This window comes from Lynx canadensis, chromosome B2 (genome assembly GCF_007474595.2).
Source record: "Lynx canadensis isolate LIC74 chromosome B2, mLynCan4.pri.v2, whole genome shotgun sequence".
Lineage (NCBI taxonomy): Eukaryota > Metazoa > Chordata > Mammalia > Carnivora > Felidae > Lynx > Lynx canadensis.
Window position 1 is genome coordinate 9,694,730 of NC_044307.1, and position 72,089 is coordinate 9,766,818.

Below are 72,089 nucleotides of genomic sequence, written 5' to 3' on the forward strand. Positions count from 1 at the left end.
TCTCTCTCTGCCCCTCTGTCTCTCAAAGATAAACACTTTTTTTTTTAAGTAGCTACATTGAAGTACCTAGCTGGCTCAGTTGGTAGGGCATGTGACTCTTTATCTTGGGGTCCTGAGTTTGAGCCCCACACCAGGGGTAGAATTTACTTAAAAAAAAAGTATCTACATTTTTTTAAGTGTCTGCACTTAAATATTTTTGGTATGGATTTAGGGACAGGTGGTCAAGAGGGTCAATCATACAATTTAACATTTCCAGGAAAAGTCAGATTGAAAAATACTATTTCTAAGCTCAAGATTCTATGAACTAATATGAAATAGTAATTCTTAGACTAGTTATTGGTATATGCTAAGAATTTGCCAAATATTGGATATTCTCGTTATCTCCTTTTTTAATGTTTATTTTTAAGAGCGAGAGAGAGAGAGAGAGAGACAGACAGAGACAGAGCATGAGTGGGGGAGGGGCAGAGAGAGAGGGAGCCACAGATCCAAAGCAGGTTCCAGAGTCTGAACTGTCAGCACAGAGCCTGATGCAGGGCTCAAAACTCATGAGTCATGAGATCATGACCTGAGCTGAAGTCGGATGCTTAACCGACTGAGCCACCCAGTGGCCCCTGTTATCTCTTTGATAAAGCAATTTCTTGTGTTCCAGGTAGTGGTCCAAATGAATTTGTTATATAATGCATAATGTTTGGTGATTGAGTTTGATCCTGTACAGTGTATTTGCCATTGCAAAAAGTTTCTACTTTTTTCATTTTTTGTACTTTCGTGAGTACAAGTAGAATGTCTTTGGAGCAATGCATAGCTTTGTAGCCCTGGTCAATAACTCTATTCCCTCCGGTATTTACTGGTAGTTCCTTCACAAATCCATACATTTTTAAAAGAACAGATATCCTTTTAAGCAATTCAGAAATGTTTTCTAGGTACTCGTTTATATTCAAAGTCTGTTATCTTGCATGAACATTCCCCAAAACATGCACGAAACATTTTTCTCATATTTTGGGTTGTCAATATGAAATGTACTTGAAATTTCCCACAGCATCAGTTTTCTTTGTAAGTTTTTCAACACATTTCATATGCTTTGATAACAGATAATGTCTTGTTCTGCAATTACTTTCAAGAAAATGACTTCTCTGGTTTAGTACCTTTAAGTCCTATTAAAAATATACTAATGAGCTTGTTGTCATAGGAAACTATCTGTGTCAGACTGACTATAGCCTTTGGAGAAACCATTTACGATGAGAGAGGTTCCATTCCTGAGCATGACTGATATTAAGTTGTTGAATTACCTGCCCAGATAGTATTCCTAGCCATTGTGGTCCTGCTTAAATGACCTGACTCTTGTGGAAGCTAAGCTATTTGGAGGTCAGCATTTCCTGCAAGATGTGAGAACGTTTTTGCCAAGTTCTTCAATAGTAAGAAAAACGTAAACAGGTAAACACGATACGTAACACAGAACAAATTACCTATCACGATAAATTTGCTGGTAAGCTCTTCCCTGAAAAGGCATTTTTATGTGTTATTTGCATTCTTTTCTGTATACCTAAAGACAATATTATGAAAGTAGTACATCCTCATACAAAATTTGGAAATTATAAGATAGAATTAAAAAAAAATCAACAACCCATTCATGGACAATCACTGTCAACATTTTTAGGTATGTCTTTTGATTTCCCGTGCATGTTAAAAGATCATTAGGATATGTACATATCATTTTGTGTCCTTTTAAGATACCTTTCATTATTGTGCGTTTCATCTGTTATTCAATTTTGTATGGTCATAACTAACTATAGCACCTGTGTGCAAATAGAGACTCCCGAATTTTAGACTTGCCAGCCAACAGGCTATACTCACGTTTAATTTTCTGATACCCATAGACATTTGGCCCATCAGACATTACAGATCCATGGATAGAAGATGTGTCTGCTTTGCTACATGTTTCAAACATTTATTTGCTCTTCCTTCACATTTTTTGTATATGTCTGTAACCTTTTGACCAAATTGCGGAGATCATTTTGTTTGCTATGATAAATATAAGTACCAGTGTCTTAATTCACTCCTGATCACTGTTTCAAAGAGGCCCACAGGCACAAAATTTAAAGCAGTTTTCCTAGGATTGGAGATCAGTTGGGACCAGTATCTTCACGACGTCTCTTTCAGAAGAACCCATTCAATGTATATTATATAGCCTCCTGCTATATCCAATATGATACACAAAGGATTGATTGCAGCCTGTATTTTTTTTTTTTTTCAGGAGGTAGGAGCAGCTTTATTGTGGTATAATTTATATACAATAAAATTCAACTTAAGTATGTTATGTAATGGCTTTTGACGAGCGTATACAGTCCTAGAACCACATGAGGATCATGATACGGAACATTTCTAGTACCCCTAAAAGTCTCCTTGTGCTTCTTTGTAGTCAGTCTCCTCTCTCCTGCTTCTCTGACCTCTGGCAATCCTGATCACTTTAGTCTGGCTTTTCTGGAATTTCATATTAATGGAATCACACAATCATTTGCGTCTGCTTCTCACACTTAACAGAAGCCTCTTGAGAGCACGTAAGGTGTTGATGTGTCCATGTGCCCTCCTGTTCGTTGCTGAAGAGCATTTCATTGTGTGACTACACCGCTATTCGTTTATCCCTTCTCCAGCTGATGAGTATTTGACTTCTTTCAAGTTTTTGGACAACTGTTAACATAAAGAAAGCAGCTTTGAACTTGAGTACACATCTCTGCGGGGACCCATGTTTCCATTTCTCTTGGATGAGCACTTAGAAGTAGACTTGCTGGGCCATATTGTATGTGTCTATTTAACGTGACAAAGGACCACCCATTTATTTTTCCCAAGTGCAATTCTATTTTGCATTCCCAGAAGCGATGAATAAAGGGTTAGTTGCTCCGCATTTTTGCCAACACTTGGCATCTTCCATTTTTATAATTTTTTTTTTTTTTAATTTTAGCCATCCTTGTGACATCTAGTGGTTCCATCGACCATTTTTTCTGGTGACTCACGATGTTGAAAATGTGTCATGCACTCATTTTGTCATCTGTATGTCTTCTTTAAAATCCTTTTCCTTTTTTTTTATTGGATTGTTTGCTTTTCTTCTGGACTTACAAGAATTTGTAACACGGTCTGCATATGAGTTCAGATATGTTTATATGTGTACCCGATATTAGTTTTGCATATCCTTTTTTTCCCAATCTGTAGCCTTTTCATTTTCTTAACAGTACCTTTTCAATAGTGAAGTTATAGTATTTAAAAAAATTTTTTTGTGAAGTCCATTCAATCATTTTTTTTCTTCTTGGATCCTAGTTAAAAAAATATTTGCCTATGGGCACCTGCGTGGCTCAGTCAGTTAAGCTACCGACTTCGGCTCAGGTCATGATCTCAAAGCTCATGAGTTTGAGCCCTGTGTCGGGCTCTGTGCTGACAGCTCAGAGCCTGGAGCCTGCTTTAGATTCTGTGTCTCCCTCTCTCTCTCTGCCCCTTCCCCACTTGTGCTCTCTCTCCCTCAAAAATAAATAAACATTGAAAATAATTTAAAAAATATTTGCCTAATCCAAAGGCACTAAGATTTTTCTTCCAGAAGGTGGATAATTTTAGGTTTTATATTTGAATTTATGATCCATTTTATTTTTTTTATTTAAAAAAAAATTTTTTTTTCAACGTTTATTTATTTTTGGGACAGAGAGAGACATAGCATGAACAGGGGAGGGGCAGAGAGAGAGGGAGACACAGAATCGGAAACAGGCTCCAGGCTCTGAGCCATCAGCCCAGAGCCTGACGCGGGGCTCGAACTCCTGGTCCGCGAGATCGTGACCTGGCTGAAGTCCGACGCTTAACTGACTGCGCCACCCAGGCGCCCCTTATGATCCATTTTAAAATTAATTTCTGGGGGCACCTGGTGGCTCATTTGGTAAAGCATGAGACTCTTGACCTTGGGATCATGAGATTGATCCCCCCCATTGGGTGTAGAGATTGCTTAAGAAAATAAAATCTTAAAAACAATTAATTTCTGGGTATGGTAATGAGTCAAGGTCAAGCTTTACTTTTTTGCAGTTTTTGTCTTGCACAGTTATTTAAAAACTTTTTATTTCCCCCACTGAATTGCCCTAGCGTATTTGTAAACAAACAAACAAACAAAAAATCCCCAAACCAATTAACCATATATATGTGGGCTATTTCTGGATTTTCTATTCCTTCCATTGAATTGAATTCCTATCCTGATACCATATATATATATATATATATATATATAGAGAGAGAGAGAGAGAGAGAGAGAGAGAGAGAGAAAGAAAGTCTTGAAATCAGGGCATGTTATTTCTCTGACTTTGTTGCTTTGCAAAGTTGTTTTGGCTATTCTAGGTTCTTGGTATTCCCACGTGAATTTTAGAATCAGGTTTTGAATGTCATCAACAAAAGACTTTTACTCAGCATGTGTGAGGACCTCTCAATATGTAGTATGTTTTTATAGGATGGGGTGGGGGTGGGATGGAGGTGACACATGTCTCTCTCACGCTTATCCTCTATTCCTTTAGCACTTCTCTCCAGTGTACGAATAAAGGTGCCCATTAGTTAGTGATGCTAGAATTTGCCAGATAGTTCTGAAACTATTTAGATAAATGACTACATGTTTGACGTGCAGTCCTAGCTCCTGAAAGCCATGGGGAAGTGTCAGGCCGTGAAGCAATCCCATGAAAAGTAGGCTGAACCTTTTTCAACAGAAGCAAGATCCAGATTCTGATAATCATTGCTACAACCAGAAGTCAAAGGATTCTTTCTTGCTCATGAGTAGAAAGCACCTCCGTTCTTGCGGTCACAGCTCCGACATTCTTACATGCTCGTTATCAGCCGTGAATATGTATGGCAGTGGTACAGTGTCCCGGCCTTTATGGCAGCAGCTGTGATCACTGTCTTCCTTAAACTGACCCCTTTGTTCCTCATTACAGTCATGTCGTGCCAGAACTTAGACCTATTTTGTTTTAGTCCGTCTTCCTCTGTGCTCTCTTGTTGGATTTTTTTCTCCGGCAGGTAGAAGCTATCAGTTTATTGAGATTTTATCCTGTGCGCTGTTTAGAATGCCTGTTTTCTAGCGTATGTCATACTTGTGGATCAGACATTGATATCTGAAAAAAGCACTTACGTTATTATATTCTGATTATCAAAATTCAAGCCCTTGAAGTAGGATAACTGAGCTAATGCGTTCCACATTCTGGCATCTCATTTGGTACCCATGTATTAATCAGAATCAGGGATGAGAGCGTGCTGTATCTAGCCTTGTCAAAATAAACATTAAAATACATTTGTTCTAAATAAAATCTTGTGTTGATTTGTCAATTTGTTTTATTAATAGAAAACTTTACACCTCCTGTCAAATCTTCTACTCAAAAAAATACCTGTTTCTGAGACAGACTGAAGTTCGATGATTAGTACAATCCCTCTGGGTGTTGGGGGGAGAAGATACCACCTTATCAGCATGCACCACTGGCCTGCCTTCACTTTCGGAAAAACAAAGGGGAAAGCAGCTATGGAAAGCAATTGATATTCCTGCACAGGTTGGGGTTGATATGCAAATGGATAAACACAATATTTCCATTCTGAGTAAGCTATATAGGATCACACCAGCAGGGGTTTGCTACTGTATTCCCTTCTGTTTTTAGCTCTGTTGTCCTTTCAGAAGCTGTGAAACTAAGAATTTCTAAGGGATGCATTAAGGGATTCAAAGCCCCAGCAGAGAACTATGTAACAATTAGCAATCACACAAAAAGTAAACAATACAGCCTGCAGCAATACAAGGAGGGCATTACGAAATGGGTTTTCAAATTTGGGGTGATACTGGCGTAGTATGACTTTTTACTCGCTATTATTCACATCGTGCGTATGGATCTTTTTTGATGGTGTATAAAATGAACTGGTCTAGAGCTAATTAAGTAATTGTTTTTGTTCTTTAATTAAACTCTGTCTGACTCAGTGTCTCCCCAGGGGTCTGATACACGTTGGAATCTACTTTTTGGTGGGGGGGGGTGGTGGTAAGGCTACTTCTAAGGTTCCCTCATCAAATTTAAATACAGAAAAATCCCTATTTTGTGTAGCTCTACATTTCGGTAAATCTCTGCGTTGGATCTTAGACTAGTTGAAAGACAATGAAGAAAGAGTAAACTGAGAGATCCAAGGTCTTCATTTTACCAAATAAAACAGGCCTATTGGGTCCTGCCTGCTTCCTGGTGAGAGGCCATCCTTTCCACACAGCCGTGCCACCTGTCCCCCAGGAGGAGGCACACAGCCCCTCTGCCTTTAAGACCAATCTCAGCTTTAGGAAGGCAGGGTTCCATTACTTTAGATTTAACAAACTCAAACGTCACACTTCCTGTTAGCATCACTCTGACTGGAACCCAGTTGTGGCAAGTATTTCTGGTTAGCTCTTGGTGCCCAGGTACTGCCTTGCTGATAATCCTTACTGTCCCCGGCCATTAAAGAGATGGGTCATGGTGGCTCTGTGACCTAGAAGCAGAAGGCCACCATCCAGAAAGGAGGGCATAAAATACAGCAGGACAGTCTCTTACAGTTTTATCTTATTTTTCCTTCCCTTCCCCAATGTTCATCTGTTGTGTTTCTTAAATTCCATAAGAGACTCTTAAATACAGAGAACAAACTGGGGGTTGCTAGAGGGGAGGTGGGTGGGGGGTGGACTAAATGGGGGATGGGCACTAAGGAGGGCACTTGTTGGGATGAGCACTGGGTGTTGTATGTAAGTGATGAATCACTGGGTTCTACTCCTGAAATCAATACTACACTGTATGTTAATTAACTTGAATTTAAATAAATATGTAACTAAAAAATAATATAAAATAAAGCAGGAGAAGAACACAGTAGTTGTTCTAAACTTCTCCTGGACACTTATTCATGGGTTTCTTTGTGCCCACACCCTGGGTTGTGTCTTCAACCCCAGGGAATGAATCCGGTTCTAGGTCATGACTTCCAATTGGTGTCCTCATTTCGTGGTTAATCTAACTGCCTCATCTAATTAAAGACAAAGCATGTACCAGAATCTGCCTTTCTGCCTGGTGCTCATGTCATTAGATGATATTGTATGGCCATCTGAAGGCAAACCCATCAGGGTTTCACTCTAGCCACCGTGTATCTGCCTTTCAGCTGTTTGGGTTTTCTAACTTGGTCGAACCTGATGATGTAGGAAAATGAAATTTTGTTTACTTACCTTAGGAAATAAATTTTAATCAGATGGCCAGTGATGGTCTGCTCACTGGAAGAGACACTTCAAGTGGGAATGATTTATTTGATGAGATTGATCTCAGTTTAGGAAACAGTGCCCTGTCCTTTCTGCCACGGTCTTAAATTGGCTCTTGAAGATTCACAAGGTTGCGAGGCCCTTTCAAAGGCAGAGAACAGGTAGTGGTAGGAGAGTGAGGGAAAGCTTGGCTGGTTGGTCTTTCTTTTAATTAGGGGTGAAAAATCTTTGAATAAGTAGCTAGCACAATTTGCTGGTGTGTGTGTATCTAGAGAAGCCCCAGGAGACATTGACTTAAGCTCATTGGCCTGAGCATTATCACCGGTCACGTGACCAGACTTCTGAAGGGAGGCCAGTCTCCTGATTTTTGTCTTGGTGGTTGGAGGCAAGCAAGCTAAGGGGAGTTACGAATGGTTGTTTGGTCTGCCATGGTGGTCTTGTCATTTCTCTGGTTATTCGGCCTGCAAGATGGGTCCTCTGAAGGTTTAGCTTCTAACCATTATTCATGTTCATTTACTCCTTTATGCTTTTGGTTATATTTTTCTGCACATGCATTTTGTTCAAGTTCCAGATCACAGCATCCAGGACCCTTTATGCCCACCCTCACCCTCCTTTCCAGCTGGCCTCAACTTCCATTTCCTTAAAGACTTCACTATTCCACCATGTGGATTCTTTTACTGTTTGCTAGAAGTGGCATAATGTCTCATGCACAGGTTGCCTCAAATATGTAGCTTTTACTCATTAATGAAGAGCTTCTCAATCAAGATCCCTTCTGGGAAGCCTTCCCAAAGGCCATCCTTCTGGTTTGTAAAGCTGATGATGCAGCATCATATTGGTTTTCTTGCATGGTCGTCTGTTCCTACACTCAAAGATTCCTTGGTCTAGTGGGACAGAGACATGGGAACAATGGCTCACACATGGTAGGCATTCAGCAAATGTGCAGTAAAGGAGACTGTAGGAAGCTGAAGGAAAAGAACTAGCTTTTAGTATTTCCTGGTTTCCCTCCACAAGAGCCTAACACTGGTAATAATTAATAATCTACAATCGTTTATTAGAACAAACTAGTTTGATTAGTTGATTAATCAAACCAGCAAAAAAAAAAATTAGTCTTATAACATCTATTGAGACTGATACTGCTGTTGGCCCATCATTTTGGTGGCCATTGTCACCAACTGCCCTGTGCGATCTAGGGAACAGAACATCTGTTTTCCTTTCTTTTCCTGTTCTCTCCTAAGTGTGTGCCCGTATGTTTATGTGACTTTCTTGTCTTTCTTTTTCTTTTTCTTTCTTTCTTTCTTTCTTTCTTTCTTTCTTTCTTTCTTTCTAATTTCATCACCATCAATAATGGAAATTTCATATCCCTCATTGTTCATCTGTTCATGTCTGATTAACATTATTGCCATGACTTGTCTCTGACTCAGTGGACCAGGGGCCGTCTTTGTATCCAAAAGCTGGGATAAATCTAAATATTCAAGCACAGAAATCATTTGCTATTCACAGCACTGACCTCTGGCAAGCAGATTTTGTGCACAATACCATGAAATATGATTCATCGAGGAATGAAGAGTTATTTCTTCCCCACAGAAAATAACCTGAAGACTACTCAGTCTCTTGCAGACTTTTAATTCTATTAAAAAATGATAATACTGAATTCGCATTGCTTAATACATACTAATACAGATCTTTGTTTTGTTTTATCCCTTCTCAAAGGATTTGAGGATCCACGGAATATCTATAGAAGTTGACAGAGAGGCTGATCATCTTGGAGTAGTAGTGAATCAGCTGGCTTGCCGAGAGGTAGGAGTATCCTTGGTAGAAGGACCACCTAGACCATGGCAGAGATAAAAATAGAAAGTCCTATCTTCAGATACATGGTCTTTTTTACTGAGATGTAACTGACACATAACACTGTACTCATTTTTATAACATAATGTTTTGACATAGGTATATATGGTGAAATGATCACCACAATATGTTTAGTTAACGTGCATCACCACACATAGCTACAATTTTTGTGTGTTGTGATGAGAACTTTTAAGATCTGTTCTCCCAGAAACTCTCAAATACACAAGACAGTATTGTTAACTATGGGTACTATGCTGTGCGTTACATCCCCAGGACTTATTTCTAGAACTAGGAGTTTATACCTTGTGACCACACCTACCGGGTCTTATCTTCTTATCTCTGTTTTTGTATTCTTTTTTTTTAAAAAAATTTTTTTTCAACGTTTTTTATTTATTTTTGGGACAGAGAGAGACAGAGCATGAACAGGGGAGGGGCAGGGAGAGAGGGAGACACAGAATCGGAAACAGGCTCCAGGCTCCGAGCCATCAGCCCAGAGCCTGACGCGGGGCTCGAACTCACGGACCGCGAGATTGTGACCTGGCTGAAGTCGGACGCTTAACCGACTGCGCCACCCAGGCGCCCCTCTGTTTTTGTATTCTTAACACGCATACGTTTTTATGAACTACTGATGCCTCTTGGAAATAAAAGTCTGAAATTGGGCTTACTTAGGCAGGGTCTTATGGGGTCTTAAAAACAAGGGGGTCTTAATAACTTTGTTATTACAAAACTGTGTGCCTGTTTGATTTATTTTGGGTCATTTATAGACCAAAATTAAGAAACAGGTGACGTTTTACTATCCTCATTCTTTAAGTAAATACTTATTTAGTGGTCACTGGGAAAAAAAAAATGTATCCTCTGGGAATTAGTCAGATGTGGGATTGAAGCCATATATTGGTGTGAGACTTAGGGGAAGTTGTTTAACTGTTTAAAACATTGGTTCCTACATCTACCAAAAAAAAAAAAAAGACTAATATTCTTTATCTCCAGGGTTGTGTGGATGGGAGACTCAAAGATGAGTGCTCAAAGGAATACTGGTTGTTGCTATTAATACGATTACTACTGTTACCAGTTCTAATAACTGTTCTCAATAACCGAATGAAATAAGGCACTTTCACTTTTCTTGGGGCGGAGGGCTGTCATCGACTAATTATGCCACAAGACAGCATAATCTCAGGGCAATAATAGAGGTAGAAACAAAACGTTATGAGATTAGAAAATGGGTAAATTTGGACTACACGGAGACCTCAGAAAAATCCCCAGGAGCGAGTATCTGTGGTGAGCCTTCAGAAATGAGCAGGGTCTTAATAGAAATCCTCATTCCTCCTCCTTTCTGCACTCAGTGCCTTCCTCAGAAAAGAATGTCGTACTAACGCCTATAGAAGAAATACTCTCCATTACTGTATTTGTGTGTAACTCTTGTGTGGAAGATAGATGCGAGATTATATGGTTGTGAGGTTCTATGGTTTTGTGGGTCCAGAGACCTACTGGATTTGGGGGAGAACCAGTCGCCTGGAAAGGAGTGTCTCAGGCCAGATAGCCAGACACCAAAGAGTCAAATCCAGGTGCTGCTGGATGTTTCTTTTGGACTTACCCATGAAGTCGATTGTCTACTGGAGATGTGGTTTCCTTTGGAAGGTTCTGGCACTGTCCCTATAGAGATGGACTCGGTATGAGGAGTTAGGAAGTCTGGAGACTTAACAGAAAAGTTGTGGGGATCCTTCGGTACTCTAAAGGAGCAGGCCCTCCCTGGATGGGAGCCAGGTGGACTCCGGAAGGTCATGCGCATTGGGGTTAGGATTCCAGCTCTGTCGTCTACCGATGGGTGACATCGGGCAAGTTACTAAATCTCTCTGGGTCTTGTACCCCTTACGACGTGTGAATAGTGAAATCTTCCTTGGATGACTGACGTGAGGGTTAAATAGCTCCTACGCATGGAAAGCTTCCAGACTGGAGTCACATAGTGCTAGTTCGCGGTCTTCCTTCCCTCCCTCGTCCTCTCCATTTCCTCTCTTTCTGCCACCATCGCATTTGAGTATTCCAGCCGGTATCTGCTTTGCTAAGAGATGCCGAGAGGCGTTAGTCAACGCATGACCCAGAGCATACCATCCCTGGGGGTGGCTGTGGTAACCAGAACCAAGCAAGAACCCCAAGAGGTAAAGCTCTGGTGATGGGGGGAGTGAGGGAGAACCAATACTCAAGCAGCCAACCTTCCTCCTAGGAGATCATCCTTCTAGTGCTAAATTTTAATGGTCTGCATTTTACTAAAGGACACGTGCCCCCTGTAAGGCTATCCACACTTTCATGCAATACTAAGTAAACGTACGGCTTCTCCTACTGTCATATAATGTTCCTCCATGTGAAAGGAATTTTAAAAATTCTTAAGCAATTTGGGAAGATATTTTTGGGAGGATGAGGACCAGCTGGGTGGCAGGGACGTTTACTCTTAGGTCACTTGACTCAGAAGTTAAACATTTACTTTACCTAATTATAAGTGGCTCTGCCATAGCGGGACGGGAGCCCAGAAATTCCGGTTTTTAAATTGCTCAGCCTCATTTGATGATCCATGATGAATGGATTTCTCTGACTTTGATAAGCCTGGCCCAATAATACCCTGGCTGACATCATTATCTATCAGTGTTCAATTCTTTACTTGAGTCAGTAAATGCAAAGCAAAAGAGAACTGAGAGGCAGAAATGCTATGGGGCACAAATCTTTGAAGCTAAAGTGTGTTTGGCTCAAATGATCCAGTGTTGTAGCAGTCCCCAGTCTTTCTTAGCCCAGGGGAGAAAAGTTGTTTCCCTAATGAGCAACTGGGATTCGAGAAGGAGCTAATCCTAACTCTGAACTTGAAATTTGAAAATCATGGATCCTTAGGGAGGGAGGTCGTGTTAAAATTCAACTTCTCCTTCACATGTGTATATCTGACAGTGTAACGTGGGAAAAGCACGTATGTTTGTGATGGTCATCTCGCAAGCAACGTGCAAGTAAGCATTCCTAAGTGACTAGACGGAGATGGTCTGCAAGTGTTTGTGAGTGAAACACGTCTAGTTCTGTAAATGGTCCTCAGGGACATGTGACAAATCGAATGGGTTAGAGCTAAGAGGGCACCGACCTGCAGGTATGCATGCATCACTCTCAGTGTGAAAATAGTCAGGAGTGCTGAGCATACGTGAGTCTGAATGCTGTTTGTGACTCTGATGCTACCACGAGACAGATGAAGAGGATTGAGAGAGGAATGGCAAGAAACACATATGTAGAAACGTTACTGCTTTTTAGCATTGATCGTGCTGTTCACAAAGCACGTGTGTGACTCAACTCAATAACAGTTTAGAATTCTGGTCTCTCAGAATTAACATTCGAGATATTTGCCCCATGACTGAATGCCTGGGGTTAAAATTTAGGTAAGTTTTAAAAGCTGGAGATGCTGCTGAGATAGATTTTTAAAAATCTCTGGTTAAATGGCGGTCAGCGCACATCACGTTCCAGGTTGGCTGAACTCAATCTTGTGAACAATGTCAACATCACCTCTGTATTCTGAGCCATGCTGATCACGTTCTGCCATGACGGGCTGGACATTTTTAATGTTCTCTCCTGAGTGCAGTATTCTCTCTGCTTCCTTTTCATTTTAGAATACGCATGTATAAATTGTCAAAATCTTCCTCATTCTGTTATTTATTATATTTCATTGTTGAGTCTATTGGAGATAAAAACATGCCATTGTTATCCTGACCAAAAAAAGAAACAAAAATTCCTTGTTCCACATCTTGATAGTTACTTCCATCTCTCGTGCAGGAAGAAGTGGAGGTTGAATGAAAGCCTAACCCCACGTAATGAGAAATGCGTATGTGCACGCAATCTGATGCATGTCTCGCAACCAACAAATAAAAAAAAAACATGTTTGAAAGAGGAAGAAATGACCCACATTTTGGTTATTACTTGGAATATGGAACATCAACTATTACTCCTGACTGCATTGTTTAAACTCTCTGCAGGAGATGTCTGCCCCCAGGAAATTCTCGATCCCCAACATGGAGGAAATAGTAATGGAAAAACCCATTACACTGACCCCTGCCAAGGGGGGTTTGACTCTAGTAGCAAAACAAAACAAAACAAAACAAAACAACAACAAAAATAAAACAAAAAAACGATAGTAAGATGTTTAATATCCACCCACCTTGTACTCATATAGTCCTTGCTTCCTATTGGGTAACAGGCAAGACAAATTTCTGGATATATCTATGAAGTTCTAGAGGGCTGTTGAGGATGTATGCAAGGTCAAAGGCAAACCCAGGGTTTGCAATAAGGAGAATGGAAAAATAAAAATGAGATTAATGAATAAACTCAACTGAGTGCTCTTTGTAGTCAAGGAAGGAGAAATCAATACAAGAGTTAACTTCATGCCAGGTTCCTTACAATCATGTCATATAATCCGCACTACAACAGGAAACTGAGGCAAGGAGGGGTTAAACAATTGCCCAAGGTCACGTAACTGCCAAGAAGCGAATCCTCCAGTCGTCTGACTTCTTCACTTAGATCAAACTGCCTCCCAGAGGTCATTGACAGCATTTATTTACCTTATTTTATGCAACACCTAACAGTAACACAACAGGCAGATCTATATGTTCAGGTAATTTTATCTGATGGCAACAAAAAGGCAATGAAGTTTTCTGCTGCTTGTATCTGCTAAAAGGTTAGCATTCAGTGACAGGGTTTACCTGTCAAAGATGTCAGTGAGCATGTAATGAGAAAATATCACCAGTTGAGTAAAGCAACAAATGAAAATGATTAAGCAGCGCCTGGGTGGCTCAGTAGGTTAAGCGTCCGACTTTGGCTCAGGTCATGATCTTGCAGTTTGTGAGGTTGAGCTCCGCGTTGGGCTCTGTGCTGACAGCTCAGAGCCTGGAGCCTGTTTTGGATTCTGTGTCTCCCTCTCTCTCCCCCTCCCCCGCTCGCACTCTGTGTGTGTGTGTGTGTGTGTGTGTGTGTGTGTGTGTGTGTCTCTCTCTCTCTCAAAAATAAATAAACATGTAAAACAATTTTTAAAAAATGAAAATGGTCAAGTTGGGAAAAGCAGTTAATGTCGGAGATGTGGGATGTCAACACGCCCTTAGCAGGTTCTATCAGTGTGACCATCTTTCAGTGATATCTGCGGATCTTTGTATCTCAACTTCATTTCTTTCCGAGCCGTTAATGATGCAGTCCTTGGGATGCCCACATTCATTCCAGGCTGGTGTACCCGTGTTTCAGAATTTTCCCTTGTCGTGTTTTGATATTTCCTAATTAAGAATATGCCGTTTCTGGGGCGCCTGGGTGGCTCAGTCGGTTAAGCGGCCGACTTCGGCTCAGGTCATGATCTCGCGGTCCGTGAGTTCGAGCCCTGCATCGGGCTCTGGGCTGATGGCTCAGAGCCTGGAGCCTGTTTCAGATTCTGTGTCTCCCTCTCTCTGACCCTCCCCTATTCATGCTCTGTCTCTCCCTGTCTCAAAAATAAATAAAAAACGTTTAAAAAATTAAAAAAAAAGAATATGCCGTTTCTATATAGCTTTTCATATTTTCTCCCTAGCGTAGCTTAACGTGAAAACCGTATCTTCAGTTAGATACTCCTCCGTGTCTACAAACATCATCAAAAGAGGAAAAATACGCCTGGCTCTTGGCTATTTTCATCAGCTGTGGGTCTGAATGCTTCCGTGTGATTGAGATGCAGGCCCTTCTCATTTACTCCCAGGAAACAGTCCCAGTTGTCTGAAGAGTCAACACCTTCCGACAGGGACCATGTGGCCAGCCGTTCACTAACTCCCACAAGGCTCCTTGTGAATTTGCCTCTCTCCCCGTGACCAGTGACACCGTCTCAAGAGCCGAAGTGGCTTAAAGCAATATTGTTTCCCTGTTTGGGTCCTCCAGGTATCACCAGGCGTCGGTACCTGGGTTGAAGGTCTGTGATGGAACTAAATTGAATGCTGGATGCCATTTTGGAAACTTAACATCGAGGATTATGAACAGCAAAAGAACAAAAGCATGAAAGGCTTTTGTTTGTTTGGTTGGTTGGATCGAGACTGGAAAACAATGTAGAAAATCCTTCAGGAGTAGACTCTTTGAAAGGTGACTAACAAATACAGGGTGATGATCTAATTCGTTTACTGGTTTACATCTGCAGATCTTTGTCTTTCGCGCCGTATTATTTATTTTTATCATCCAATCCATTTCTGTTGCTTCACATCCCTATACTCAGAGGTCAGGTGGAAGAGAGAATGCCAAGGCAATGCAAGAATTTAAGAAACAACTTGTGTTATTTCTACTTACCTGGACCACCGCTTCTGAATATTTTTTAATACCGGTTTTGTCATTTGACAGCAAAGCTAAAAATCCCAAACTGGCTCCACCAGTCTCACGTAGTTTCCAAGAGGCAGTTTCTGTGAATATCAAATAAGATAAAATGCACGAAAAAAAGAGATACTTTTCCACTGAGCACCTATCTTGAGTTATGCCAAGTTACAGATGTGGGGACACCAAAATACAAGACATTAAACTTGCCAGCCAGTGGAGAGACAGACACAGGAAACAGAAACTGTGATGAACCATTAAGATCCCTAAAACCAAGGTCTGAGGAGCCATGATAATACTAGGGAGCCCAACAGAGGAGGACAGGGCACTCTGGGCAGAGGGGCCCGCGTGTGGAAAAACAGAGGGGAGAGATGATAATGTCACTGAAACCTTTAAGTAATTAAAACGGGGTAAACATTTTGGCAGAGAAAATGGCAAGGCCTGATGTCTAGGAGTCTGGTTCATAAACAGTTTTGTTTGCCACGGAAAGCCATTGGCTCTTACCCTGTGGGCAACGGGAAAGCGCTGGTGAGTTTGCAACAGGGGAAGCGATGAGTGGAAAAGCCTTGCAAGGCTGTCAGGGGTGTGTGATGCCCGAAGTTCCGAAACCTCCCACAAAAGTCCACCAGAGTCATAAGTCAAAGCCAAGCGGCAAGGGTCGTTTATTGCAGGTTCGAACCTGGTCCTCTGCGCACTCGTCGCCGGTGACGCAAGAGGCCACGATCAGGGTTGGTACAGCGTTTTTATAGACAGAGACAAATAGCACAGGGGAGGTTTCAAATTATGAGGGGCCTGATTAGTTGATTTTAAAGTAAGGACATTTGTTGTTCTCTGATTGGGCGTCCTTTGTCTGTCCTTTGGCGGGAAGGCTTTGTCCGTTACTTGTGGCGGGAGGAAAAAAGGGGGAAGGGGGAAGGGGGTAGGGTAGGTGAGGAATGTGCTAAGCAAGCAGGTTTACAGAAGCGAGAAATGCCGGTTAGTTTATGTACAATCACTCATTCCATTACATATCAGACTACATTTAGGAAGGTTTACAACCCATTCTACTACACAGCGGGTTACATTCAGGAAAGGCCTCACAATGCTCGTAGCAAACAGCAAGCAAAACAGACTTCTCAGCAATTGTATTTCTTATCAAAGATCCATAATAAGCAGAAAAGAGAACTTTAGCTTTAAACTAAGGCAGGGCTGTCATTTGGATTTAAAGCTGTTCTTTTCAGGGTGGTTGGAGGAAGGAGTGTAGGAGCCGAGTGCAGACGTCAGGAGCTCACCGACGACGAGGCAGGAGCTCGCACAGCAGCAGTGAGCTTTGAAGGTGAAGAAGAGTGGAGGCGCCAGAGACACCGAGGGCGAAACAGCAAGGTGTCTGGTCCTAGAATCACCTGAATCCAGAAGACCCCGTGCACGGTCAGCGGCCCATCCTGTCTCAGGCTCACCATCCCCGGGCTCATTTCTCCCCTTCTAGCTTTCCTGGAGGGGAGGTTTTCTTTTCCATTTTGTAAGAGTTACGGGGCCCGCCATGAGTCTCGGAAGGATGCTTCTGCGATTTTCAGATGCCAAGAATGTTGCCAACGACATCACATTTCTAGGGTAATTCTTCTCCCCAACTCTGTGAGGACAGGAAGCAGACCTGTCTGACCCCCCTGCTGGGTCCCCCGCACAGTGTCTGCCAGAGACTGGATGCTCCGTAAGGACCTGTTGGATGTGCCCGTGATAAACGGTGCAGGGCCTTGCCAGCAAGATATCCTGAGAGGTCAGAGGGGCAGACGGAGCTACGCGAGGAAGTGACAAAGTTGTAAGCAGGCTCCGTGATGGACTTGGTAATGATAGAAACCATGTGTTGAGGTCTCATACGTCTCATGCACCAACACAAACGTGTTTTGTGTGCATTATCTGAATTCTTACAGCAACCCTTCGTGGGTGCTGTGTTTATCCCCACTTTGCAAACGAGGAAACCAAACCTAAGAAGTTACAGTCTCGTGACTGGCAAAGCCTCGGCTTTCATCCTGGGTGAGTCGGGCAAAAACCTGCCTAAACCACCGTGCTGGATTTCACGGCGCCTTGAAAGATGTGAATTCGGTCAAAAACGACTATTAAAATGGGTCAGTCCTTTCTTTCCGCCTTACATTTCCGTGTCTTTTCATCTGTGGATTGTTTCACGTCATTTCTCAATACACATGCCTGGATTTGACAGACGTGGATGCTGTCTTCCTCCTCCCTTTCCATTCATCCTCTCCGTCCCCCCTAAATGATGATACGCAGTCGTTTGTTGGGGTGAAGGCGCTGAGCAGTTAGATCCATAGGTCTCCACGCCGTGTTTTCCACTCCAGCCTCTCTCTTGTGGGGGCTTGAGTCTCCCTGGCTCTCTCCCTTTAATCTCCCCTCCCCCATCCCTACAAGTTGGTAGGTGAAGCTCTGGGAGGAGTAGCACTTGGAGGTGAAGGTACTATTAACACAGCAGGTACTGCTAGTGAGAACAGCGTCCTTGCAGCCTTCAAGGAAGATCAGCCACTGGAGGGTAGGGACGGGGTGTTCTTTATCTCCCTGTGCATCACCTCATCCACTGGCTGGCACCGAGAGGCACCTGAGAATTGTGTGCTGATCTACCGAAGTATGGACGTGTGGGAGCCATTCGGGAGGAAGAAAACTCACCGCTCCTTTTATTTGCTGTGCAACATACTCTTCTTTTTTATATGTTTTGGACACATTCACACAGTACCTTCAACACAGACCTAGGAGCATCTTTTCCTTTCTCCCTCTGCGATTTATCTCATCGCTAATAAATGTATTCATTATATACGGGGTACCATTACAAGAACAGACCTCTTACTTATCACCATGCAGATACACATGTCTGCTCGCCTTCTTGGTCTCAGATGAGTAGCTATCCGTATCACGAAGCTTCCACAGTAAACCGTCCTTGGCTTTCAATACGTCTCTTCCTTGAAAGGCTAATACTGCGATATGCATTAATTTAATGGCAGATTTGGGTAATGTGCTCCCATTTTACGAATACTGTGGCTAGTCTTAAAAAAAAACAAAGAAAAGAAAAAAGAAAAACTTTTGACCATAAATTGTTCTCTGAATTCAAGAATGTCTCTTATTTGTGATATCAATTCCCCTTGTGCCTCGGACTTTGTTTTTTTTCCCATTTCACCTCCAAAACTCCATTGAAAACATCTGCTAAGGACTTATTTAAACAGCTAGTTAATGCTTTATAAAGCTCAGAGGCGCGCCCATCTGTTCCAGGAGCATTCTCTTTTCTCAAGAGCTAGATCATATCTTCTACCCGTCTGACAGCTGGGGTTGCATCAAAACTCTTAATTTCTCTATCAGTAGTATGGCACCTTGCATTAAGTTTATACCTGATTTTTTTCTCTCTTGACTTGCTCTGAACAAATATAAGAACAATCAAGTTATTTCCTTCTTTTTTTTGGTTTTACTTAGATCTTTCAATTTTGTTTTCATTTTTAGAGCCAAGAGGCCTTCTTTTTCTAATCTTTGTAACAAAATAGAAGTCAGGGTGTGGTTCCGATGGGTTACATTTCTGGCATCTTGCTCCTTGGACCCTGTCTGCAAACCCCTTGAGCTTACATGAGGTCCACAGGGATAATTTGCATACCCCTTACTAGAGAATGAAGACCAGTCCCAATATCCCCTCCATCCATTCTCCTTGGAATGTTTCTGCTTTCTCGGGGATGAGGCAGAAGCAAATCCTCCGTATCTCCCGACAGGGGAAAATTCTTTTCCAGCTCTTCAGATGGTCCCAAAGAAGGGCACTGAGATGACAGAGGAAGCTCCCTCTTCCCCTCCACTCCTTTCCGGGTGCTCAGACTCAAAGCACAATTATTACTGTTCTCCACACAATCTGTTTCTCTCTCCTATGTCCATCGTTTTATATTTTCAAGGTAAGCGAGAAGGTTCGGGAGTTACAGGACCAATTCTCAGAAATTTCTTTTGTTAGGGGCCCCTGGGTGGCTCAGTCGGTTAAGCGTCTGACTTCGGCTCAGGTCACGATCTTGCAGTTCGTGGGTTCTAGCCCCATGTTGGGCTCTGTGCTGACAGCTCAGAGCCTGGAGCTGCTTCCGATTCTGTGTCTCCCTCCCCCACTCACGCTCTGTCTCTCCTTCTAAGATAAATAAACATTTAAAAACTTAAAAAAAAGAAATTTCTTTTATGAAGTCTGCATGTGGGGATCGTTTCATCTTCTTTAGGGTATCTGGTACCTAATTTATTAGCGCATCGGTTGACAGAGTTTTAACTTCTGGCTCCACTTTGCTCACCGCATAATGTATTACAGGGACAGCAATTCAGAGGTCCTCATTTGCTCTGGTCCTCATTGCTTGTCAGAGGAAATCGGATGGCCTCTTGCAGGCATTTATCCCCGACATACTCAAACGTTGATTCACCCCATTGGCTGCCTTTTTCTGATGTAAGAATCCCAGTTCCCTCAACCTTCGTCCTGCGTCCATCTTCTGTTCTTCTCCTGATTTTCAGGAATACCCTCTGCGAGGCGGCTACACACCTAGTCTCCTTTCTTTTGCTCCATCAAGTACAGGGATGCTGGAAGGAAGAGGTACCTCACACATGTCATGCTGACTTAAAAACTTAGGGTTTATTTTTGGCTAAAATTGAGGATTTAAGAAAGGGCTTATCTGACTGAGGTTTGCCCGAGAACACTGTCATGCCCGTAGGTGTCTGATTCCTTCTCAGAACAGAGCTCCTGTGTCTCAGAGAGCAAGCATAGGTCTCCATTTGGTCCCCAACCAAGGAAAATACTGTCAGTTCCAGCGAGTCAAATACAAGGTCATCTGTGCCAGTCCATTAAAAAAAAAAATCACCCAACTGCCATTGGTAGATGACGGTTTCTAAGCACAAATCCACAGACTGGAAAAAATGTGTGCAGTTACTTTGCGTTGATGTAGGCATGGCTGTTTTTGTTTACCACGAAGAAAAAAATAAAAAGACTACTTCCTGTACTTTTCTTTACACACGACGAGAGCCATGTTTCTCTGTAAAACCAGTGTGCCAAGAAGGCTAGTAACAGAGCTGGAAAGTTATCCCGTATCCCGTCCCCCTTCCCATACTCTGGGGACGTGCCGGCTCATCGGGTTGGAATTGTGCGGCTGTTCTGGGATCTGAGGATCTCCACACTTTTGGGCAGGTGTTTCTCTGTGGCCAGTTTTTTCCTGCTGTGGAGAGAGTGGTAACGACAGGATTTGTGCATAGTTTGTTACCCAAACGGAGTCATTGTTGAACAAGATATCTTCAGGAAAGACTGGCAGGTAAGTCTATCTGCTAGAAGTGAAGCAAGTCTGTTTTTGTGTTTGTTTGTTCCTTCGTTTGTTTTTTTAAGAAGCGGTCCATGGACAGCCATCTCTAGGGAACATAGCCAAGAAGGAAATGCATGGTTATCTTGATCGTTCTCCCTTGTTTCCTTTGGGGCCTTTTGTTCATCTGGTTCTCAGTCAACTTTGAGACTCGTTTTAATTTATGCTCTCATTTGAAGAACGAGTGGAGTGCAAGCTCTTTGAATGTTAGCTGACACCAACATTAGATGGCCCTCTAAAGAGCATTAAAGTTTTATTGTGGGCTCTTACAGATTAAAACAAATCTAAATCCAAAGATCAGAGTTTCTAATGATAGAACTACAGGTGCAGGTGGTAAGGGAGATGTTTCCAGTACTCTCAGACTCATAGCTGGTCACTTCATCTATCTTTAAGGCCAGGATCTCTGGAAAGATGGTCACGTTTTACAGGTGATCATGGGCAAACTCTAAAATGTCCTTGTCGTCAAAAGTGAAACATAGAGATTCTAATTTGCATCATGGTTTTCTGGGTCTTTCTGGTTGGACTCTTTCCTGGAGATCTTTTAGATTTTCTTACATCCTGTTTCCCAGGCAAGGCATGATATACATTTCCTTACTGCCTTCTGAGGCTCTGGGGGCCTCTGGAAAGTTTTCCTCTCCCTTTCCCAAATTCTTTTGAAGAAGCTTCGTAGCAGTTCCAAGGGCATTTATTTTCCTGCAGAGCAGATGGAGGAAGACAAGAGCGGAGTGAACTTTCTCATGTTTTCCACCGAGAGTCAAGTGTTTTCATCCGACTTCCTCTTTGCACTTGAAGCCATCATCTCTGTAAGAAACTGTTGTAATATCGAAAGCAAAGCATAGAACCAAAATTCATTGTCATAAAGAATATATATATTACGGGATTACTTTCAACTTTGCGAATCATTAAGACTTTTCCTGTGAGATAATTGTCTCTTGACTAGGCAATGGCTTCTTCTTTACCTGGCCGAATCCCGGCCTTCCCCTCTGAACGCTACCACCCAGAGTGATCATTCTCACATCAGTTACTCCATCAAATAGCCGTGTACTGGCTTAAGTTTGCGTTGTTACCGTCCTTAACACTTTACATTGTATTCAGTATGTGTTATACCTTCATGACATCCCTATAGGGCTTTATTCTTCTGATCAAACGGGAAGTATGACAAGTATGGGGCTTCAGAACCCTATTTAATTCTAAATCTTGGGCTGGACACAAAGACACACATGGGTTCTCGAGTAGTTACTTGAACATCCTGGCAATCATTAATGTGAAAAAAGCAAAAAACACAACTGCTGAAGGGGGGCTCTGTGATGCACCCAGGACGCCAGCACTGAAGACATGCTTGCAGTTACCGAGTGTGGACATGGGTCGTGAATGGACCACAACATAACCCCATGATGGCCGTTGTTTGGTGATGTCAGGGGATAACTGTGAACAGCAGCATCAAAGCCACCTGAAGCACACCTTACGGTATGAAAATATGTAACTATTGGTTGCTAGGAAAAAAAAAAACAATTAGAAACACCCAATTAGAAACAGAAGCAATATCTTTAAAAATAAGCTCATAGGGGTGCTTGGGTGGGTCAGTTGGTTGAGCGTCCCACTTCGGCTCAAGTCATGATCTCACAGCTCGCAAGTTCGAGCCCTGCGTCGGGCTCTGTGCTGACAGCTCAGAGCCCGGAGCCTGCTTGGGATTCTGTGTGTCCCTCTCTCTCTGCCCCTAACCCACTCGCATTCTGTCTCTGTCTCTCTCAAAAATAAATAAGCATTTACAAAAATAAGCTCATAAAAAAACTCCAAAAATAAATCTCTTCTACTTGCTCAAATCTGATCAAATTTACATGTGTGCGATGTTCAAATGAAAGCCAGTTATCCATTATCATTTAAGCCCACACATAAATGCAAAGTCATTAGTCTGATAAGGAAAACTGTATTTATATATCAACCATTATTTGTTGTCCACGGGGGATAAGAAATCCGTCTTGGTCCTCTATCATTCCCAAGTTAATATTTGGTTCACTGACATATCTTCGAAAGAGATTTGTATATACTATCAAAAGTGAGGCAGAAAACTAATATTCATTGTGCACCAAGAATATGTGAGGTGCTGTGTTATAATTTCAACCTTTATTTTATCTTTGCATCTGTGGTCTGAGACTAGATAGTGTTACCTTCATTATTTACAGAAGAGAAAAGCAAAGCTCTGAGAGGTTAAATAATATATCTATAGCTACATTTGGGGAGTGCCAGGACCAGGATACAATGCCAGGTCTGTAAACTCCAGAATGCGTTATTTTCCAAACAAAAACACTTTGGGGAAATCACGAATGTTCACAGCACCAGACTTAACAAAGACATTTTTAAAGTGCAAAATGTCATTTATGGGAAGCAATAACCTTCAGTTAAATAAACTGATGTATCATTTACAGTTACTTTTCCAACCCCAGACGTTAACTGGTCTGGTATTTCATATCCCCTTCTGCCCGGTCTCCTACCTACCCCACTTTGCCCCACTCAGGCTACAGGAACCTGCCCAACTTTCTATTGGTGTTTGTGGCACTGAGACCTTCGTCAACGGGGACCGGCTTCCCACATGCCTCGCGGATCCGTTTGATGTCCCAGGTATAGTTCTTGACCACAGAAGAGCTTTGTTCTCTGAGCAAACTGAACAGGAGAGGTTGCAGGCTCGGAGACACCAGGCACCATCATAGGCAAGGGGGAGGCCAGGAGTTGGGAAAAAACGGTTTTGAGTCAGAGTCTGAATGATGATGCATGGGGCACGGGGCTGGTATCACAGGGCCCAGTGCTCAGAAGGGTCCTGTGCTTGGCTTGACAGTGCTTCCATTCTGGAAGTCTTCATCATTTTATCTTCGAGCCTGTGTTTTGCAAGTGAGGCCCGATGGGATGAGGAAGCATGAATGTGAGCAGAGGAGATGTACATAAGGTGCACGTCCATTGTCTCCTGCAGTCCCATTTGAGCACAGTGTTTGTGATGTCCATGGGCACAGAGGTTCAGTGGACCCAGACACGTGGAAGTTTAGCAAGACTGAGAGTGAGCACAGGGTGAGCACTGCTGGCCCCAAGGGACCGTGCTTTCTGCTCAAATCAGAACTTTCAATGCAGACAAAGGGCAGTTGCACTGTAAGAAACATGACTACCAAGGGACCTTACCATGTCCTTTCTTATCCCTGTTCCTTCCCGTATTTGTCAAACCACCTACAATGAAAACAGATCATTGAAGCAAAGAGACAGATAAGACGACCCAGAGTGCATGTCTTTTCTGTCCTAACTTAGTCATCTTCAGGGTGGAGAATTTGATAGAATATGAGCATATCAACAAGTGAAATGAAAACAATTTTTATTTTTATTTTTATTTTTTTGTGAAGCATTTCCATTGTTTTGGTTGAGAATGAAATCTATATATACACAGATGCAAATACAAGCCTAGGAAACAAAAATTGTGTAATTTCAGTGATTCTGCTTCAGAGCTAAATGCACTTATATTTGCATTTAAAACTGGCATTGCATGATATAAAGATGAGCAGTAAAAATACTAATAATTTAAAATTTTAATTTTTTTAAAATTTGGAGCAACTTTAAATAGCAACCGAAAACTGCCATGACAAATTGAGAGATTGCAGAAGGAAGCTTTATATTTTAGGAACTTTAATGGCATTTTTCCTGCTTTTGGAACAAGGGGGCTCACATTTTCATCTTGCACTGGGCCCCACAATTCATGAAGCTGGCCGTGGTAGGGTGCCTCGCTTCTTTTCCCGAAGGCCAGCAGCTGGGTTTCTGCCCCCGTGAGGGAGATCGGTGGGGTTCTACTCTGGAGACACTGAACAGCTGCAGAAAAACAAAAACAAAAACAAACGAAACCAAAAACAAAAAACCCAACTTCCATGAACTTAGGAGTTCACCAATAAACACTGGACTTCCCCCCCACCGCCTGCCCCGCTCACACTAGAGAAACACCTACAGGGGCCCGGTCCCTCCCATGCACACTGGATTTCCCATCCGTTCTAGGGCTTTGCTCTATGAACAGACAGCCAAAGACCTGCAAATATCAGAGGAAAGCTTCCAACTGGCCAAAGAGCAGCCAGGTAAACATCCGATCCCCCGGGGCGGGGTGGTGGGGGAAGGGGGCCTGAGGAGACTATCTGATATGATAATGCATTGGGGGAAAAAAAACAAAAAAAACTCCTGAGATTGCCGTAAATCAAGCATTTGAACCGGTATCGATGGCTGATATATAGAAAACCATGAAGTCTCAAAAAGTGTGACAAAAATTGACGGCACGAGAGAAAGAAGGACATCAGAATGCGCTACATGGCCTTTCTCTTATAATGTGACCACTCTGCGGTGGGTTAAATAAAATTCTTCTATGACTTTACTTGGAGGGTCTAGTGAGGACAAGTAGAAAAGAGTGCAGGAAGCCGCCGCTCATCTCGCAGCAGAAGTCAGGGTAATCACTGAGGATTATGGGGATACCCTCCAGAGGAAACAGGCAAGGAGGTTGGAAGCGATGCCTCCCGGGAGCACGGCCGAGCAGCGAGAGGCAGAGAGAGCAAGCGGGGCTGGTTGTTTTTCTTCAAACATCCTTTACTTCCCTTTAATTTTTAAACTCTGCACCTGCATTGCATGGACAGATCTTCGCGGTAAAGGAAAATAAATCCCATAAAATGAAAAGAAAAGGATGTCGGTCGCCTTCCAGAGTTTCCAGGGAGGCTGGAGAGGTATGGTTGGGAGCGGGGCAGGGACCAGAGAAGCGTCGTGGGGAGGACGCGGCGGCTACCTCTGCCGGGCAGCGCGGGCCCTGGCCGGCACCGCCTTCCCCGCCGTGGCGTCCTGGGAGCTACCGGGGAGCACGCGCTCTCCGCCCTCCCTGCGTCTTTTTGTGGTGGCCCCCGGGTCCCGTGTCTTGGGTGGTGGGGTCTGATTGACTGGCAAGGTCACGAGTCCACGAAAGGCAGCCAGTTTGGTGGGGGTAGCAGACAAGAGGCCTTTCTGTAGAGGGGATGAACTCTGCTTCCGGGAAAGGTTCGTATGGCAGAAGGTGTCTAATTTCCAGGAAGGAGATTCGGATGTTGGGCAGCTGAAAAGAAGAATATCAGAGGCATATTATGGTCACTTTCTGATGAAAGTACAGACCACTGTAAGCATTTTGTCTTCTTCCCTCTGTCAGGCAGATTTTTAGGGAATCATAAGCTTTTGAGGGCTTAACTCTAGGGGAGGGTTCATAGTTATCTATCTATCTATCTATCTATCATCTTTCTCTTCTTTTTATCAATTTATCATTTTCCTATTAGTAAATCTACCTACCTTACACTATGCCCAAGTGTTGTCATTAGTAAGACAATGGTATAACACAGCAGATACTCTGGAAAAGTGTGTGTGTGTGTGTGTGTGTGTGTGTGTGTGTGTGAACAGCAGAAGGATGCACCTGGGTGGCTCAGTCAATTAAGCAGCTGACTCTTGATTTCAGCTCAGGTCATGATCTCACAGTTTGTGAGATCAAGCCCCACGTCTTGATGGATTCTCTCTCTCTCCCTTTCTCTCTGCCCCTCCTTGGTTCTCTCTCTCTCAATAAATAAATAAATAAACGTTAAAAAAAATTTTTTTTTAAATTTTTTTTTTCAACGTTTATTTATTTTTGGGACAGAGAGAGACAGAGCATGAACGGGGGAGGGGCAGAGAGAGAGGGAGACACAGAATCGGAAACAGGCTCCAGGCTCTGAGCCATCAGCCCAGAGCCCGACGCGGGGCTCGAACTCCCGGACCGCGAGATCGTGACCTGGCTGAAGTCGGACGCTTAACCGACTGCGCCACCCAGGAGCCCCTAAAAAAAAAAATTTAAAAAGAAACACACATTCCAAGGGAAACCAGGGGACTCTACAAATCAAAAACTTAAAATAGGAATGAGATAAAGACGACCACTCTACCTACAGAAAAAAACAGAGCATCCCCAAAAATTAAAAAAAAAAAAAAATGCCTGTCTTACCTTCTCCTTCATTAAAACTGAGGAGTAAGCAGTGCCTTTTCAAATAACTCTCCAGGAGCCAAGCGCAAAGTTTGGGACAAACCGTGGACTTGCCTGTCATTTCTGTAAGGACTGTGCGTGATGTTCACCACGAGCCCCTGGGGTGGGGAAGAGGGCTCTGCATCAAGGAACAGACCGATGGTGAAGGCAGCACCGGAAAGCCCATCATTTCTTCAGCCCATACACACCCACGAGTTGGGTATGCCATTTGTTCAGTTGGCCTACGAGAATAGGTTCCTGTTAACTAACTTTGATCCTAGTGATCTGGAGCCGTCCATAGGAAACCAAGAGGGTTGACAGACACATTTGTTGCCTATTTCAGGTACTCCCCAAAGGTTTGGTGCTGTGAGGGGTGACGGGGCGGGGAGGGAGGAGACGGATATGCCAGCAAAATCGGTATTCCAGGCAAACAGTCTGAGGGCCATGCTGCAGGGGGTTAGCTCTGATTGTTCTAGATAATGAGCGTGTGCTACGTCCTCATATATATTTACATTATAAATGTATAAAGGCACACGCACACACAGCAATATCTTTAATTTGAGCAAGTAAGACATTTCGGCTCCCTACCTTTGGCTAATTCTCTAAGCTGCGAGGTTTATTGTGCTGTAGAATACTCCTCCACCTGGATGTAAAGCAATTTGCATTTCCTCTAGTGTGAAACCAATTCGCCGCAGGTATAGACCCAAGTAATTACAAATATCAGATGCAAGTTTAGTAATTGCATGTCTTGTCTGAAAGTGGTATTCATAGAAAATATAACTTGAGGGGAGCATATCAAGAGCTTGTTTGCCTGAAGAACAAAGCCCTCGCAGATAGCTGGTGAGCTGCGATCAGGTTGAAAAGTCAGTCTAATCTCTACGTTTAACGAGGTTGATGAAGAAAATTCATTAATTCCAATTTTTGGAGAAATATGTTCACGCTGGGCATGGAGGAAAGGAGGACTTAAACAGGTGGCCTGAGATTCGGGAAAAAGCCCGATTGGTTTTAAACTGCAACTCGGAACGAAGACAGAATGTTGATACTATCAGCGTCTGGCAGGCAGCTCGGTGGAATATTTAGCCTTGCTAGATCGGGCTTCATACCAACCAGACGAGGTTTATTTCGGAAACTGGAAATCTGATGGAGATATGACGGAGATATGAGGGCAATAACCCTAAGCTGGCCCAAAAGAGTGCTGTGTGCAGGTGATTTGGGGGTGTGGTGGGGGTGATATGGGGGAAGAAAGGCAGAGAGGTTTATGATTGATTTTTTTTTATTTTTTTTAACGTTTATTTATTTTTGAGACAGAGAGAGACAGAGCATGAGCGGGGGAGGGGCAGAGAGAGAGGGAGACACAGAATCGGAAACAGGCTCCAGGCTCTGAGCCATCAGCCCAGAGCCCGACGCGGGGCTCGAACCCATGAACTATAAGATCATGACCCGAGCCGAAGGCGGACGCTCAACTGACTGAGCCACCCAGGTGCCCCAGGTTTATGATTAATTTGAAAGAAGTAAGACATATCTCTTACCTTTAAATAATTTAAATAGAAGCTTTCTGGGAAAGAAAGGCATCTTAATAAAGTCAAATAATCCAATTGGCTCTTCTGCCATTTCGGGTCTTTTCGGTCTCTGTCGTGTCCACTGATGTAAGTCCTATTCCCTGGGTCTCCTCTGCAGAAAAAACTCAATCCTTCCTTCCCATGACCAGTGACACTGTTGAAGGCAGCTGTGGTATGTTCTGTAATTGTCTCTTTTGAGGATCGGATACCCCTGTTTCCTTCAAACCTTCCTCTTCGTATATTCAGCCATTTCCTCCGCCTGTTTCGTTTCCCGGAATTCATTCGTCAGACATTTATTGTGTACTAACTGTATGCCAGGCGTGCCCAAAGCTAGGGTTCTGAATCAAAAAGGATCTATTCCCTTCCATAAAGGAGGGCTGAGGCTAGTCGTGAGACAAATGCAAAATCTGTGCCAGAATAGGTGCTATACTAGGGATATGCATAGAGTCTTGCGGAAGAAGCGTTTGTCTGTTTTGTGCAGAAATAAGCAAAATGTGCCGGGTAGGGTTTGATACAGAGCAGAGAGGGTCTCTTGTGTCTTAGGATTTAAAATCTCTCATCTGCGACTATCCTTGTGTGCCCCTTTTCATACCTAATGCCATTTATGTATGACTTTGATCTCTGTTTCTTTGTCATACTTGTCAAAAATTGTTTATTTTATTATTATTATTTTTATTTATTTATTTTTTTAATGTTTATTTGAGAGAGAGAGAACATGAGCAGGGGAGGGGCAGAGAGAGAGGAAGAGAGACAGTCCTAAGCAGGCTCTGCAAGTCAGTGCAGAGCCTGATGCAGGGCTTGAACTCAGACTGTGAGATCACGACCTGACCTGAAATCAAGAGTCGGTGGCTTAACTGACTGAGCCACCCAGGCACCCCAATTCTTATTTTTATTTTTAATAAAATAAATTTTATTTCATTTTTATTATTTTAATAATTTTATCATTTAATAATATTTTATTATTAATATCTTCTTTTATTGTACCAACTCCTTCTACTTTAAAAAATGATTTTTGTGTCGCTTATAGCTTTCTGGGTTTATTTTCAGCCTTCTTGATCTCTAGTATATTCTTTTAATTCTATACGTTTCCTCTGGGTACTGCTTTAGCCACATTCCAAAGATTGTTTTTTTTAATGTTTATTTATTTTTTGATAGAGAGAGAGGGAGAGAGAGAGAGAGAGACAGAACATGAGTGGGGGGAGGGCCAGAGAGAGGGGGAGACACAGAATCCGAAGCAGGCTCCAGGCTCCGAGCTGTCAGCACAGAGCCCGACGCGGGGCTCGAACCCATGAACCGTGAGATCACGACCTGAGCCGAAGTCGAACACTTAACCGACTGAGCCACCCAGGTGCCCCAACTCCAAAGGTTTTGGTGTATGAGGTTCTCGTGGTTGCTCAGTTATAAACAACTTGTAAAGTTGGCTTTGTCCCACCCCAAAGTTCTCGCAGTGACTCTCCTCAGATCCTGACGTCCCTGCCAAGGGGACGCTTGGAGCACTCACCCCTGCAGAGGGCCACCCTCCTCACAGCGTCCCTTTGCCCTCCACAGCCATTTTGAAGGGAGCAGCAACATTGGCGCTAATTAGGGTGGACGGTGAGGGGAGCTGGCAAATGGGTATGTTTTTCTTCGCCGTGTTGCCAACGTGAGAAATCGAGCTTGGAGAAAGACCCGTTGCCAGAACTAGTTAAAACAAGAATGTTGATTGCGTCCGGATTTCATCAGAATGTGATGAGGTGCATCATTAAGCAAGGTGGGAGGCGGTGGCCTCGTGAACATCTATTCTCCTCACCCAAAGCGGCAGGGTTCAGCGTGAGCACAGGTGATCCTCGTAAAGCTCTGTTTCAGGTGGGTGCCTGCTGGGCTGGCGCTCAAGGCGATGATGTCGCCCATTGGGTCCTTGCTCTGTTCCCTCCCTTCTTAAAATCACTTTGCCTTCTGAACGCAGTGGTCTCATGTTCCTCTTACCCCTTTTCCTATGGAAAGCCGCCCTTAAGAAAGGATCCGGAAAGTCCGAGATACAAATGATGGATACTTGACGTACTGCCTCATCCAGACGGACACTCGTTTTAAAGGGAACACAAAACCTGAAGTTGAAGGAAATCAGCGTGATTTGTAGACCTTCCATCGTTGGTCGTACGGGGGACTATTTGTAGGCAGCAGGAGATCCAGACTCTCGTGTGGGTGGGGGCTTGGCTAGGATCTTAAGTGGATGAAGAAGTTTAGGTGGTTCTCCCTCAGAGGCCATCCCCGCCCCCCCCCCCGCCCCCCGGGGACCTTCAGCTGTATCTGGAGACATTTTTGGTTGTGCTAACTGCTGTGGAGGGTACCTACTACTGGCATCTAGTGAGTAGAGGCCAGGGATGCTGTTAAACAGCTTACAATGTGTAGGACAGCATCCCCCCGCCTCACCAAGAATTATCTGAACCCAAATGCCAAGAGTTCCGAGGTTGAGAAAGCTTGGCTTAGAGAGACGTGTATTTGGTAGTGACATTGGACCCCGTATTGAAGATAGAGCAGGGAGAGCTTCAGTGTGCTGACTGGACAGCACCTTCCTTGAATAAAAGGGCTCTCACTCTTAAATTTTTTTTTTTCAACGTTTATTTATTTTTGGGACAGAGAGAGACAGAGCATGAACGGGGGAGGGGCAGAGAGAGAGGGAGACACAGAATGGGAAACAGGCTCCAGGCTCTGAGCCATCAGCCCAGAGCCCGACGCGGGGCTCGAACTCACGGACCGCGAGATCGTGACCTGGCTGAAGTCGGACGCTTAACCGACTGCGCCACCCAGGCGCCCCATAAAGGGCTCTCACTCTTCAGCAGTCAACTTATTGTCCCATGACCCAGTGTAGACAGATCTTCTGACTTCTTCGGAGAATTAAAACAAAACAAAACAAAACAAAACAAAACAAAAACATCTTTTTACATGAAATTTCTACATTTAAAAATAGCGAGCATTAGTCCAAATGAACAATGGTTCAGGGAGCCACACTAGACTCGGCTTCCCAGTGGCTACTTACAAGCCCTGACCCAGACGGTCCTGCCCCAGCCACGTAGTTTTGGGCTCTAAATCCAGGGCTTCGACGTATCTGGAAATTTGTGGTCATCTGTCCTGTCCCCAAAGACCACGACCGTACTACTGAGGCAGTAGCCAAAGAGAGGTCTGCTTCAGCTGTGTGTGTGTGGGGGGGGGTGGGGGTGGGGTGGAGTATGAATGTTCTAAAACTGTTCTAGCACCATTTGACATAGTTTCCCAAAGCAATTTTACCTGTTCCTCTTGTAAAAATCTCTTGGGTTCTGGATTCAGATTCTGGACATTTCAGATTCTGGACCTTTCTCTCACTAATCCAAGTATCTACTTGACAGAGTTGTTGCAAGGATTAAGGAAGAGAATATACATGAAAGTCTGTAGTGTAGAGTTGTGTGACACTGAAAGAATTGTTAGCGGACCCAGATGCAAAGATAATACGACACTGTTTGACTGAGACTGTAGGTTTTTGTTTTGGGTGTTTTTGTTTTGTTTTGGGTGTTTTTTTTTTTTTTTTTAACTGGGTAGAATCAGTGACCAGCTCCTGGGATAATGAGGTGAGTTCACTCAGCTTGAATCTGGAGGGTAAACACATGTCCTTTGTGTCTGGGAGGTATGCTTGAGATTTCCTTTGTCTCTCCCTGCTTTGGGGAAAAGCAAATTTGGCATGGCCTTTGAATGTCTGACTCCCCCACACTTTTTTTTTTCTCTAGCGTGGAAGCTTTGTGAATTTGCCTTGTTAAAAACAAGCCCCATCTTCGTACCTGCTGAAACCTAGTTCTCGTCCAGAGGCTATGCGATGAACAAAGGGGGCTAGTAATACCGACCGCACGGGGTGCAGACAGCCCGGCCCACGCAGGTACACCGCTCCAGCCGGGGAGGGCGGCTGTGTGTAAAGGACGCCTTTTATTGTGACTCTTTCACCTCCCCCAGCCCAGCCCTGAGCCATGAGAAGAGGAGCGTCGTCAAAGAGACAGGCCAATTTTACCCATCTTACACAATAGCGCATTACAGACTTTCCAAGAAGACGCCATTCAGGGTGAATCACCAAATTCAGGATGAAAAGGTTTTGATTTGCAAAAGCGCTCAAGCATTTCTCCTTAGAGCCGGAGATGGCAAGGAAGGAACCGACGTGCGTGCAGCTGCCTCACCTTTGGGCCAGGTGCACTGGCACGCGCTCCGAGGTGGTGCGGGGCTCGTGCAGCCGGCATTCACAGGCGCCTTTGTCACACCCTGGGTGCCCGGGCCGTGAGTGCCTTACTTAAAGGCAGAAAAGAGTGAGAGGGTGCTGGTGATGGCAGGGTATTGAAATGTGTGGAACGGAGTCGAAACACGAATTGCAGGTTCACGTCGACTGGAATTACTGTTAAAATTTTCCGGACCTCAACTGGGTTTCGTGAACACAGGTAAGAGGTGATGAGCAAGGATGCTAGATTGAGGATTGTATCATTTGGGATGATTTCAGCTACAAATAGCAGAGAAATCTCTCTGAGATGACACAAGCCCTTCTGCTCAAAGTTTGGGCTTAGAACTAGCAACGTCACCCCCACCCGGGAGCTCGGACTTGTGGGATCCTCAGCTCCAGCCCACCCCTTCTGGATCCGAATCTGCATTTTAACAAGAGACATGGGTTACTTGTCTGCACACATTGTAGTTTGGGAAGCACAGCATTAAACAAGGACCTCTTTTTTTTTTTTTTTTTTTTTTTTAATGCATTTCAGATAGCAAGCCGGCTACGGGTCAGCAGCGCGGGGGTCCTTAACTCGGCAAGTCAACGATGTCAAGGAGGACCTGGGTGTTTTCCATTTTTCTGCTCTGCTGTGCTGTGTGTGCTTCCTTTTCCACTCAGATTTATCTTTCTGTGGTCACAAGATGGCTGTAGAAGCTGCAGGCTTTACCTCCCAGCACAGCGGAGGGAGGGGGTAGGAAAAGGAAGCTTCCCCCTCCTATACGCCTTTTAGACAGCAGGGAAACATTTGCCAGAAGCCACTCAATAGATTTCTCCTCGTGTTACACGTCTCCTATCTGATTGTCTAGAACTGCAGCGTGTTGTCCATTCCTAAATCGGGTGCTGGCAGAGGGACTGGAATGAGGACGGTTGGCTAAGGCCAATGCACATTTACCCTCTGGGACGAGGTAGGAGCCTGGCCTCCTTGGAAGCACATGGTGTAAACATAAACACGGTGTGTTTCTGTACCTGGGAAGAAACGAAGGTGGGTAGGGGAGAGAGCTGGTGGGAAAAGCAACGGTGTGCGTGCTGCAAGAGCTTTCTGGAGGCTGGTCACTTTTGTCTTGGGACATGAAGAATTTCCTCTTGAATGTTTGAGAGTTGAAAAAGAACTCACTCTGAGAGCCCCTCCTATGATCCAGGAGAGACTGTCCCAGGGACAGATATAGCCTTGGATAGTTTGTGCCACAGGAAATTGTTAATGATAGAACAATGCAATTTTACAATTTTAGACCTAGACAGCTAGGAAGGATTCTTTTCAAAAAAATTTTTTATGAAAAAAATTTTTTTAATGTTTACTTATTTTTGAGAGGGAGAGAGACGGAGAGTGAATGGGAGAGGGGCGGAGAGAGAGGGAGACACAGAATCTGAAGCAGGCTCTAGGCTCTGCAATGATTCCCAGGCTAATGCGAGCACTTTCTCCTTTCCGGCTCCCTCCCTGCTCCCTTTCTTTCTCCTGCACAGAGCCCGACGCGGGGCCTGAACCTGTGAACCACAAGAGCATGACCTGAGCCAAAGTTGTACGCTCAACCGACTGAGCCACCCAGGCGCCCCAAAAGGATTCTGGTTTTCTTTTTTTTTATGTTTATTTATTTTTTTAGAGGGAGGGAGACAGAGTGTGAGTGGGGGAGGGGCAGAGAGAGGAGACACAGAATTCATCCGAAGCAGGCTCCAGGCTCTGAGCTGTCGGTACAGAGCCCGACACGGGGCTCAAACCCACAAATCGTGAGATCATGACCTGAGCTGAAGTCGGACGCTCAATTGACTGAGCCACCCAGGTGCCCCTTTACTGACTTACTTTGAGAGACTGGCATAGATCCAATGGATCCCTGAGCCTGTATTTTCCCTCTTATACTCTTATTTCTGAGGGGCCGAAAGAGAAGAGGCAAATACAGCATTAGGCTGCTACAGTAATAAACGTATCATGTTTAGGTCAGAGGAGACTTTCTGCACACTATTCTTTGCCCTGTTTCTGACCACTTTGGGAATATTGGATTAGTTCCTAGCACTGTGTTTTAAGGAGGACATTAAAAAGACCCTGGGTGACGATGATGATGAAAAAATCCGGACAGACATTATACTAAACACTTGAAGTTTTTTTTTCACTAAATCATTACGAAATCCCTTTGAGGCAGACATGCCAAAGTTGGAAAAACTGAAGCTCAGGGAAATGCATGAGCTACTTAACAGTCGTGCTGGGATCTGAACTCAGGACCATCTGACTCCAAAGTCTATGCCTTTCACACCACGATAATCATTAATTTATCTAAACATTTATTATATGCTAGGCATTGTTGTAGGTGATTTATCTTAACAATCCTCACTAAACACCTAGGAAGCGGGGAATATTTGTTACTCCGTTTCACAGGTAAGGAAATTGAAGCTTAGACTCTCTGAGTAACCTACCTGTATCCACACACCTGTCCCTGGGTGCGGGTATGAACCTATGCCCGTCTGACTCCGCGGAGAGCTCCAGGGCTCACTGCTACCCTATTGCTTGCAGATGTCAGAGCAAAACGTCGTATCCTCTCTTGCTCAAGAGAGCAGAATTAGGATTTGGAAGAACTTTCTAAGAATCCGTCTGTGCCAACAAGACTATCTCAGCTACAGGAGAGCTGGCTGGAAGTAATGAGCGTCGCAGTCAGGGACGGTTGGCTGAACTCACCATATGTAAGCAGATGTCGAATCAGGTCATTTCCAGAGTCTTTGTCAAGAATAGGGGTCTGTAAGTGGTCTGCCTTTCTAGGTGCCGGGTCATTTGGCGATTGGAAGGGTGCACTTGGCAAGAGGAAGAGGTAGGTGGAGAAAGATTCCATTATCTTCAGGTTCTTTGCTCCCCCACACTCAGACCCCACCGCTAGCTCTCACGCTCCGGCTGCCCACACTTGCAACTTACTGTCAGTGATGCTCTTTTCCACATCTGGACCAGTCTGTTTCCACATTTTTCCTTTGAAATAAGACTTGGACCCGTATTTAGATATATTCGCCACTTCCCCAAACACCCACGCTTGATGATCTAAAAGCCTGCGTCTTCGCGTTGTGAGCGACGGGTTAGTGCTTCCCTGAATGCAAAGCTGGGGTCACACTCGACTGCGGAAAGTGCTTGCCCAATTTCTGTGGATTTAAGATTAGTCCGTGGCAGCCCTGATTTGTTCTGAGAACGTACACAAATAGAACGTTTGCCCAGAGAAGCATTTCCAAATGTCTCAGGCCACTTTAGCTCCATTCTGGGAAGAAACAGAATGATGGCTCAGCGACTTGAAACTCAAAAAAGCGAAGGAATCCTGCCTTTGAAACAGGGGGCTGGGGCTCGAAAGGTGGCTTCCCAGGCTAATGTGAGCACTTTCTCCTTTCCGGCTCCCTCCCTACTCCCTTTCTTTCTCCTGAGCTCTGCTCCCTTCTGGTGTCTGCCTTTTCACTTTGAAAACCATTGGTTTCAAAAAGGCATCTTTGGCTGTTAGTTTTGTGTGTGTCTGATTTTATGGGTTTGTGGAGCTCCTGAAATTAAATTAATTTTAAATGGGTTTTAATTACTAATGCTTTGGGCCATTGCCTTTCGCAAAGTCAACAAAACAATCAGGGTTACCTTAGTTTGTCTCTTTGAGGACTGTACGCATTCATTTGGGCTCCTGGTAAACAGAAGAGCTTTCGAACTAAAAAAGTAAACACATAAAATAAAACCACTGCTATATTTGAACATCTGAATTTATTTTTCTCTCAAAAAAAAAAAAAAAAAAAACCAGCCACCTTTGACTTAGGAAAGAGGATTTTACATGTGCACGAAAGGATTTTTGTTTGTCAATAATATCTCATTATTTTTCAAAGGTGGGGCGAGTCTCCGTCATAATATTATGCTATGTAAATGCCAAAGCAGAAGGTGAATTATGACCCGTAGGTTTGAATTCTCTTCTCGGCCGCACACAGAATACTTTGTATGTGACATTTGAGAAATGGGATTGCTTCTCAATATAGTGTCCCCTCGTAAATTAAGGGTAATCAACTCCTAGCTCGAGACTGAAGGGATAATGAGATGATGTTCAAAATGGCTTTTAAGTTTCTACCTATAGAGGTTGAAGGTGAAAAAGGAATAATGCAATGCCTGTGAGTACCCCCTCCCAGGAGGGAAGGCTACTCACGCTGCTCCCAGTGGAATGTTCTGTTCAATCAGGGGCCATCACTTGAGTGGTTTGATAATAAGCTCAGATTGACTGCAGATAAAAATGAGAAAGGTTGATTAAGTCATTTAGTCCCTTGACAATTTTGCAAACCAAGTGATTTCTGTAAGGATCAGCCTTAAAAGCATGGATGGCTGTCCAAAATAACCCAAGTTCTGGGTTCTACCTACTGCCCCTTCTCCCAGAAAATATTGCAAGATTTTGGCTGTTTTCTCTGAAAATTAACATCAAACTTCCTTTCTCTAAATGTAGGCTATTATTATTAACGATTCCCAAGTGGTCTGTAATACCTCTTTCATCCGTCTTAGTTGAAAATGTGCTAAAATACACCCAGGTATGGTTGCCAGCTGGTTAATTCATTAATCAGTTACATTCATTGTATAGTGTGGCCAATATAAGAATTTTTCTAAGCAGAATATAACTCTATATCTCAGTGTCCAACTATATTAATACAGAAGATCATCAGAAGGAAGGAGTGATTTAAAATAAACGCTCTGAATTTGAGCTACTTGGGACAAATGCAGAAAGACAAGTAACTTTTTTTCCCTTTTAGTTTCTCCCTAGAATTGACTTCCCAGCAATCCTACTGAAGTCACAGAATACTGCATGTGCAAAGCCAAATTAAAACACAGGTAATTATTTATCAGTAACACCAACACATTGCGTTTGTCTAATGCTTTACAGTTTCTAAAGTGGTTAAGCTCATCCTCCTTACCGTACCAGCTTATTTTTCTTCAGACGTTTTTAAAATAATCTATGCAATTGTCCTGCCTTTATAATAGAAGTCATCTTCATTTATTTAGTCCTTGTTGGGGTCGTGTCTGTTTGAAAATTTAAGAAGCAGATGATGTCTGAGAATATTCCTGAAGCTCAGATTCCAAGGTGAGGCATAAACACAGGCAGACATGTGTTCCACCACACCCCCCCACACACCACACAAATACACACCACACACACACACACACACACACACACACACACACACAGCTTCTTTCCCTTTTTCTTGGCTGATATTCCCAGTCAGAAATGACTTTTCTTTCAAATCCCCCTTGATAACTCATAGTATGTGTTATTGCTTTCAATGGCTGCCCACCACTGGAGTTTTCTTTAAAGGCGAAGAGTCTGGATAGGAGAAAAATGAATCCGAGGAAGGAAAAAAAGAGTTTGAAGAAGAAAACACAATTAGGTAAAAAAGAGAAAAGCAAATGACGTACCTTTTAGTTACGCGATCCTTCCCAAACTGTGCTTTTCTCTGTGACATATAATTTAGGCTCCACGCGGATTCTTAGTAGTTGGGAATACATTTGGAATAAATTGTCTTGTTTTGATGACTCTTAAATATAGACCACTATTTGAAAAAATCATAACTGATAAGTTGTTTTCTCAATCAAACAGGACCAGCGGAATTGACCAGAAGGAACCTCAGAAAGGAAACAGGAGGGGAGGTATGTGGTGAAATGCTGGGGTTTGATAGGGTCACAGACAGGCGTGCTGCTGGCTGGGCTCTGTTTGTACTCAGTTTTCCTTCAAACCCAAAACTGCTCTTAAAAATAGTCCAGTCAAAAAGAAGCAGCATTGGTGGGGGCACCTGGGTGGCTCAGTGCGTTGACTGTCCGACTTTGGCTCAGGTCGTGACCTCTGCTGCCAGCACAGAGCTTGGAGCTGCTGCAGATTCTGTGTCTCCCTCTCTCTCTCTGCCCCTCCCCCCACCCTCTCTCTCAAAAATCAATAAACATTTATTAAAAAAAAAAAAACAGAAGAAGAAGAAACGAAGCCACTCTCACCGTGGGCATTTGGCTGCCTCCTCCCTGCACCACCAGGCCTGGTCAGAGCCTCTGTTCTCTGCGCCCATGGAGCCCTTCAGGACCCCCAGACAGCCCTCGGCTAACAGCTGTCCTGTGTCCCTCTCAGTAAAGGGACTGGGGACAAGCTGCTCACGACAGAGTCCCCGGGGGTGGACAAGGAGGCCCTGAGCGGGGTCTGCCCGAGAGACACCAGAGAGTGAGATGTGGTTTAATGAAGTAAAAGTGGTAAACTGAGCCCAAAGAAGGACCGCCTCCCCAGAGGCCCACTTCTCAAGATGACTCATGGACTGGGGACCCTCCCCGAGGCCATCTTGGGAGGCACGGGCTCAAGATGGAGGGCCACATGAGGGAAGGAACCCGGTCACTCTGTCACCTCTGGAGCAGAGTCACCCCTTCCAGGAACGCTGGGTCGAACAGGGGCTAATGGCTCCACAGAAAGTCCGGGAAATCATAAGACCTGCCAGTTGTGATTGATTTCTCCTGAGTTGTTAGGGTCGGAATCCAGGTCTCTTAGTTAATACCTTTGGGGACATCCGTCCGCCCGGGGCCCCTGCCTGCCCACACTGGCCACATACAGAGGAGAGAAGAAGACTCAGAAGGGTGGGATCCCCGGGATCTCGTGGGCAGCACCAGGCTTCCTGCGGCAGAAGGAAACCTTAAATCAGGAAAATGAGCCTCACCCAGGGACAGGGAGAGGGGCCCCACCCCTCTGTCCTAACTTGCTCTGGTGTGAGAAAAGGGACATGGCCTGGCCCTGCTTTGAGCCCCTAGGTCTGCTGTAGGGCCAGGTGGGCCTGGAGTAGGGGGGCTCCAAGCTGCCATCAGCCCTTTGCACTTGCGCCCGTGCCTGTGTAAGTGACATCCCTTTCTGTTTCAGGGCCAAGTTAGGGAGAACTGCTTTCTGGCCCCTGGCTGGCCTCCCCTTCCCCCGGCCCGACTACTCTGCCCTGGTTGTCGGGCACTTGTTTATCTTAGAGGCAGAACATTCCCCAGGGTTCTGAGCCATCGGTGGAGACCCACAGGACGCTGGCACTTGGAGACAGCGCTGTGGAGCGCGATGCAGCCATGGAGGGCCTGCCGCCCGTCACCAGATCCACGTTCCAGCTGGCCTTGGAGCACCTGGGTGGTGGGGAGGGGGCGCCCTGTGGGTGATTTCTGAAAGTTGGAGCCATGTCCCGGGCCTCTGTGTGTTTTCCTGGGAGATCCCGGTCTGTACCGCGGTGCTGGTTCGGGTGTAAAGAGACTACGAACTTTAAGAAGTGTGAAGGCTCTAGGCAAACCGTGTTCTGCCTGCAACAAAGTCTGTGGCGAACGTGGTGAGAATTTCGCGCCAGTGACACAGGCGGATGAGGCCCTCAGGCACCTGGGGCGGAGGCCGGTCCTCTCACGTACAGACCTTGTGCTTGTCGGCGATGAAAACAAACCTGAGCAGGTCGTCACTCCAAGACGCCACCGTCAACTCCCTGAAAAAGGCACAGAGGAGCCGGCCCCCTAAACTTTCCCAAGCAACTGATGAAAAACCCATCTTCAAGGCATCAGAGAAGGACAGAGGACAACTTCAGGAGGAAATAATGGGTGGTTTGAAGGAAAGTCCAGAACCGTCCAAACAAGAAGTTGCAAGATGGAGGCAGAGAGTCCAGGAAAAGGAGGAGGAGAGAGAAGGGCTGGAGCAGCCGAACGCAGGGATGCGGCAGGTCTCGAGGGAGAAACTCAGCCAGTTGATATCAAAGGCAGAAAACCTGCTGACGACCTTCCCCTTCTCTGGTCTCCTTAGAGAGAGGGGCAGTCGAGCAAAAGAGAAGATGGCAATGGCCCCATCCACCGGTCAGTAGTTGATCTGAAGAGTGTCATCGACGATGCTGACTTCAGGGTGTCCCTTCAAAGTACGAAGAGGAAAATCAAGAAATAGCCAGACAACTGTGGGAAGGAAAACAAACAAATGAACAGCTCGCAGGACAAATAACAAGACTCCAAACCGAAGAAGCACCTTCGTAGCGTGAAAATTCACAGCTTGAAAGTGAGATTCTGCGGTTGAAGCTGAAGCTTCCAATTCTGCCTGGATCACATCAAGAACACATCGTGCAACGTCACAGACAGTTGTTTGAGGAGGAAACAGGCTGCTTGGGAGTCGAGAAGAAACTTCCCGGCGTGTGTAGAAGCACGAACTGCACAAATCAGATTCCCAGCCTCTAGAGGAGGACGGCCGAAGACGGGCAAAGAATGGAGGGAAGCACTGCCTCCAATCGAACGAGATCCGTGGGGCGCCTGGGTGGCTCAGTTGGTTGAGCGTCTGACCCTCGGTTCCGGCTCAGGTCGTGACCTCCCGGTTCAGGAGACTGAGCCCCGCCTCAGGCTCTGCACTGACAGTGCGGAGCCTGCCTGGGGATCTCTCTCTCCCTCTCTCTCTGCCCCTCCCCCACTCTCTTCTCTCTCCCCAAATAAATTCTCTTCCCTGAGGACAGAGCTGGAGAAAGCTGGACGGCAGCTGTGTTGACCGGAGGAACCTCGAGGAGCTGAGAGAAGGAGAGGATCGCCACAGGCAAATGCTGGCCAATGCCACGTCCGACTCCCAGCCTTTCCCAAGTGGCCCGTTGGCTCCCGGTGCTCCACTCACAGCCCACAGAGGCCCGCAAGTGTCCGGGGGTCCCCTGGGCCACCAGCCCCCCAGGGAAGAGGAGGGTCACGTGCCGAGGGCTCAGGGATCGAGGCTCCCCTGCAGGTGTGGCCCGGCCCACGGCAGCCGGGTCCTGGTCACCCACAGCCTCGGCGCATCTGCAAGTGTTTTCTGTCTTCACAGTCGTTTTCACTGATCTCTTCTTGGTTTAGTTGCTGTCATTTAATTGCTGCTGCGGTCGTTCTTATTCAAGTAGATATAACATAATTTTGGGATAGCGTTTTTCAAATAAAGATTCGTTTGATATAATTCTTGTGAATACATTATTTTCACATCATTGGACACTGCAGAATTAGATAATGTAAGTATTGTATTTTGATTTAAATAAAAAGTCCGCTATTACTTTATCCATCATTAAAATTTGGCACGCATACTGAGATTTAAAACAATAAAGACCATTTTTGTATGGCATCAGCATTTTTGTGTGTCATTTTCAGATACATGAACATGTATTAGAACTCTATACAAGAATTTAATATTTTCCTGAATGACTTGATTTTTTTTAATTGGGAACAAAACCTAAATGATAAGATCACTCCATTAGAAGGTCATAATATTTCTGTTAGATTAGCTCTAAGTTCATAGATTAGGGGAGTTTAAATTTTGCAACTCATGTTTTTCATTGAAAAATTTTTTTGTTTTATTTAAGATATTGTTTGTTTGAATGTTTTCAACTCCCATACTGTTAAACATTTTTGTTTTTTTTTTTTAAGATTTTTATTTATTTTATTTTTATTTTTTTTTTTTCAACGTTCATTTATTTTTGGGACAGAGAGAGACAGAGCATGAACGGGGGAGGGGAAGAGAGAGAGGGAGACACAGAATCGGAAACAGGCTCCAGGCTCCGAGCCATCAGCCCAGAGCCTGACGCGGGGCTCGAACTCACGGACCGCGAGATCGTGACCTGGCTGAGGTCGGACGCTTAACCGACTGCGCCACCCAGGTGCCCCAAGATTTTTATTTTTAAGGAACCTCTACATCCAACATGGGGCTTGAACTCAGAAATCCAAGATCAAGAGTCACACGCTCCACCGACTGAGCCAGCCAGACACCCTAAAATAAAAGTTTTCCCTTGATGACAAACACACACACACACACACACACACACACACCACAATATAGATATGAGTTACTTTAAGTTAGTATGTCAGCAATGGAGAATAATCTAAAAATAAAGAAAGCGGCAAAATTAAAGAAATTTAAAGAAAAGAGAATGGACAGTTATGCTCACACAATTTGTATATACACAGAAAAATATCTAACTCACATACGCACAAGAGGAGATAAGGGACAAGATTCCAGCTGGAGACACTTCATCCCAAGTGGTGCAGGTGAAGAGGCTGTACTCGGTTTGCCAGCTGTGGCACTGACGGGGGAGGAGAGGGACGCGGAGACTTCCAGAAGCTGGCAGTAGGGGAAGCTGTGCCCATTCCTGGGCCTGGAGGGAGGAGGGGTCGCCCGGGCCCAGGAAGGAGCTGTCCTCCTGATGGCAACGCAGGAGGGAACAAGGCAAACCGGCCCCACTTTCCCTCCTCACGTCCTCCCATTTACAGCTGGTGCCGGAATGGGCGGTGAGGCCGGGAGTCAGCCTCGGGCACAGAGCCGGCCAGGAAAGGGCGCAGAACTGACTCGGAGAATGACCAGCAGCACGCTTGAGTCTGTTCCATCAACAGTATGCACGCGTTTTATTGCATTCATTCTCATCTATTTATTTAGTGCAGGCAACCTCAGAGATATTGTAGGTTGCGTTCCAGACCGCCGCAATAAAGTGAATATTGCAATAAAGCGAATCGAATGAATTTTATAAAAGTTACACTTACATTGTACTAATTGTGTAATAGCATCATGTTGAAAAAAGGTGCACCCTTAATTTAGAACGCTTTATTGCTAAAAAAAAAATGCTAACCGTCATCTGAGCTTTCGGCCGTTCAGACTTTTTGTGCAGGGGGAGGGTCTTGCCTCCGTGTCGATGGTTGCCAGTGGATCAGCATGGTGGCTGCGGAAGGCTGGGTGGCTGTGGCCATTTCTTAAGACAACAGTGAAGGTTGTCACATCCATGGGAATCTTCCGTTTAGGAACATTTTTTCCATGGCACGTGGTGCTGTTTGACAGCATTTTACCCGTAGAACGTCTTTCAGAATTGGAATTCATCCTCTCAAACCCTGCCACTGCTTTATCAACTAAGTTCATGTAATGTTCTACATCTTCTGTTGCCATCCCAACAATCTTCACAGCGTCTTCACCAGGAGTAGTTTCCATCTCAAGAAACCATTGTCTTCGCTCCTCCGTGGGAAGCAACTCCTCATCTGTTCAAGTTTGATCATGAGATTGCACAAGTCAGTCACATCTTCAGGCTCCCCTTCTAGTTCTTTCGCTGTTTCCACCACACCTACAGTGACTTCCTCTATGGAAGTCTTGAGCCCCTCAGAGTCATCCATGAGGGTTGGAATTCACTTCTTCCAAACTCCTGTTCATGTTGATGTTTTGGCCCCTTCCCATGAATCACGAATGTTCTTAATGGAATCTAGAATGGTGAGTCCTTTTTAGGTTTTCAATTTACTTTGCCCAGATACATGAGAGGAATCACTGTCTATGGAAGCTATAGCACTATGAAGTGTATTTCTTAAATAAGGCTTGAAGGTCAAAATTATTCCTTGACCCATGAGCTCCAGAATGGATGTTACATCAGTAGGCATGAAAACAACATTTATCTCGTCCATCTCCATCAGAGCTCTTGGGTGAGCAGGTGCATTGTCAAAGAGCAGTGATATTTTGAAAGGGATTTTTTTTCCCTCCTCAGAGCAGTAGGTCTCAACAGTGGGCTTAAAATATTCAGTAAACCAGGGGAAGGAAAAAAAAAAAGAGGTTAGAGTGGGAGAGAGCCAAAGCATAAGAGACTCTTAAAAACTGAGAACAAACTGAGGGTTGATGGGGGGTGGGAGAGAGGGGAGGGTGGGTGATGGGTATTGAGGAGGGCACCTTTTGGGAGGAGCACTGGGTGTGGTATGGAAACCAATTTGACAGTAAATTTCATATATTAAAAAAAATATTCAGTAAACCATGTTGTAAACAAATGTCCTGTCATCTAGGCTTTATTGTTCCATTTATAGACAGAGCACTGGCATAGTAGATCCAGCATCATTCCTAAGGGCCTTCAGAGCGTTGGCTTCAGCTTAAAGTCAACAGTTGCATTAGCCCCTTACAAGAGAGTCAGCCTGTCCAATGAAGCTTTGAAGCCAGGCATTGACTTCTCTCTAGCTATGAAAGTCCTACATGTAATCTTCTTCCAGTAGATGGCTATTTCATCTACATTAAAAACTTGTGGGGCGCCTGGGTGGCTCAGTCGGTTGTGCATCCGGCTTCGGCTCAGATCATGATCTCATAGTTTGTGAGTTCGAGCCCCGCATCAGGCTCGGTGCTGACAGCTCAGAGCCTGGAGCCTGCTTTGGATTCTGTGTCTCCCTCTCTCTCTGCCCCTCTCCTCAACCTCTCAAAATAAACATTAAAAAAAATTAACCAAATATTTGTTGTTTAGTGTAGCCACCATCATTAACTACCTCAGCTAGATCTGCTGGAGAATTTGCTGCAGCTTCTACATCAGCACCTGCTGCTTCACCGTGAACTTTGATGTCATGGAGACGGCTTCTTTCTTAAACCTCATGAACCAACCTCTGCTGGCTTCAAACGTTCCTTCCGCAGCTTCCTCACCTCTCTCACCCAACCTGAAGAGATCCAGGGCCTTGCTCTGCATGAGGCTTTGGCTTAAGGGAATGTTGTGGCTGGTTTGATCTTCTATCCAGACCACTCAGACTTTCTCCTTATCAGCAAAAAGGCTGTTTCCCTTTCTTATCATTCGTGTGTTCACGGGAGCAGCACTTTTCATTTCCTTCAAGAACTTCTCCTTTGCATTCACAAGTTCTCTGTTTGGCACAAGAGGCCTTGTTTTCAGCCTGTCTTGGCTTTCACCATGCCTTCCTCACTGAGCTTAACCATTTCTAGCTTTTGATTTAAAGTGAGAGACAAGTGACTCTTCCCTTCACTTGAACACTTAGAGCCCACGTAGGGTCCTTAACTGGCCTCATTTCGACATCATGGTGTCTCAGGGAATAGAGAGGCCTGAAGAGAGGGAGGGAGAAAGATGGGGGGATGACCGGTCAGTGTAACAGCTGGAACACAGAGTATTTATTGGTTAAGTTCTTTGTCTTCTATGGGTACAGTTCACAGAATCCCAGAACAATTGCAATAGTAAAGTCAAAGATCACCGATCACAGATCACCATCACAGATAGGATAATAATGAAAAAATTTGAAATATTTCAAAAATTACCAAAATGTGACACAGAGACATGCAGTGAGCAAATACTGTTAGAAAAGTGGCAGCTTAGTCTTACTCAACCCAGGGCTGCCTCAAACCTCCAAGTCGTAAAGAAACACACACCCGTGGAGCGCAATACAGCGAGCTGTGCCTTATTTAGACACAGTGCTTGTGATTAGTAAATCACAGAACTTTAGGCATGAAGGGGACCTCAGTTCATCTTTAATTTCTCTGTCCACATGTCTTAGAAAATTAGATGTAGTTATATGTCCATAAAGGGGCTTCCAATGAAAATTTCTTCACCACCGTATTTTATCAGCGTTACACCCTTCAGTCTCCTTATTCCAGCATACAGCCCGTCCCCCCACCGCCCCCCACTTTCCCAAATATTTAAGGCTTCTTCCTCCCTCAAGATCTCTGCCAATGTCATACTTTGTAGATGCATTCAGCAGCAACGGCATTGACTTAGAACATGTTTGGGTTCTCAGAGTGCCCCATGATACAACTGGTTCTACAGATGTGTGGTGCCACACACAGAATCTTATCAGGGTCACTCAAGTGGGACACTGGAACATGCTGTCAAGGAGGGAGCAGAACAAGGAGATGGCCCTCGTTTGAGGAGGGAATGGCCCAGCAGGAGGGAGGAGGCATCAAAGGAGACAGAGAAATGACCATGGAAATAGTAGAATCAGCCTAGGGCAATGTCTTAGAAGACAACGATAGGAAAGAATTTTAAGAAAAAATCTCCAGTATCAGACACTGCACTAAGCACAGTGCTGGCAGGTGGAAAGCACTCGAAGGTCTGGGGTTTTCCCCCCACTATTCATGCATTCATTCACTCATTCATTCACACATCCATTATTTCATTCAGTCACCCATTCTACAAATATGCATGTGTCGCTAAGTGCCGGGAGCTAATCACATAGAAGTGAACAAAACAAGCACTGTCCCTCCTCTGTCCTCAAGTTTATATTCTTTGGGGAAAAGGAATGCGGTGAAGAGACACAAGGTACAAACTCAAGTATACATTCATATAATATAGTATCAGGTAGTAATAAAAAAAACAAAGCAAGTTAAGGAGAAAGGAAAATCCCATAACGCTACTTTGAGTTGAGCAGGCAGGGAAGGCTCTTTGCGGGGAGGATATTTAAATGGAGAATGGAATGAAGCGAGGCATGAGGTGTTAGTGGTCTCGACGATTGAGGAGATGTTGTTGATGATGATGATGCTGAAGAGGAAGAAGAAGATGGAATGATTAAGACTTGTAGACCATTTTTGTCAATGGTGCCAAGGAATGAGAGAGTTATACGATGGCGAAAGTGGTCAGCAAGCAAAGTGCAACAGTGATGTCCCAATAAAGAACAGGAAGTGTTCATTGCCTTGTGAGGTCGAGCATGCAAGGAGGTTAGTGACCCCGAAGAGAACAGTTGCCGTGACTTGTAGAGAAGGAAAATAAATTGCAGATGATTAAGGAGTAAGGGGGTAATAGGAAATGGATAGAGGGGAGAGGTTTTGAGACAGGTTAGCAAAGAGGAAAGGATTGGGAGTGGAGTAGCTAGGCACAAAATAACATAAAACTAGGTCTCAGGTTTTTTCCTCCTCTAGACTAGGGTTTCTCAACCTGGGTACAATGGACATTTGGGGCTGGATAATTCTTTGTGTGGGGTGGGCAAGGGGACTGCCCTATGCATGGTAGGATGTTCAACAGCATCCCTGGTCTGTACCTACTCGATGCCAATGGCATGGAGTTTTGACAACCAAAATAGTCTCTAGATGTTGCTAAATATTTCCCAGAGGCAAAAATCACTCTTTAGTGAAGAAGTACCACCCCAAACTGAGATGGTCCGAGTATGTTTGAAATGATAGAGAAAGAGCCTGTGGAGAAGGAAAGAAAAGGGATACTGGAAAGGGAGGGTCTAAATGTTGAGGAGTAGCAGTCAGGAAGTTCAACATGTTTTCCCTGAAAGTGAAAAAACAAAGGCACAACTATACGAAGTACTAGTAAATACTTTGTGTTACGAGTTTAGGAACAAATGTCATTCTGAATTAAGAAGGAAGCATTCAAGCTGAAAATTAAAAAAAAAAGTATTTGTTGTAACCATTTGGAAACCAGTATGCAAACTTACAAGGAAAAGCAGTATTATTAAAAAAGATAAATCATTAGTTATCCTTTTACGTATCAGTAGAATTAAGACCAATGCCAATGTTTGAATTGGAGAGTCGATCGTATGATTCACAAATTGCCCCTTAGCCTGGGAAGTCCTTAACTTGGGATTGAAGACAGATGTTTCTGATGTGACTCATGTATTTTTACCACTTTCTCATGGCCATGGACTCAGTTTATTCCTCTCTGTGTCTTGATGATGTCAGTATCTTGTTTACACAGAATGAGCCTGCCTAAGTCAAAACTAGCCCTGTCACGTGATGCATGATAAAAATACATAGGCGAGTTTCTTTTTAGATGGGATACGGTTGCAAGCTCCAGGGTAACAGACTTGATTTCTGGGTTGAGCACAGGAACTTTAGACATTCGAGAACATTCGAGAATAACGGAATTTCGGAGTTGAGAAGGATTGTCCCAATTACCTCCGCAAACATCTCACAATTTCTCAAGTTGCCATTTCAAGTGTTGCGCATTAAAAATAAAAGTTGTGTCTCTCCTCAGGAGAGAACACATGTGAATATGCTGCTTGGCAATTATGTACTTTTTTCTCCTGAAATTAAAAAAAATTTTTTTTTTTTAACATTTGTTCATTTTTGAGAGACAGAGCGCGAGTGGGGGAGGGGCAGATGGCGAGAGGGATCTGAAGCAGGTTCCAGGCTCTGAGCTCTCGGCACGCAGGGCTCAAACTCACAAAGTGTGAGATCATGACCTGAGCCAAAGTCGGACGCTTAACCCATTGAGCCACCCAGGCGCCCCATCTCCTAAGTGAAAATCAAGTGTTAATCTACACCTGAAAAGGTACCTGGCATTTATTGAGAGCCTACACTATGGAGAGCTAATGTAGTTATTTTATGATGTGATTTCCTAAAAGCCTCATGACGATTCAGTGAGCCAGGTATTTTTCCCGTCTGCCAGAGAGAAAAACTTGGAGTCACATTCAAAATTAGACTGCAAAACCCATCAATACGGAAACGGCTGTTTTATGTCCAAAGCTGATTCTGGACAACCTCCCCCCAGTGATTTTTACCAGTCTCTGATGAGATCTCAACTTCTTTTGAACAGTAAATGCACAAATTGAACTACTTTGGGACTGATATTCAGGCAGGGTGTTTCACCCAGCCGGTCTCTGTCCAGTGGAGTGGAGTTAACAGACGTGACTTTGACTCCTCACGTCATGTCTAGCAGGGTCCCCTTCTTCAGTCCCTCCTGGCAGACCTCTCTAGCAACACACTGTGGCCACGATCTACTGCGGGTCATACGAGACGTCAGTAAGAGGTAATCGTCTTTGAGATTTAAAACGAGAACTTGGGTTTGCCCATTGCCTTCCCTATGAGGAGAGATTTTTGAGTTTTTAATTTAGTAACTAAGTTTTCGCAAGCAAGCTTACGACGTTGCAAGTTTTGTTGGAATTTATTACATCCAAAAGACTTAAAAAGCCCTGAGAAAATCATCAATCTCTTGTAAGTAACTGATTTGCATCATGAGGACCCTTTCCTTGAATGGGTGGTTCTGGTCTAATCTATACATTTTCTTAACTTTCATGGTAGCTGGTATTCATGTACTTGGTATATGTTTTCTACCTATCTATCTGTCTATCTATCTAGTCGGCTGCTCCAAATGTTTTGTTTCTTTGTTGGCTGTCTTCTCATTTGGCCCTTAAGAGCTCAAAAACAATACAAAGAGCACAATAACTCGTGGAGTATATTTAACCACAGGAAAAAGAGCATCTCTGATAAGCTTCACTTCTCCCAAACATTGTAAAGGGACACACCGAAGAGATTTTAAAAAAAAGAAATCTGTGGATGTAAGTGTTAGGCTATTCAGGGTAAAAGCTTCCTGTGAGCCTCCAATCCAGCATCTCACTCAACCGAACAAGGGATCTCTCCCCAACGTGCCTGTCGATGAAATGATTTGGAAAGCAGAGTTGGGTGGGCCGGTGGGGAAAGATAGATGAGTGGCCTCTGTGTCTGCGAGGTGGTCAGTGAGAGAGGCGAAGCCCTTCCCCCCACTCCCATGGCTGATGTGCCACTCTTTCTCTATACAAAGACAATTTGCTTTTCATGTAGTAATGAAGAACAATGTTTAACAGACAAAGGAGCTTCTAGTTTATTATTGTGCTGTCTTTGACTAGAGCTAGATGCTGGGAAAAATGGTAATTCACAGTGTGAATGCTTCTTTTCCAGCCGTACGGGTTATGGCTGAGCATGTACATTGTATATTGCAGATGGTATAATAGCAAACACTGTGAGAACAAGGAAAGAATGAATTACGGCTTTTTTTTTTCCTTGCTAGCCAAGAAACCAGGAATTTCTTCACAATAATTTTTATGCACGTCTCTGTGTGCATAGGTTATTCCTTGGCAATATGCACTGTAGATGCTGCTAAATGCTTTTAGGGTTTTTAAATTAATGTAGGAAGTCTACCGTGATGCTCTTGGAACACCTGTGTTCTCCTGCTTTTTCCCCCATAAACTGATACAAGGCACAGGTGTTGCCTCATTAACTTATTTCATGCAAATAAAAACATATTGCATGATTTCTTCTCCTTAACTGTATAATCACTGAAACATAATTTTGCCGATTAATGCAACAAACTTTGGGAGAAAGAATTCAGCAATTTTTGTCAGTTCCCTGATGCTGAAGGCATTTGTAGCCCATGGGAATCTGATTTAAATGAACAAGGAGTGGGAATGTCTCTTTCCTATGTAAGAAGTCTCTTCCCCCCTGTTTAGTCTTTTCTGTGTGTCACAGGACACTCCGTCATAAAGAATTGGAAAAAAAGGAAGACCAAATTTCCCATGGAGGTAGAGGCAGTGGAAACCCGGACGAAGAATCATCTTAAATCAGCAGGCTTATGAGTTCTGATTCAGGGTTCAGATACTGTTATCAATGATTTCCAAAAAGTGACATTGATTTGCTTTGGAAACAATGATGGAAAAATAGCGAATGTGTACCCAGAATGCTTTTAGAGTTCTAAAATCATACTGGAAAATGTCCGAGCATTCCAACACAACTATAAACAGTACCAGTCTGTATTTAGGGGGTGATGGCAAGTCTGTTTTTAAAAGTCTTTTGCGATATTATTTCTGTTTTTAATTTATTGAATTAAAGCCAGATTTATTCAATTAAGATAATACACTTCAAGGTTAACTGCCATTTGCTGTTCATTTAGGCAAGCTATTGTACAGTTATGTAAATTTCATGAACAGAGACACTGCTTGAGTGTCTTAATTACGAGCAAAAAGTGTCATTTAAATATGAATTAAGCGAATAGTTGCCAGTATTTCCTGTTCCTGTATTTTCTATCTTCTTAAAATCTAAAGGCTACCCAACCATCTGTAGATTTTTCTTTTTCCTATAAAGTAAAAACATCCCTACTACTAAATATTATTTCCAAAAGTAGGAAAAACACGTAAAAACGCCATTATCTCATTGATTATTAATCAGAGTAGTACCTGAAGAAGAGGGTGCCAATTTTTCCCAGTTGGCCGCCGACCATCCTTTTTACCTTGTTGCGGAATTTAAAAATTATCTCACTTATGCAAGGGGCGTAATTTGCTGCATGGGTCATTTGCTCAAATTCACTATGTTTGCGAATTCATATTTTTAAAAATGACTCTCCTTTCATCTACCCATTTATCATGCATCCAAACATTCAGTTTGCAGACTCAAACCCTGGGATGCACGGAGTATTACCACTGCTTCATCTGTGTTGAAAGAAACCCTTCTTTGAAATTTCGAACCTTCGCAACTGAAATCGTGTTTAGCAAAAGTGACCCCATGACCTGATTCTCTGCCGGATTCTGTGAAATAATTCCCCGCGCATCTCGGATTGACTGACAAGCACCGTTTTTGTTTGTGTCTCTGTTTCTGGATGGTGCTTGTACAGAAAAATGACCTAGAGACAAATCTGGCATTCATCATGAAGGAAGGGAAGGATTCACAATTAGTTAATGAAAACCACACCTCCGTGCCGGGCAGTCCGTTCCCAGATCCCGTCCCAAGCCATAAGGCGGCCTTGCAGCCCGGGGAGAGATTCCCAGCCGCCCCCCAAGGTAGCACCCGCTCGCTCCCCCAGGAGCGAGGAGCTCACTATTCACTGAGTGTTTGCGTCATCCTTTCCAACATGTTCCCACTGATACATTAAAGGAATTAATTGCTCATAATGATCTCACCATCTGTTAACAGAGGTTCATACCTACAGGCTGGTGGCCCGCGGTGGTTCTATTCAGGGATCAATGGGCAATGCCGGGCCAACGCTTTCCCACATTGCCTGCCTCTGCGCGCTGAAAGGGGGGAGGAGAGCCGGGCCGGCCATCTGCTCCCTGTCTTTCTGTGCGAGACCTTGATGCGGTCCAGCACAGCTCCGAGCTGACTCCAGTCCGATTGGAATGTGGCTGATCTGAGAGCCTCTCAAAGCTGTGAAAGTGAGTCAAAAGGAGATGCCCATTGTCCGGCATGGCTGAAAGAAAATGATCACTTTAAAATTCATAACTCCCAGGTGCCTGCCATCTATTCATGGGAAAAACCCTCTGAACTTCTCTTCATTAAAGAGAGAGAGGGGAGTCTTGCTAAAAAGAGAGAAAAGGAAGTAGTTTGTGGGAATGTGCAGGGGATTTTCAGGCTAAACAAATGAGGAATTTGGAATTTTTTCACTTGTATTAAAAGGGCTGTGCAGGGAAGGGCAAGCTCTTATTTTAAAAAGGGGTGGGGAGGGGGGGGATGCCTGCCCGGGGCCCTGGAGCAACTCATAGAGAACATTTTAATTTTTTTTTTTTTTTTTTTGTCTCCAGGAGAATTCAAAGAGCGCTCTGCCTTTTTACTTTTATTTACCTGAGGCTGAGAAAATTTTCCCATTCGATTCTGAACGGCGCTCCGCACTCGTAGCTGATTTCCACTCCTATTCCATTAGTGTGTAGTTTGGGTGGGAATGTATGGAAGAACGAGTCCAGGAAATTCCCAAGTGTTACAGGACGTGGGTGGGCACAGTGCAACTCAAAGCTATCGGGTGTTTCTGAGGAGTTCATTCAAGCAAGGTTACCTGTACCCACCAAGGTACCTGTCAGGAGTAGAGTCCTCTCTGTGCCTTGAAGACCGACGGGCAGTAAGGGAATGGAAAGAATCTCTCTGCCTGGCAAATGGAGATTCAGCCACGTTCCAGAGCCCTGGGAATCACGGGGCTGATGGATCAACCACTCTTGGCTATTAGTCATTGTGGAAAATTGGTGTTGCACAAAAGAATTCAAAGGGATTTATGGATCCATGAATTGAGAGCCAAAACAAAAGTAGAAATAGAGAGACCTACATTCTCTGTCTTGAAAATCTTTTGTCCTATAGATGATGGCTTATGTCCCATAGAGGTTAAGTGACATGCTCAAAGTCACAGAGTGAGTCACAAAACCTGGGCTACAACCTTATCTTACTGGTGATTTCTTTTTTCCTGCTTCAGGCTGCCTCCCTGAATAGTGTGGGGTTTAAAATAATTTTTGCTCAACTTTCTCTAATTAAAATATAGATCGGTATCACCAACCTAAATAATAGAATGGTCCCTTTTAAAAGAAATTCTGAGCTCTTAGAAAGATTATGAATACCAGTACTCATCACTAGCACATACAAAATAGAAAATTGATCAAGGAAGTTACTATGATAAGAAAATATGGCAATAAGTGGCAGAAACTATTGATGAAATGGTGGTAAGGTCCAGTCTCTTGGACATAAATAACCACATAAAAGGAACAAGCAGGAAAGGCAAAAATTGGCAATGATCAATGCAGAGTCAAAAAAAACACAAAAAACACAAGCAGGGAGTCTAAAGGGGTGGATGGTGGAAAGGAGATGGAAGAATCTAGAAATAACCCAAATTTCTGGAAGTGAGAGAAGGTAAGTCGGATAGAATCAGTGTTGCTGGTCTTTCCTAACAAATAAAAGGTCACCACCTTCACCATATTTTTTTCCAGAAATTTAGACTCAGTCTATGGAGAGTCTTTGTTTTGCTTGACTTTTCCTCCATGGGAGCGTATCTTTAATTTTGTTATGGTGGATGGGAACAGAAAATTCTCCGAACAGAATTGTGACATGTTTTCATGGTAGATTTAAGTGGGGCAAAAATCGTTAGTCCAAATCGATTCTTAAATTATTAAGTCGTTTGACTCTACAGCTTATATGGACAAAGTCAGAATTGGTGAAATATGGGTGAGAACACCATCCCCACCCCCTACTCCCCCCACCCCACCTCCCCGCCATGAATAGTACAAATGGATTGAGCATTGGGATAGAGATTGACAAGAGCCCAAAGGGTGTAGCTAACATTTTCTCAAGTATTTCAGCTTTGGCCGGCCTGGACCTCCTGGGGGGATCCCAGAGATTTTTCCAGAAAAAGTGAAAAATAAAGGTAAGCCAAAAGAAGAAATGAAGTATAAGTTACCCCTAATCTCTGTTTCAGGGAAAACTTATGGTAGATTTTCAGAGTATATATAAAACAACGACAAAATCAGATCATATTATTCATATTATCTTACACAGTATTTAAGCTGAGATATGACATTGTAGATACTTGACCACTTTTGACCTTACCAAAAAATATGGCGATTCATAGATGGGTGAGCTGAAAAGCTTTTTCACTCAGGGATATATCATGAACCTCTTTCCTTTCCAATAAATAGGCAACCAAATCCATTTTTGGTGGTTTCAAATATGGTTTAGGAACTGTATGAACAAGTGTTCTCTGAAGGTTCTGAGTGTCTCAGCTCTTCTCAGGATTGGATTTAGAACCACACACAGATCTCACAGTAGAGTTAATCTATGTTGGAGAAAGACAGTTTGTTAAACGTGGACTTAAAAATGTCATTCATTATTTTTTCCTCCTGCACCGAAATGGTAGCTTTCTTCCTACTGATGCATACACCCCTTCACACATCATGACTGAAAGCGTGCACGCTTTAGACCAGCTTCTCCACTTCTGGCAAAGGAGGAGTATAATGAGTGAGGATGTGCCTTAAGAAGGAGGCATGCAAAGATACCCAAATGACCTAAGTGCTACCTACTCAAACAATGACAATGACCACAAGCAACGCACTTAAAAACAACGCGAACAAAACCCCAAACCAACAAGTCACAAAACATCAAACACCAATAAAGCGATAAAGCCTGTGGTATGGAATTCAGAGACAGGCCATTTCTTTAGGGGCTTTGGGTGAAGAATGTAGTTGGTGAAACAGCCAGATTGTGGGCTCTGTTACGATTTGTGGGGCTAGGATCCCCAACGTTGTATCCTTAAGACTCAAATTCTTAGGGTGTGTGAGCTCCCAGAGGAATGTGTAACTGTTCATTTATTTACATCTACTTTATTTCCAATATTTCTTTTTCCTGTCAAATGCCGGGTGAGGCCTCATAGCTGCTTCTTCTAAACCTCCCTTGTTTTGCAGGCTTTTTGGGGTTTTGTTTTGTTTTGTTTTGTTTTTTGTTTTGTTTTGTTTTGTTTCCCCACGGACTGTTATGAGGACCAGAAATGCCCATCTTCTCTATAGATGAATGCATTTTCTTTTCCCTTTCAAGAATCCTAGAGGAAAATTTCCTCCTCTTTTAATTATTCAGTTTTTGAGAACAGTTTTTGAAACTTGCTTTGCCATTGTAATCACTTTACATTTGCTCGCTCATGTGACTCAACTTTGTTCTCCTTTCTTGCGTTCAAAATTAATACACAGAGATTTTAAAAGCACACCAACAAAAGCAAATACACTTTAATGCTATGCTCCCCCCCACCCTCCAGTTCTTACAAACACAGGTCTTGTAGGGTTAGCTGATCTCTGGGTTTGATTATTTTCCCTCCCTTTTCTTTCTTTAAAAAAAAATGCATGGAAAGTAAAAGTTTATTGGGGGCAAAGAGGTTCAATGACGATTTTTCCCTCCAACAAATTAATCTTGTATAACCTGCGTTAGAAAGGCCATTTTTAAAAAGAGGAGGAAATACTCATTGGAGCCTTATTTGGAACTCTTGTGGGTTTGAGTTCACATTTGCACCGGCCAGAGATTTTCAATTAGCAGTGCCTTAGAAAACAGGGACCCCTGCCTTTGTCAGTGTCCTGTGCAAGAAGAAGAGCAAATAGATTGGAAATGGTCTTATGGCTCAAGCTCCTGGGAAAATGTAACAGGTGTTACAGCTCAGCTGGGTGTGAGATTTATGAAAAAAGCCCACTCAGACTTTGCCCATAGAATTCCGCTTTCTAGCCAGGGCTTCAAGTAGGAAGAAACTAATGACTTCATTACCATCTCAATTCTGGGAAATGCCTGGTCCAGACCTGAATCATTAAAGGAAAGGTATAGCACTCTGGGTGACCTTGCGAGATCAAAATGTTATTTAGAGCAATTCCATTAGTCAGAGCCATAAACCCGAAAGAACACACCCTTTAACCATAACGCTTTGGCCCTAAAGGGAGAAAACAAAAACACAAACAAAAACAAAACGAATCCATACGGCAAAGGAGGGGGAAAGAAGAAAAAAACCCCACCAGATTCTGTAATCATCATGCGACACTATTTCCCCCCCTCTCTTTGAAAAGCCTTCACTTCCAGCCCTTCTTCCCCCTCACTCTTGTTGTGACACATTAAATGGCTCTTGTCGCTTTCCCATTTCCAGTGGATTATAATTGGGGGGTGAGATGGAAGCCAGGAATGATGTCAAATTTCCAAGCAGAGGAAGGTGAAATAAATCTCTTCAGTCCAAATAGTACTTAATAGCTCTAACAGTAGTACTGCTTAACTGGGGGCAATTAACAGTACATTTTTTTTATTAGATAATTGCCTCTTTTATTCATCTGCAGTGGGAAAAACGTGGCACATGTGAGTCTGTCTCCTGTCCTGTTTATCCCTGCAAACAATCCTTCCTGGTCCTTGTGTTGCGTTTTTATTTTACGTTGCTATTCCGCGGAGAAAGGACTTGGCCAGTGGAAATGCAATTTGGGTAACCTTCTCACAGTGTCTTTATCTCTAAATGCCAGGCCCCTCCTGGGGGGTCCTCCACCCCCATATGACTCATTTGTATTATGTTCTCACACGCTCTGCTTTCCAGAACACCTTTGGGGGGGGGGGGGGGGGAAGAAAAGCAAGTCCAAAGACAGATTGTTTGTAAGGCCCAAGCTTTAAGGCTGCAAACTTGTTTCAGAAAAGCGAGGAGCTCTTTCCTACAACCCCATTCCTGAGAAAATCAACTTCACAGTTAAGCCTCTAATTCACAGTCTCTCTTACGAAGTATGTGGTGGTGCCTCCCTCGTAGATCTGAGACCCTCAGTGGCCTGGGGGACATGCGGACTTTTGAACTGGAGCGCGTCACCTCCAAGAAAGCATTAGGCTGGATTGTTCCGAGTCTGTAGGCGTGAAAGCCAAATGGGATGACGGGCGTTTGAGCAAAGTCATTTGGATGGCGAGGGCCACAAATACCGCTGAGTATGGCGAAATTACCACTTAAGGGTTGGAATTCTCGGTCAACATACACCAACCTAGGGTCTGCCCACCACTTCCAGGATTAATTAGGGCTTGAATATAATTGGGGGTGTACTACAGGGACCGTGAAGGGGCCTCTTTAGTAGTCAAAACAAATTGGTTATGATGTTTGGGACGTTATTTCACGACAAGGGCTTTAGGTTAGAGACTGGAATTTTCCTGAAGGAAGTAGAATATATTGCCGAAGAACTATGTCAAAAGAAATCTTGCAGAGACTTCTTAGCATACCTGCAATATTCCTCCACGTCCCTTTTCAAATCTTCTATTTTCTCTTTCATTTTTAGTGTTTATTATTTTATATTTGTGAGAGAGGGGGTGTTCTGTGAGCGGGGGAGGGGCGGAGAAAGAGGGAAACAGAGGATCTGAAGCAGGCCCCCCACCGTCAGCAAGGAGGCTGACCTGGGACTCAAACTCCGGAACTGGGAGATCCAGACCCGAGCCAAAGTCACACGCTTAGCCGACTGGGCCACCCGGGCACCCCTATTTCTCTTTTTCAGTGTAAACATGTATGCATAAGAAGGTTGAAGAATCTTACATGAGTGTTACCGTTTATAAACGCATTTCTCTGCATTATTTCACCCAGCTTTGACACCAGTCGCTGGAGGCAGAAAGGTGAGGAAACCAGACTTCGGGAACGTGTTACACCTAAAACCAGATCTCCTGGCAATTGGTCCCATGCTCTTGCATGGTCCTGATTCCTGGGGACAGTCTGGTCTTTGGTCACGTTAGCCATCTATGGTTTTGATACTGTCTTAAAATACTGATTAGCACAATTTCACACAGCAATTTTTAATAATTTCTTTATGATGATGGGAAGAAAAAAATGCCTAAAAAATAGATTTACTTACTAATCCTCCCTTAGACTCAGAAGCAGGGTTTTAAGCTAGAAGATGGTTAAGGATTATTATTAAGGGCACCTGAGCATGAGTAATTCATAAAAAAGCCTAAAAGATTCAAGGCAGTATATGAACAATAGGTAATTCAATGGATAAGGAACTAAGGGTGGGGGAGTGGTTAGCTGGAGGAAAATGTTGTAATTGTAAAAGGAAAGCCCTGAAATACACCCTGAAAATGACCAGTATCATTCTGTCTTCCCTACTTCTGGCTGTGGAAATGTAAATATCCTCGGTGAACAATCAGGAAATTTGATCTAAAGTCTTTGCTGAGTTAGCAGAAAGCGGTCACAGGGTGAAATACCCTTGCCTGGACTGTGAAATCCCCAGTGGAGAAAAAACAAAACAAAACAAAACAAAAAAACAAAAAGAGAAACTGCAGGAGTCTGGACAACTTTTGAAGGTGCTAAGAGAATCATGTAGCTATGGACAAGCTACAGATGGAAAAAAAAAAGCCAAAATACAAAAAAAAAGAAAGAAAAAGAAAAAAAGTAAAAGGAAAAGGAAAGAAAGAGAAGAAAAAGGAAAAAAAAGGAAAGAAAAAGGAAAAAGGACAACCTGAGATAGAAAAGTAGTTATGCAAAGCTGAGGTAAAATCTGGTTTATAAGATGAACGAATTAGGGTCCCAACTAAATAACATTAATATTTGCTATTTTTTGAATATGTGCAACATTCCTGGCACTGCATTAGCACAAGGGAAACAAAGCACAAGGAAGACAGAGACCCTGCTTTGAAGGAGGTAAATGAGAGAAAGTTTGTAAAGCATTAAAAATTTCACAGCACTATGGGGTGCCTGGGTGGCTTAGTCAGTTCTTGGTATCGGCTCAGATCATGATCTCATGGTTCATGAGTTCAAGTCCTGTGTTGGGCTCTGCCCTGACAGCTCAGAGCCTGCTTGAGATTCCCTCTCTCTCTCTCTCTCTCTCTCTCTCTCTCTCTTTCCTCCCCTACTCATGCTGCTCTCTTTCTCTCAAAATGAATAAACAAAAGAATTGCACAGCACTATTTATACCAACACAAAGGATCAGTTCGTCGTTGTGTACTGGGATGAGCTTCAGATTGGATTTTGCAGATCAGCTTGCTAATGCTCCCATTCTCATCCTCGGAAGAAGAGGCTCGAGTCTGGCTCACACTCAATGTGCAAGGGTTACATCGTTAACTAAGTGGTCATGAGATGTGGGCGCCATTCCTGCTCTGCCTGATGTTTTGCGCCAGTCATGGAACCTTCCATGGAACCATACAGACCATGTATCTGAGTTACAGAATAAGCTATCCTTGCATGAGAATCACCTGACCACTTCATAAAAGTGAAAACAATATTGGGGCACCCGTGTGGTTCAGTCAGTTAGGCGTCCAACTCTTGATTTTCGCTCAGGTTATGATCCCAGGGTCATGGGATTGAGCCCCCCACTGGGGCTCCTTGCAGGGTGTGGCACCTGCTTCAGATTCTTTCTCTCTCTACCTCTTCCCCTCTCCGCCACACTCTCTCTCAAAACAAAACAAAACAAAACAAAACAAAAAGCAGTGAAAACGACATCAATATGAGATTCCGGACGTTTATACTTTTACTAATGATGTGCTATTAAGTAGTGGAAAGCGATGCTACTGGCCAATTATCAGGATTCCAGTCTGATATTTAGAAGTGAGTTTGAGCCTTTTTTTTTTTTTTAAAGGTATTACTTTATATCTAGCTGGCATGCTCGGTTTGAGTTAATTTTTATTTTAGAAGTTGGTAGAACCAGGAACCGTGCTGTTATTATTATTAGATATTATCTCTAAGCCGGAATTTTGGTGACATAATATAATGAATGTTTGTCATCTGTTTCTCCTTTGTACTTACTTTATCCTCACTTGCCAATAGAAATGATAAAACAACAAAATCAAACTGCAGTTTTCTTCCAATATCCATTTTATGTTAGTCGACATACCTTTTCTACAGTTAATATTAGCTCAGATAATGAAGCACAAAGATAAGATCACTTTGTATTTACACAGTGCCTTTTCCTCTGAGGATTACAAAGTGGAGGTTTAAGATGCTGATTAAATTTATATTCCTCTGCAGGTGCACTGCAACATTGTTAATCCCATTTTAAGGATAGATAAACTGAGGTACAGAAGTTAGAAAGTTGCATCCGATATTTGGGGTCTTCTTGATTATATTTTTAGTTTCTTAAACCAACAAGTCTTTTTCAAAGTTTTACTTCCCCCCCACAAATTAGAGGAAAAAGCAAGTTACGTTTAAAAGTCTGGTTTGAGATTTTGCCATTTCTTAAAAATTGGGACAAGATGTTAGGAGGAGTGACAAGTCACAGATTCTTAGAGGAAATGGTTAGATCTTTATTTATTAAAAAGCCACCCAACGTTGGATGAGTTTGAACAACCCAATACATTCATTGGTATTTCCCAGGTGTTAAATGTCTCCTGGGAGGTCACTCTTGGGGGAGGCACTGATGATTCACCTTTTGCCTCAGAATTCTGTCCATACTCATTTCCTGGAAATATCACTGTACTTTGGATATGCCCTCATGAATCGAGCTGGGTGTTATTTGCTATCTGGGAGGCTGTTTGTAGGTAAACAGATGGCACTGTGCCTGATGAATAGGTTGTGCTAAATACGGTGTTCATGTTTCTTGTTAATCACAGTCTCAGGGGCGTCTGGGTGACTCCATTTGTTAAGCGCCCGACTCATGATCTCACAATCCCCAGTTCGAGCCCTGCATTAGGATCCACACTGATGGTGTGGAGCCTACTTGGGATTTTCTCTTTCTCCCTCCCTCTCTCTCTCTCTCAAAACAAATAAAACTGAAAAAAAAAATTAACAATCTCAGTTTCTCTCTCCATTCTGAATCTGCAAAGGCCCAGGATTCGATAACTGAGAGCCGAGTTCTAGTGGCCTTTGTAGAATCCTGTAGCCAAAGGGATAGGGATTGAAAAGGCCATTGCTTTGAGTTTCTTTCCCCCGAATTCCATTCCCCTTTTCTGCAGCCTTGTGTACACTTGGCCATTTTAACTGCCTCTCTAGACTGCCTCCAACTGGTAAGTTCTTGGCCTGGTAAGACGTTACTGAAACCAATATACATCATCACAAGATGTGAATATATAAATGCCTGATATCTTGAGAAGGCAAATGCTTTTCCAAAGAATGGCATGATGTGGGGGTCAGGGGTGAGAATTCCATAAAATGCCCATGTAGATTTCATGTACTCTCATCACACACACAGAAATGGTAACTATGTGAGAAGGTATGTTAATTAGCTTGACTGTAGTAAAATCTTTACTATGTGTATCAAATCATCATGCTGTATGTCTTAGATAAATACAATTTTCATTTAAAAACTGGCCATGTACAAGAAATCTTTTAAAGCTATGAGATTTTCTGTATCCGGTTGTCCTTATTTGAAGATGCAAATATATATACATGGTCTTTATCTGTCCATTTGCTTCTTCTGGGAACTGTGGGGATACTAGTATCTCAGATATTTGTTTGGAAAACTCATTGCTTAATTTGTGTTTTACCCAAGTAAATTAAGCTCTGCTTAAGTGATGCTTTTGGATCAACTTTCTAAGATTACCACTGAAATAATAACCCATTCCTGGGTCTAGATGTGGATCCAAATCTTCCACTCACTTGTGTCATTTCCCGTGTATGAATGTCTGGTGTAGCCAGAAGGAAAAGACTGAAAATAAAAAATTCAGAATCACAGATACTAGAAAACAATGAGAAGTCGTAATAGTGGGAATGTAGTCATACAGATAGAGTCCCGTAAAACGGAAGGCTTCCACGTTGAAAGAAGAGATGCCGAGATATATGTGAGGTGATGGGAGTTTTGCTGAGACGGCAAAATTGGCAAAGGGTATGATCTTTTAAAAAAATTTTTTTAACGTTTATTTATTTTTGAGACAGAGAGACACAGAGCATGAACGGGGGAGGGGCAGAGAGAGAGGGAGACACAGAATCGGAAACAGGCTCCAGGCTCTGAGCCGTCAGCCCAGAGCCCGACGCGGGGCTCGAACTCACGGACCGCGAGATCGTGACCTGGCTGAAGTCGGACGCTTAACCGACTGAGCCACCCAGGCGCCCCAAGGATATGATCTTTTAGAGTGTCACTTTTGATGATAGTGAAGAGAATTTCATACCTGCTGCAAAACCACATCATGTGTAGAAGGAGCACGCAGCTTGCAACGTGGTGTTCTGGGCTACGGTTCTAGCTTAGAGAACTCCCTGGCTCTGTAATCCTGGAAAGATACTTTTTGACCCTTGGAAATATACTTTATCTGAGCCATTTTTCTCATCTCTACTCTAGGGGAAATAATTCCTACTTATCTCAGGAGGATTGGGGGAATAAGTGTACCGTATTGTCCTGTCACGTACCGTATAAAATGTGTTTTCATTACTATATTATTTTGGATTTAGGCATGAGAAGGAGGTACCAAAAGGTGAACGGTACTTAAAGTTTGCTACCAAATGTCAGGGCGCCTGGGGGGCTCAGTCGGTTGAGCGTCCAACTTCGGCTCAGGTCATGATCTCACGGTTCGTGGGTTCGAGCCCCGTGTCAGGCTCTGTGCTGCTGATGGCTCCCAGCCTGGAGCCTGCTTCGGATTCTGGGTCTCCCTCTCCCACTCACGCTCTGCCTCTCTCTCTCTCTCTCAAAAATAAATAAACATTAAAAAATTCTTTAAGAAGTTTGCTACCAAATGTGGAAAAATGATTTTGTTTCCATACATTTCCACATATCTTTTTCACCTAGCCAGTAAGTTGTTCCATACCTGGTTACCAATATTTGCTTCATCTACGATGGAAAATAGGTATCATTCAGATTTATAGATACTACTTTCCAGAAGGGGAAAACAGAGTTGGCTTTTGACAACAGAAGACCATCTGAGGGTAAGGAGGGTTCTTATCGGCCTGGCCCTGTTGAGCCCCAGCTGATCTCCTGAGCAGGGCATTTTGAGAAACTGATCACCAAGTTTTGAGAAACCGTCACCAATGTGTGACAGTATCCATGCATAGAAAGTGAACAGTCTTATCCCCAAGCTTCTGGGTTTTTTCCATGTTTATTTCTGAGAGAGAGCCAGAGCGTGAAGGGGGAGGCGCAGAGAGAGAGGGAGACACAGAATCGGAAGCAGGCCCCAGGCCCTGAGCTGTCAGCCCGGAGCCTGACCCGGGCTTGAACCCTTGACCTGCGAGGCCACGACCTGAGCCGAAATGGGTCGGGTGCCACCCAGGTGCAGCTCCAAACTTTTAACCTAAGTAACTGCGACACTGTGTTCCAATGTATTTCTAAGTTGTTCTGCTTCATGCCAAGCTGGTGGGTAGGAAGGGACTCATTTGTGTGGGGGGTCAAGGGGCAGGGAGGATCAAGTTCTTATCTCTTTCCTCAAAACTCATATGGCAATTGAAAATGTTCTCGTCCTGTTTTCCTTTCACCTTGAATTCTCGTTGTCCAAGGAACTGTCTTTTCATCCACATTAAGATCGCTCTATATTCTGGAGTCAGAAGGCTCTATCTCTACTGCTTGAGCGAGGGAGAGAAATTCACGGAGCCTCCGTTTCTTCATCTGTGAAACAGGAATAATATTCCCCAGCTCAAAAAGCTGTTGTAAGGATTAGCCGGGATAATGTACGTAAAATACGGCACCTGTTAGTCGTTTCATAATCTCAGATTTTTTCTTAAAAAGTGTCATATCGACTTCCTCCCTGTTGCCTCAGTCATGGGGATTCCCAATAAAGGTTTGTTAAATTGAAGAATGGGGGGTGACTTCCAGAGATCCCCATCTGGCCAGTGGTAGTCTTCCTTTCTCAGTTAAGAAATGTGGGTGTTTCTTCGACTGCCACGGTTTCCCCCTTTAATGATTCCACGGACTCTCTAGAGTGAAGCAGACAGGGCGGAAAGCCGCCGTGACTCTTGGGGCTGGAAACATGCAACGCAGCCCTGAGAACTCTCTGAAAATGCCACGTAAGTGTGGGCAGTGAGTAAAACAAAACACACTGACTCAATGGCACTGAATGCGGCAGCGCCTGAAAGAAAGATCTGACACAGGCTAGGCTCAAGTTTGCTCACACAATCCCAGCCGTGGACTCACCACCCACCAGGAAATAGGCTCCAAATCCTTCCCAGAAGCACGGCCATCTAACACCATTCAAGAGAGCGGGTATGGATTTGAAGAGTCCATAAATGTCCAAAGGCTTGGGACAATCTCAAGAGTGGTCTCCTAGAACAGGAGTCCCTGTCTGAGGGTTCAAGAGAGCTCAATCTCAAAACTCATGGAAGCAAATGGAAGTAAATCTGTCAAAGTGTGTTGCAAAGCAAATCAGATTTTCCCGTGAAGCGTAAAGAGACAGGATGGAGTCACAGTGGGAGAGGTCACTCTGTGGGTAGAAAGTATGGGATGGGAAGTGAGGTGTGGAGGTGATCTGACTTCATAAAGCCTTCTCTGACCTTTGGCTTCTGTTTTCCCTTCTCCAAACAAAACACTCCTAACGTCTCAGGAATTCTTTCAATAGAGAGCCGCAGTGGTCCTTAATAAAAACGTCAGTAGTGGGGCTCCTGGGTGGCTCAGTTGGTTATGATTGGACTTCGGCTCAGGTCACGATCTCACGGTTCATGAGTTCGAGCCCCGTGTCAAACTCTGTGCTCACAGCTGACAGCCTGGATCCTGCTTCGGATTCTGTATCTCCCTCTCTCTCTCTGCCCCTTCCCCACTCATTCTCTCCCCCTCTCTCTCTCTCTCAAAAATGAATACACATTAAAAAAATTAAGAAAATAAAATAAAAGTTACAGTAGAAGAATCATGAAGCCTGCTGTGATCTGACACCGTAGCCAGGAGACTGATTTTTGGACACATCATTAAGGTCCTCAGAATGATGAAGGCAAGGAGAGCACTCAGTATCGAGCATCTGATGCCAAGTGGAATGTTCTAGCTTTATGATACAGCAATTGTTCTCACTATCTTTGCATAGACCCCAGACTTACTCTCAGTGAATGGTTAGGACCCTTGGTGGAATGATCAACGATGTATGATTAAAACTGGTGCAGACCATTGGTTCCATACTCACTTAGGGAAGAACAGAGCACCTGAAAGGCAACTCAGAGCACCTGCAGGGCAAGGTGCCCCACATATGAAGACAGGATCCAGGTACTAACTGTCCCTACCTGGCCCCTTTTAAAAACTAGCTTAACTACCCAGTAATGTCCCTGTCGGTTTATCTTTTCATCAGAGCGAGTGTCAACCTTAGAATCTGTTCCACTGAAGTGTCTCACGTCTAACACCATCTTTTTTTGTGTGCCTACTCCAAGTTCTGCATAAGGTCCCCTACAATTTCTCTCCCGCCTGCTGTGTAGGGCTCATCTCCCAAGGTCAGGCCCTGCTGAGGGCCTCTGACTCCAGGACGCCTCCTACTTGTGTTCTCTTCTCATGGCTAGCTCCTCTTCTCCCGGGGGAAGTCTGTCTACACTCGTGCAGCAAAGTGCATGGTCTTCCTCCTAGACTCGGCGCAGGGAAATATACTTTGTTTTGAAAAGCGAGGTGCTGGTATTTCCTCTACGCCAGAAGCCCGCGCCTCTCAGAAACCCCAGTGACTGAAATTCCTGGGTCTAGGTATGACATGAGTCTGCTGACAAGATTTTTATAATGTAACAGACACAAGAGAGACGATGGGAAATGATCACAGCAGTTGGTGATTCTGTAAAGCTGTTCAGCATCCTGAGGCTTATGCCTGGCAGTTACCCATCTTTTTGTTTCCTTAAGATGATTATGCAAAACATATCTTTTTGGATAACTGAAACAAAAAAAACCCCACAAAACTGCTACATATTTTAAATATTTAATTTTTTTTTTAACATTTATTCACTTTTGAGAGTGAGAGAGACAGAGCATGAGTGGAGGAGGGGCAGAGAGAGGGGGAGACACAGAATCCGAAGCAGGCTCCAGGCTCTGAGCCATCAGTACAGAGCCTGACGCGGGACTGGAACTCACACACCCCAAGATCATGACCTGAGCCGAAGTCGGACGTCCAACCGACTGAGCCACCCAGGTGCCCCTAAAACTGCTACATATTTTGGAGACAATAATAAAATTTAAACAAAGTGTGGATTTAATAATATATTTATAATGATAGGACTCTTTATAATGATAGGACTCATTATTAACCAGCAATACGCTGTTTAATTTCTCATAATAATCAACATTTGCTACTTATTTGCCTTACAATGTAGCAAGCACATCACACACATTAGCTCACTTAATATTCAGAACAAGCCCAGATGGCTATTACGGTTACTATCTTCCTTTTCCAGATTAGGAAACTGAAGTGTACAGGGTTTAAATAAAATGGCCAAGATCTTGCCCCTTGAAAGTTCGCGAGCGGGGTACCTCATTGAGGTATTACAGTCGCAGAGCCTGCATCTCTGATAAGCAGGTGGCAGTTGTTCGAAAAGGGTGATTTCTCTACTAAAGACAGTTACACCATAGAACAGTAGAGGAAGACGGGAACAAGGAAGTCTATGCCTTGTGACTTATCTTCCTGTAATCCTTTTCTCCCCCAGTTTTACTGAGATACAGTTGACCTATAACATTGTATTAGTTTAAGGTGAGCAGCGTAATGATTTGCTACCTGGGAAATGATTATGGTAAAATAGTATACACTGCAAAATGACTGCCACAGTAAGTTTGATTAACACCCATCACCTCACATTGTTACATCTTTTTCTTGTGATAAACACTTTTTTAAGTCCTACTTTTATTTTTAGAAATGTTCACATGGACTCAACAGCATTGTTACCTATGGTCACCATGCTGTACGTTACATTTCCAGACCTTGTTTGTTGTGTAACTGGAAGTTTGCACCTTTGGCGTCCCTTCACCCATGTCCCCCACCGCTGAACCCCCACCTCTGGCAATCACCAATTTACCCTCGGTTTCTATGAATTTGGTTTCCTTAGATTTCACCTGCATGTAAGACTTCTCTCACTCAGAATAATGCCCTCAAGGTCGATGCATGTTGTCCCAAATGGCAGCATATTCAGCCTTTTCTTCTTTTTTATAGCTGACTGATATTCATACATATATGGATATGTGAGTTATATGCATATGGATGCATATACATATGCATGTGTGTGTGTGTATATATATATACATATATATATGTATGTATGTATATATGTGAGATGTGTATATATATGAGATGTATATATATGATGTATATATATGTATACATATGTATATATGTATATATATGAGATGTGTATATATATATACACATCTCACATTTTCCTTATCCATTCATCCATCAGTGGACACTTTATTTCTATGTCTTGACGATTGTAAATAATGTTGAAATGAACAAGGTGATATAGATACTTCTTTGAGAGAGTGATTTCATTTCCTTTGGGTGTATTCCTAGAAGAGGAATCGGTGGGTCATATGGTATTTCTATTTTTAGTTGTTTGAGGACATTCCGTGGTGCTTCTCAGAATGGCTGCACCCATTACATTCCAACAGTGCACAACTGTTCCTTTTTCTCCACAGCCTTGCCAATACGTGTTATCGCTTATCTTTTTGATAATAGCCACTCCAACAGGTGCGAGATGATGTCGCACTGTGGTTCTGACTTGTATTCCTCTGATGATTAGTGATGTTGAGCACCTTTTTATGTACCTGTCGGGCATTAGGATATCTTCTTTGGAAAAAAAATGTCTATTCAGATTCTCAGTCTGTTTTAATATAATCTTTTTTTTTTTTTTTTACTATTGAATTATATGAGTTCATTATATACTTTGAATCTTAACTCCCTACACCTTATCAGCTGTATGATTTACAAATATTTGCCTTGCATCTGGTAGGTTGCATTTTCATTTTGTTGATGGTTTCCTTGGCTGTGTGGAAGCTTTTCACTTTGAGGTAGGCCCACTTGTTTATTTTGGCTTTTGTCACCTTTTGCTTTTGGTCTCATATCCAAAGGGTCATGGCCAAGGAGCTTACCACCTATGTTTTCTTATAGGAGCTTTACGGTTTTCAGTTTGCTTTTACTCATACAGGTATTTAAAAACTCTGGGGTTGAGAAGTCAGTATTCCTAAAGAGGGAGTGATTCATTACGAATCTCTACTCTTCATCAAATTGGGACATTTCAGTACAGTATCACTTGTGTGAGAACATAATGTCACTTGCATGAGCTGTTCTATGACCTCTCCCCTCCCCACTGGGCCACAGCGCTCTGAGAAACAGCGGATGAGACGTATAGGTAGCAGAGGGTAGTGTGTCCCAACCTGGACAGAAGTACATTTAAGTAACGAAAGCAATGCTATTTAGTGGCAAAGGGAAAGAGGCTGAGTAGCAGATTGTTGGAACCCTTCACGGAACCCTGAACTTCCTACCTGCGAGGATGAAGGGATCGTTCTGAAGGACAGAAAACTGGCTTTCTATTTTTTTAGGTTTACTTATTTATTTTGAGAGAGAGAGAGAGAGAGAGAGAGAGAGAGAGAGCAGGGGAGGGGCAGAGAGAGGGGGAGAGAGAGAATCCCAAGCAGTCTCTGCACTGTCAGTGCACAGCCCGATGCAGGGCTCAAACCCATGAATCATGAGATCATGACCTGAGCTGAAGTCGGACGCTTAACGGACTGGGACTGAGCCACCCAGGCGCCCTGCCTTTCTATGTTAATTCTGCGTATACAAAGATGCTTCCTGAAGAGTTTGTTCATTCCTTTAGCTTTGTCCTCAAACGGCAGACCAAGATGAGTCTCTTCTAGATGTGTCATTTTGAATTAACACCACCCGTCCCCACCCCAAATTGGTTCCTATTCTTCCCTACATCCTCTGACCCCCACCCATCTATCCCACCACGTAGAATCATATACTAACAATGGGCTTGTACGAGATTTGGAAAGCATGATCCTAAAAAGTCTAAGTAATTATGTGTGGTTGTATCGTTACCAGATCACATCCTCCTTTTCTGCTCGGCTTAGATGCTGGAGGGGAGAACACCATGTCTGTAGTCCAGAGAAGGGGAGCTGATGTGTCCAGCTGGAGCCCTTCCGCACAGATCAGATCCTGAACCCGAGCCATAGGAATATTCTGGTTGGAAACAAAACCGTGTAGAAAGCATTGATCAAAAGGACAAGATGGCAAACATGTCTAAGTGGTTGAAATAAGTATTTCTGGTCTCTCTTAAGTACGTTTTCATGGCAGACCGTTGCTGTCTAATTGTGGTGTGCTCCCAGGTGGTCAGAAGGAGAAGTAGCTATACTTTAGGAGAGGAGGCCATTGAACAAATAAATAAACTTCTCCTTTCTTTTCTTTTTAGGAATATTTCAATTGTCTAAGGTTATTTTTTTAAGTTCATTTATTTATTTTGAAGGAGAAAGAGACATAGAGAGTGTGAGTGGGGGAGGGACAGACAAGAGAGGGAAAAAGAATCCCACGCACTGATATCGCAGAGCCCAGTGTAGGCTTGAACTCATGAACTATGAGAATATGAACTGAGCTGAAGTTGGACACTTAACCAACTGAGCCACCCAGGTTCCCCTAAACATCTCCCTCTCAAAACTTCCAGAATAACAGGTCACCAGGCATCTATTACATACGTGGATGTATGTGTATAAATATAAATATAAATATAAATATAAATATAAATATAAATATAAAGTAAGTGTGTGTGTGTGTGTGGTCACTTACTTTTTTCCCAATCCTGGACTAAGGAGTAATTTTTTTAGAGAAAGGAAAAGAAAATTCAAAGAAAAATTCCTTTGAATTCTAGGATTTGATTTATCATGAAGTAGAAAAGCCATTTAATATTTTTCTTTCAATTTGATAATACGACTGTCATGAAACCATTGTCTAGTAAAGGCAAAAATTGTACCTACCTAGATTTTGCATCTTTGTTCATTGTCTTTCCATGGAAACACAGGTAAACGTTTGGACAGGATTTGAGCAGTGGCTATCTGATACGATGTAAGATTCTTGCTCATTAGTTCATGCATGTTGAGTAGAAAGCCTGTCACTTTCCACAACACGTGGCCACACTGATATTCTGTTGTGTGTGTTACATTTATGGAAGCCTTTTTAAAAATTTATTTTTCAACGTTTATTTATTTTTGGGACAGAGAGAGACAGAGCATGAACAGGGGAGGGGCAGAGAGAGAGGGAGACACAGAATCGGAAGCAGGCTCCAGGCTCTGAGCCATCAGCCCAGAGCCCGACGCGGGGCTCGAACTCACGGACCGCGAGATCGTGACCTGGCTGAAGTCGGACGCTTAACCGACTGCGCCACCCAGGCACCCCTATGGAAGCCTTTTTAAAACTCTCTTAGCAGTTTGGAAGTACAAGTCCATATTTTCAAGATTTGGATGACTTCTTCTACTAAATAACCCCCTGATCACTGATCATTTTAATTTTCTTTTGATACTCAAAGAGACTCTTCATAAAAAAGCATCCAAGTAAAAACAAAATGAAACAAAACAAGAAAAGATTATATAAGAGAAAAAACATATGCTGAGCATTTTTACGAGAATAATAAGCATGTCTCTGTTAAGAGATTCATTATAATAAAATAGCTTTTTTTTCCCCCCTTCACCTACCGAGACACTAGCAGTTTGGGACTCCTGAATTATATTACATTTGATAACTTCCTATTGCATTAGTGAATTTCCATTCGGTTATAAAAATTTCCTGATAAAGCCCCATTATTTCTATGGCTATGAGGCAAAGTATAATCTGATTATGTAGCTACTTTTATTATAACTGTAGCTAACGTGATAATATACACCATGTTATTATAGAAATGCTCTGTGGTGTTTTCTCTTTTGAAAAAAGGCAGACAGGCTCAGAAGAGGAACAACAGAAGAGACAAGGAAGACTTGAACAGGTCAACAAAGTATGCCCTTAAAAAGCACGTTGTTCCCAAGGTTGTGTAATGCAATTTCTTCCCCTGAGAAAGTTAAGAAAACAGGGGTTGTTCTTTTCCTCACAAATCAGGAAGACATACCCTGTGCGTGAAATTAGAAATCCCCTCTCCCTTATGTTGAAGAGGATGCCTGTCCTGGATAATGAAGGGGTAGAAGATGAAGATGAGCTCATTAGACCATTTAGACTGAGTTCATCACTGAGCCATTCAATTCCAATACATCGGTTGAGTACCCACTGAGTTACAAGTACTATCCTAGATAGTGCATATCTATCTAATATCTAGCATATGTTTCTAATGGTGAAAACACCATCGTCCCTATCTCATGTCTTTTAGTAATTGTAACACAATATAGGGGGAGATGTGTAAATTAACAATTATAATTCAATGTAATAAGTGCATAAAAGAGATATTGACAAAGTGCCTTGAAGGTTAAATAGGAGTTCTAGGGGTAATGAGACAGGAGTGAGTTGAGCAGAAAGCAGGAGGTGGTGTTTGTTAGGTGTGTGTGCAAAGGCACTGCGGGGGGCGGGGGGTGGGTGTGACAAGTTAAGGCCGGAGGTGAAGGACATGGCATGCTCTGAAAAATAATTCTGGACTTTATTTTATGGGTTGGGTCGAGGACGTGGTCCCCAGAGATGCGGGTGGTGGTCCACCAAGGAGGAGCAGTATAATAGTTCAAATCTGTGTTTTGGAGAGATGCCCCTGTGCAAAGTGTGTGCAATGCACCAGAGCAGTGAACAGGTGGAAAGAGGAAAGCCAGAGGGGAAGTTTGCAGATCTGAACTAAGGTTAGACACCAGCTTCGAGGAAAGGACAGGTTTGCTGTCTGCCCGAGCTAGAATCAATGCAGTGAGGGAAAAATGGGATCCAGGGGACTGACCTGAGTGACCAGGTAACTAACTGGCCTGTTACGTGATAAGGGAAAACCTTGGCCTAACGAGCTTCCTTTGGATGCGTTAACTTCTAGGTCACTTCCAGAATGTGCAGGTAGACTTGCCCGGGAGGCTGCTTAGATACACACATTTGGAGCTCAGTAGAGATCCTGAACTTCTGAGTTGTCAGTGGATCCGGGGCAGCTAGAGTCTGGGAAGCGGATGAAA

The 72,089-nt window shown here is 43.5% G+C and overlaps 2 long non-coding RNA genes and 1 pseudogene across 2 annotated transcripts; 2 read left to right on the forward strand and 1 right to left on the reverse strand.

The window, feature by feature from the left end:
• Positions 1 to 34,331: 34,331 nt before the first annotated feature.
• LOC115513539 lies at positions 34,332 to 37,368 on the forward strand. The gene is made up of 3 exons (XR_003968729.1): positions 34,332 to 34,934; positions 35,070 to 35,236; positions 37,295 to 37,368. It is a non-coding gene; the product is annotated as an uncharacterized LOC115513539 (long non-coding RNA).
• A 184-nt stretch (positions 37,369 to 37,552) lies between these two features.
• Positions 37,553 to 41,207, forward strand: LOC115513540. The gene is made up of 3 exons (XR_003968730.1): positions 37,553 to 37,623; positions 38,137 to 38,186; positions 41,009 to 41,207. It is a non-coding gene; the product is annotated as an uncharacterized LOC115513540 (long non-coding RNA).
• A 1,941-nt stretch (positions 41,208 to 43,148) lies between these two features.
• LOC115514726 lies at positions 43,149 to 57,473 on the reverse strand (annotated as a pseudogene).
• Between the last annotated feature and the right edge of the window lie 14,616 nt (positions 57,474 to 72,089).